At 38.4% G+C, this 62,598-nt stretch overlaps 1 long non-coding RNA gene across 1 annotated transcript; it reads left to right on the top strand.

The window, feature by feature from the left end:
- The first annotated feature begins 18,412 nt into the window (after positions 1-18,412).
- LOC108695282 lies at positions 18,413-24,337 on the top strand. The gene is made up of 3 exons (XR_001932118.2): positions 18,413-18,592; positions 22,162-22,273; positions 24,193-24,337. It is a non-coding gene; the product is annotated as an uncharacterized LOC108695282 (long non-coding RNA).
- Positions 24,338-62,598: the final 38,261 nt, after the last annotated feature.

Here is a 62,598-nt window from a genome sequence, read left to right as displayed (position 1 = left end):
AAACAAAATGACTGCAGAGCGCTGATTTAAGTGCATAGCTCAATGGAATTAACTTCCTTTCAAGCATTAAATTTGAGTTTTGGATTGATAATTTCACATTAGCCAGAAATAAATATAAATCATATTCAGTATTTCTGCAGACTTATTGAAATAACATATTAACTTTAAAAAGCGAAAGATGCATGGTTAATTTAGTCTGTCCTCCCATCGAATGGCAGTTTTCCAGAAGAAGAAAATTCATGTGGTTGTATACTGATCCATTTTTAATAATGTGATGGTCTTGTGTTTTGTATAATCTTCGATCAAGGTAAGTCATAGCTGTACTGTATATTCTATTGCAAAATTTAATATGTGTAGGTGCAATAATTCATGTGCCATTGCCAAATCCTTGGTTTAGTTGAGATCTTCAGGAATCATGGCAGAGCTTTATTTTAATGGAGAACAAATGCTTAAAAAATGAGGCTAGAAATGTGACTATGTATATTTGAGCCATTTACACCAGCTTAAGGCAGGCACAAGCCTTTAACCTTCGAACTGCCCCACTAGCTCCGCACTTTATCTTCTGCTGATTCACAGCACATGCTCTGGGTTACTGTAACTTACCTGAGCTGAGACCTATTGCATTCTACAGAATATATGCAAGATAAAATTAATAATACAAGTCTTATTATTGAAAAATTCACATTAACATTACATCACAGCATAGAAACCAGTGCCTAAACTTTAAGAATCTATGAATTATCATGCATCCAAAATAAAGACCCCAAGTCTAGAAATCAATAAAGGCTTACCGGTATAAATGTTGGGTTTGGGTGCCAAGCCCCAAACCTTCAGCTAGGGGAGCAGAATACTGTAAAAACAATGCTGGGCTTGCAACCTCAACAACTCCCAACATGCAGGCCAAGTATAATAGTATTATTCGTTTTCCAAAGGCGCCTGAAATTGCCTCACGAGGAAACTTTGGGCAACTTCGGAAAACAAATCGCTCCGAGTGCCATCCCACTGGCGATTTTCATTTTAGCCAGCAGGGGAGGCAGTTGGGGGAGATTAACCACCGAAGAAAGGGAGATTTGTCGCCGGGCAACTAAACTCCCTGAATCTGCCTGTGTGCCCTGACCCATCACTGTTTCTAGTGAGTCATAATTACAGCAACATTGCAGCTGGAACACAGAAGGAAGTCAAATTCTAATTGAATCTGGGAGTTAATAGGGTAAAGGCAATTCATTTTAATTTCATGTATATTATTATTGTTATGCATATATACTCAGTGATGTACATGAACACATTAAAATCATTGGTAGATAAAGTACATTCTGATTATCAGATGGTCCATTTACTGTAAAGGTGCACTTCTTTTGTATTTTTAATTTGTTTTACAAAGTCCAAGTCTGCTTACACTAGCATATAACAAACTGAAATTCCGGTTTAATCTCTACCTTGCAATACATCTGGGGCTTAAGGTTGAAAGCAACTTCAGCAGCCCAAGACGTGTATAATGCCTTAATAAGGGGAGATTGAAGTTACAACTGATTGAGTTACTCTTTATGTAATATGGCTGTGAAGTATAAAAAGCATCTCACAGCATCTTCCGTGACTGAGAACCAATTTAAATTAGGTACAGAACAACAGGCATTAAGTCCAGTAAGCAATCATTTCCACTTCACGGTGGACCTTTTGAATACTTTTTTTTTTTTTGTGATATACAAAACAGGTTTTTTCCCTCAAAATAAACAGCAGTACAAGCAATTTAATTTCCTTTTTAGATTTTAGAGTACTTTTTGTTTAACTGTGTATTGGAATAGAAAAAAATATGAGAGGAATAAACTAAAATAAAAAACAAGACTAGGTACAGATCTCTCTCTCTCTCTCTCTCTCTCTCTCTCTCTCTCTCTCTCTCTCTCTCTCTCTCTCTCTCTCTCTCTCTATCAAAAGATATTATCACAGAATACTTAAAAATTTGTTTGAAATTAACCATCCACTTGCAGGTGGCAGTGTGCTGTCCTGGTGGTATGGCACATGTATATATCTGCATCAGGTATCCCACATGTCATGAAGGCACAGTTAAAAAGGTCACAAAGAAAATTACCATTGGTGTATGCTACAAACCATCTCGTATAAAGGATGAGGCCCAGCTGTTATTACAAATGGAGGTGGCTTCACAACTAGGCCAAGTTATTATTATGGGTGACTTCAATTACCCAGACATTGACTGGGGTAAAGGGGTTGCCAAGTCAAAAAAAAGTGTAGCGGGTTTGTAAATATGCTACTTAACAGCTTTTTATTTCAGCTTGTTCAATAACCTACTAGGAATGACTCTTTTTTGGACCTGGTAGTCTCCTTTGATATTATATCGCAGAAACAACTATAAAAGTATACCTAAAACACTAAACTAAAATTTTCACCATGCAAACTTTGCCAGTATAAGGGCATCTTTGCAACATATTAACTGGCAAAGGCTTTTCACAGGGTTAAACACAGATGAAAAATGGTCTGTCTTTAAAATGCAGCTTAATAAATATACATGTCAGTATATTCCCCTTGTAAACAAGGAACTTTGTTGAAGAACAAAACCTTTGTTGTTTTAACAGAAATGGTGGTGTTGAGGTTGGTAAGAAAAGTTGTGCTTTTAAGTTAGCCAGTAAATCATACAAAAAACATATCAGACAAGCTAAATTCGAGATGGAACAGAGTATTGCAGAGTGGAGTAAAATTAATCCAAAATATTATTTAAATATGTAAATAGTAAAAAAATGAAGCATGATGGAGTTGGACCCTGGGAGGCACATTTATTAAAGGTCGAATTTCAAATTCATGTGAGTTTGTTAAATTCTAATATACTCAAAATTTTACTGGGGGCGTTATTTATAAAAAAAAATAAATAAATAATCGAATTTTACCGACTCAAAAATTCAAGTTCTCAGAAAAAAACCTTAAATGTCAGGAAGGCTACTAACATGTCTAAATTGGTCCCTGGACCTCTCCCATTGACTCATGTGATACATGTAGTCAGCAGGTTTTAGGTGGCGAATAGTCAAATTTGAGTATGATAAATCTCGAAATTCAAATTAAAACTCGATTCAAGTTTGGATAATTCACAATTCGAATTTGAGAGTTTTTCGATGAAAACAGAGACAAAGCAGAGATTCTAAGCTGTTATTTTTTGTATGTCTCCACAAATGACGAAACAACTAATGAAGGTTTCCTTCTGAATAGTCCCAATTTCAGTAATATAATGAATGCATGGTTCACGCAAGAGGAAATTCTAGAGACTCAAACTAGTAAAGATAAACAAAGGACCAGATGGTAAATATCCCAGGGTACTAAAGAAGTTTAGCTCTGGGATTGCAAAACCTCTTTACTTAATTTTTTAGGATTCATTGAGGACTGGCATGGTGCCAAGAGACTGGCATATTGCTAATGTGGTGCCTCTATTCAAAAAGGGATCCTTTTCTCAGCCTTCTCTCCATTGTCTCTGAGCCATGCAGCAATGCCGACCAAACTAGCAGATGCAGAAGTCTTGGCACACAAGGAAGAGACACAAGTCTGATAAGTAAAGTGGGTGCTAAAATGACATCCCCTGGTATGTCCGTAGCTTGGGCTTCATTTGTAAAAAGTAATTGAGGAGTGCCAGGGGACAGTGCAGCAGCATTAATAATAAGCATTGGGGCAGGTGGTAAGTCTATTGTTTATAACAAGTGCAAATTAGCATCACTTAGTGATGCAGTTTCTTCTCAAGTTCTATCTGACGTGCCTCTGTGCATTTACCCACCCCATATTGCGCGTGCCTTCGCGTGCACACTTGTGAGGGGCCGAAGTGTCCAGCAGGCTAGGCCCAGGCCTGTGTCCTACCCCTTGTTCAATATGAGTGTAGTGAGCAGGGCTTGGGCTGAATTTACGTTTTTTACAATTGCTTTAATCACAAATTAATCAAATCAATTGCCAGAAAGTAGCTCCGTGCTTGTATTTTGCCCTTGCCATGCAGATAATTAGATTACATGTTCACAGACAATCCCCCTACATCAGGGATCCCATGACCACATTCAAATATAAAAAAAAGTTGGAGAGCAACACAAAGATGCAAAAAGTCTGCAGGGGTTGCCAATTATAGGTTGTGATTGGCTATCGGTAACCTGTTTTACAGTACACCTAGTTTTTATACCTCCAAAGCTTGCCACCAAACCAGTAATTCAAAGATAAGCACCTGCTTTGAGACCACTGGGAGCAATATCCAAGGGGCTGGTGAGCAAACTGTTGTTCATGAGCCACTGGTGAGGGCCACTGCCCTACATAATGGACTTCTGCAAACAAAACAGTCATAACAAATGATGAATGGAGACAGGATGTATAGTGGTAATCTAATTTTGCAAAGACCAAAAATGGAGCAACCTTAGTGCCCCTTTTTGACCTGTTTAGCAGGCAAAAAGTATGTTCAGCCCTATTTATTGCAGTCATGTTGAATAACGTACTACTCCCTTAAAGGCAATTTCAAGCCAAAAAAAATATTTTGTCCAATAAAAGCAAATGTAATTCTAAGCACATGTTCAATGGTTTGTAAGTTATTTGTATACAGTCATATGAATAAGTTTTGGAACCCCTCTGAGCCTGCATAATAATTCACTCCACTTTCAACAAAAAAGATAACAGTGGTATGTCTTTCATTTCCCAGGAATTTCTGAGTACTGGGGTGTTTTCTGAACCAAAAATTTTAATTAAGCAGTATTCAGTTGTATGTTGACTCAAATGTGAAAAACTGGATGTGCGAAAATGTAGGTACCTTTGTATTTTTGCTCATTTGAATGCATGTGCATGCATGTAACTGCTCATTACTGATTACTGGCAACACCAAACACCTTTCTGCACTCACGCCACAAACAGAGATGCTTGTTGTATGCAAAAGCTCATTTAGACAAGCCACAGTCATGTGACTGATGAGACAACAATGTAGTTATTTGGTCATAACAAAAAGCAATTTGCATGGCGGAAGAAGAACACCGCATTCCAAGAAAAACACCTGCTACCTACTGTCAAATTTAGTGGAGGTTCCATCATGTTGTGGCGGTTTTGAGGGGGGCTTTGAGGTGAACTATTCCGGGTGCAGCATTTACTTGATACTGACACGTTCCTTTGATTTTTATAGGAACGTGTCAGTATCGATTGAACTACATTTCATTTCAGATGGAACTACATTTTGTATTCAGGAGCGTAACTACAAATGAAACAGACCTTGTGGTTGTAGGGGGGCCCAGGAGTGTAAGAGGCCCAGTAAAGCCTTAATTAATTAGCAATTCCTCTATATCTTGGTAGATTGTCAGTTTACTAATCTTTTGGGGCCGTAAACAGAATTTGCTATGGGGCCCAGTAACATCTAGTTATGTCACTGTATGCATCTGTCTTTAAATTGATGATGAATAGCCTGAACTGATAACCAGAACCTATAAATTATTTTTGTTTCTATCTCTGCAAGATCAGGCCCGGATTTGTGGAAAGGCCACCAAGGCCCAGGCCTAGGGTGGCAGGATTTTAGGGGGCGGCATGCTGCCCAACCACACCCAATTTGGTTCAGAAACACTGGGGAGGATGCGCAGGAGATGAAATTGTTTTTTAAATTTTCAGTGCTCCAATTACCATTGCTCCAGTCCCGATGATGAAAATTTGCTTGAATAAAAGGGAAGGGACGGGGCGACGAACATCAGCAGGCTTGGGGGTGCCCACTATGTAAATCCAGACCTGTGCAAGATATAATATGTGCTTAATTATATGTAAATAATATGGCACTGGTGTTCTGCCCCACATAATATGGTTACAACTCTATGCATCTAAAGTTAAAACCCCCAGTTAAAAACCTTCTTACCTTCCTTTGTTCATGCAGGACAGGCTTCTTATATAAGGTGAATATGCTGAACTTTTGCTCTGGTAACCAGGGTGTTTCGGGGGTCCTTGCCGCCTCCCCTCACACCCGCTGCATACAATTTTGAGATTGTTTTGACTATATTTCATATAAAAGTGCTCTGTCATGCCCAACTTCTTTTTGGGGGAAAAAACTTCACCCTTCTCATTTCTTCTACGTCCCTCCATGTCAGTACACATGGGGCATTGCCCCTCCCAGACCTGGAGGTAGGACCTATAACATAGCCAATCAAAATGAATCATGACCTATAAGACCACATGACTTCCTCCTCACCACAGTTATTTTTTGTCCTACTGGACAGGGAGGTAGGATCTCCCTCCTCACTTTTTATTTTTTGTTGAATTTTGAGAGAAATCAAACACAGTTTTTGTTTTTTGTTTTTCTTTTGTATTTTCTTTTTGTTTATTTATTTATTTATTTTTTACCTCTGTGTAGACACAGAGGGATGATTCCCAGGTAATGGAGAAGATTTTACCTGATGCCTCAAGACGCATAATCTGTAAATTATCGCTTGTTGGGAGGAAATGCAGGTGTGGGCATATCCATGGTCCTAGAACTGTGCTAAAATAGCCCCCCTGCTATATGCCCAGCGAGGCACAAGATTCAATCTAGTGCTTTTTGGGAAGAGACACAGTTGTGGGCTTCCCACATTGTTACCTGTGAGCCTTTTGTTTTTTCTTCTGTATTTTTATTTATTTATTTATGTATTTTTGCTTATTTTTTACCTCTGTGTGGACACAGAGGGATGATTCCCAGGTAATGGAGAAGAATTTACCTGATGCCTCAAGACGCATAATCTGTAAATTATCGCTTATTGGGAAGAAGTGCAGGTGTGGGCATACCCATGGTCCTAGCCCTGTGCTAAACAGCCCCCTGCTATATGCCCAGCGAGGCACAAGATTCAATCTAGTGCTTTTTTGGGAACAGACACAGGTGTGGGCTTCCCACATTGTTACCTGTAAGCTTTTTGGACTCCCCTTTTCTTTTGAGTTATGTGAGACTTTACAGAACTCTACAGAACTTCTGCAAGAGGGCCGTGGGTATGCATATGGGCTAGTTATAACTGCCTGAAGCTGGTGAGTATGATTCTTCATTATCTACTGTGTGTAGTGCACTGGGAAGTCTGCATGCTAATTGGCTAATTATGTCCCTCAGCTGAGAGCTATTGGGGCTTTGGCTGGAGTTTCCATCCAGCTAATTAGTCACTATCTGATAAGGTGCAGGTGTGCCTTCGCCCCGTTGCTATTGCTTTTATATTTTAAGCCTTGTATGAGTGAACCTGCATCCTCTATGCAGACACAGAAGTTATATTGGCTCATGTTACTAAGGCACCTCCAGGAAGGGCTAGAGGTTGCACTGGTCAAGCAATATGGCACCTCCTTCCTTCTTATGAGTCTCCTCTTAACAAGCAGTGTTCCACCTGGATATTCCTGCTGACAAGCCTGAGCTATCTGGTAAGGTGCCTGTGTTCCCCTGACTTCTTGTATTATCTGAAGTCTTATGTTGTGAGCTGGCGTCCTCTGTGCAAAATACAGTATTGGCTCTTGCTACACTTTAAGTACTGGCTGGTGAATCCCTCTGCCTAAGCAGCGAGGTACCTGAATCCAGAGATTTTGATTTCTCAGTTTCCATTGTGTATTTGAAACATTAATTTCACTGGGAAGTCTGCATGTTAATATGCTTAATATGTCCCTCAGCTGAAAGCTATCGGGGCTTTGGCTGGAGTTTCCATCAAGCTAACTAGTCACTATCTGGTAAGGTGCAGGTGTTCCTTTGGCCCCTTTGCTATTGCTGTTTAATATTTTAAGTTTTGTATGGGTGAACCTGCATCCTCTTGGCTGACACAGTGGTTATATTGGCTCATGTGCTCAAGCAGTATGGCACCTCCTTCCTTTCTTATGAGTCTGCTCTTAACAAGCAGTGTTCCACCTGGATATTCCTGCTGACAAGTCTGAGCTATCTGGTAAGCTGCCTGTGTTCCTTCTTATATTATATGAAGTTGTATGTTGTGAGCTGGAGTCCTCTGAGCAAAATGCAGTTACACAAGGTACTAAGACTGCATGTTAATAAGCTAATTATGTCCCTCAGCTGAAAGCTATCCGGGTTCTAGCTGAAGTTTCCAACCTGCAGACTTTTCATTGCTATCAGGTAATGTGCAGATACTCCTCAGTTTGCTACTGTTGTTTCTATTGTCCTCTGTGCAGACACAGAGGTTATATTTGCCTTTTATTACACTGGGTGCTTGCAGGGTTGGCTGGAGGCTTGCACTGCTGAAGCAGTATGGTAGCCCCTTCCTTACATTGAGTCTGCTCAGTGCTGTAACCTGATGTCATTGGGCCCCACAGCAAATTCATTTTAGGGCCCCTAACATATCCAGAGGTTGTGCTTTTTTACCAATACGTATTGAAATTGCTCTTTATTTGGGCCTCATGGGTCCCTATACCTTTTGGGCCCACCTGCAGCCGCAGGGTCTGCTTCCTCTTTAGTTACGCCCCTGAGTCTGCTCCTTAGAAGCAGTCTGCCACCAAGGATCTGTCTGGATTATTCCTACTGTCTAGCGCATATTATCTGGTTAGGTGCCTGTATTCCTCTGACTTCTTGTATAGTTGTCATCTGAGGTCTTAGGTTTGTGAGCCCGAGTTCTCTGCGCAGACACAGTAGGCAAGTGTGCTCTTATTACACCTGGTATTTCCAGGACCGGCTAGGGGTTTGTTCGGCTGTAGCAGCATTGTACCCCATTTTTTCCTATGATGTTTCCACACTTAACAGGCAGTGTTCCGAGTTATATGGTGTCTTTTTGTGTGATGTAGGCCTTCTCTTAGATATTCTATTCCCATCTGGTGGCTTTTGTTGGGAGCTCAGTTGTAGTTATACTACATCTACTGAGTTTTTGTGACTGTAGGTTTCCCTTCTTTAATTGTTGGTAGATTAAAGGGCACTTACTGTTATGTCTATTGGCACCTTAACATGCTTGAAGCCAACTTGTAGTCTATGGCCCTTTGTGTGGCCTCTGGCTTTCATTATGGCCCTTGGCTTGGGTTAGAGCCCTTGTTTTGGTCCATGGCTTTTTACCATGGTCCTCGGCTCCTGGGTCTGCTGGCCTTTTACAAGGGCCCTTGTTCTGCTGGCCTGTTGCATGAGCCTTTGGCTCATGTGGTCTTTTACCCTTGGCACATTTGTTTGCTTGTCCTTTTACCTGGGTTATTATGGCTGCGGGCCTGTTCTCATGGCCCTTAACTTAGGTGCTTGCTTGCCTTTTACCAGGGTTCTTGGGCTGTTGGCCTTTTCTGTGGCCCCTGGCTAAGGTGGCCGCTAGTTTTTATTATAGTCCTTGTGGGCTTGTGGCTGCCAGTCTTGGCTGTGACCTATGGTGCATAGGTCGCCAGGCTGTGGCGGCTGATAGGCATGGTTACTATTCTTGCTGTGGCCCTTGGTGGGCATGTCTGTTTGCCTTGCGGCAATCCTTGGCAGGACAACAGCCATTGGTTTTGTCTTGTCTGCAATCCTTGCAGGTATGGTTCTGGTTACACCAGCAGTAGGCATGATTGACTATTTGGTTGGATCTAGCATGGGTTGTACCATCAGCTGGTGTTTGCTCTGAGTTTCACAGCCCATAGCTAATTTTGTTGCTGATTGGTATTCAGCAGCTGATGTTGGTCATATGTTGGCTTACAGCTAACCTTTTCTTCTGCCTTACATGCATTGTTTTTGGTCTTGTATGCCACTGCTTATTATCAATAAGGCTGGCTTGTGGACCAGGGTTTTGCAAGTTCAACAACTGACGTGCTCCGTTGTTGCATGTATGGAAATTGACTTTTGTGTCAGGTGCCAGTGCAGTTGGTTACCTTGTCCCTAAGGGTGGCATTAACAATAGCTGGCTTATTTACTATTGCTTGTGTATTCGAATTCCAAGCTGGTTTTTTGCAAACACTTCAGCTGACGGGCATCTTGACCTGCTAGTGTGACAATGGCCTTGCACATCTATGTTGGAATACATAATAGCTGGCTGGTCCACCACTGGTTGCATGTATGGTGGCTGGCTCTCTGCCAGTGGATTGTGCATCATTGCTGGTTGGTACCAGTTTTTGTAGGCTATAAGCTCCTATTGCTGTTTGACCATATTTAAGTGGTATGTATAATTGATCTCTTGTGATATCTTTTGACATATTTTTTTGCCCTGTATTATGTATGTACATTCTTTTCTTTTTAAATATATCTAAATATGACTATTCAAATACCACCTGGTCTTGCTGTTTATTTGGTGTGCAGGCCCTTTTTGGTTAACATTGTTCTGTGTTTGGCCTTATATGGGGGCTTTGTAAGGGCTTTGTTTGCACCCATATGCTAACTATATTGTATATATCTTATACTAGAGTGCCCTCCATTTGAAAATATTTTCTATAAGCTTCTGGCATGCCTGATTTTGGATTGTGATCCCAGCTGTTGGCTGGTTCAGTAGCTTCTATGTATGGTCACAGGTTTGGTTCAGTTTTTGCATAAACTGTAGCATTGTGCAGCTTGAGCTGTAGTGGCCTCTGCTTTTGTGGGTGTTTTCTAGAACTGTAATTGGCTTGGGTCCCATTGCTTGCTTGTGTAGCAGTTGGCTGGGGCAACAGCATAGCTTACTGGTAGATGGCTTTAAGTCACATTGGTTGGTTCAGCAGCTTATCCTTGTGCTGTTGTATACCCAGTTTAGATTTGGTGGTTGGTGGAGCTACTGGGCTGTACCAGCATGGCTCTACAATGGTTACAATGATATGCTGATTTATGATAACCCAGAGTTGGTGTTCATTTAGTTAAGTCTTCATTAGGTGTTATTAGCCTGGAGTTAGTGGATCTTGGACTGATCTCTGGTGTAGAGGTGACTCCGGTCAGCACTGGTTTGAGCTGCTTCCATTAAGATGCAGGACCAGGCTAATGTGGGCCAAGACTTTTTAGGGCCACTTGCTATTGCTGAGGATCGTGTATTTCTCCAGCACTGGTGATAGATGCATTCAAGTTGTGTTTAGTTTCTGATCTAATTGATTTCCTGGTGGTTTCTAGGGTGTTTTAGTTCTGAGATGGCTATTGCCATCATTCTGGTTTTGTCCTAAGGCACCTTTTTGTTTTAACAGTTGCAGGATTTTTGTTCTTCCCCAGGTGGGGTTTTGTCAGATAACCATATTGCAGGTATCCCTCTAGTCACTGAGGGAACGTTTTTAAACAGAATATGTTTATTCTTAATCTGCAATGCTTGATCCTCAAGTACCGGTCTCTGTAATTTTGTGGTTGATTTTGTAGCTCTTGTTAATCGTTTACCATGTCCTAGGACATGTTCTTGTGCCTTTTATCTACCCTTTTCAGGAGATATACATTTTATCAGCTCCCCTGTTGGATGGATGTGATGCTGGCCTTTTCTCAGGGCCTCCTTAGCATCCGTTTGGTTTTTGCATTATGTTGGTTATTCCCACCCCTTGTTTTCGGTGCATGGCTTGGTAGATCCCATGTGTACTGACATGGAGGGACGTAGAAGAAATAGAGAATTTTACTTACCTACTTGACGTAAATTCCTTTTCTTCTAGTCCCGACATGTCAGTACAGGGTTTCCCATCCCAATTATTTATTTTGGTTACTGTACTGCTATGGCAAAAGTATAACTGTGGTGAGGAGGAAGTCATGTGGTCTTATAGGTCATGATTCATTTTGATTGGCTATGTTATAGGTCCTACCTCCAGGTCTGGGAGGGGCAATGCCCCATGTGTACTGACATGTCGGGACTAGAAGAAAAGGAATTTACGTCAAGTAGGTAAGTAAAATTCTCTATATTGTAGTCATAAAGTGAAAGTAAATGGTGTCTGTTTTGAGAAATTCTAAAAAAATTTATGAATTGCATTTAGTATCACCTTCAATTTAGCTTTTCACATTATCACTTACCATAAATAGCCATTAGGTGGCAGTGCTGCTTGAGCCCAATTAATTTCTCTCTTCTGTGTTGATCACACCAGCTCAATTTGAAATGTTAACTCAGATTAGATTTCGCCCTTACAATTTTGCCATTTCTTAATGGGAATATAGAAATGGAAAGCATTATCAATAAAATAAGGCATGAAAATATTCAGGTTAAAAATTTGAATCAAATTGATTACAGTGTGATTCAGTGTATGGGATCCGTTATTCGGAAACCCGTTATCCAGACAGCTCGGAATAACGGAAAGCCCGTCTCCCATAGGCTCCATTTTAGCCAAATAATCCAAATTTTTTAAAATGATTTCCTTTTTCTCTGTAATAATAAAACAGTACCTTGTATATTATCCAAACTAAGATAGCTTTAATCCTTATTGGAAGCAGAACCAGCCTATTGGGTCTATATACTGTTTACATTATTTTTTAGTAGTCTTAGGGTATGAAGATCCAAATTACAAAAAGATCCCTTATCCGAAAAGTCGTAGATCCCGAGAATTCTGGAAAACAGGTCCCATACCTGTACAACAATGTGTCATTAAACTCGCTGCTATTTGTGTCACCTAAAATTCACTTTTTAAGTGCATAGTAAAGGGATGCTTCAATGAAAAAAAATGTTAATGCTGTTATAAAGAGAGGTCATGCTATAGTTTGTGCTCTTGGTTTGCTACTGAGATATTGAGATATTTTCAGTGTCAGTTCTGTGAATATGAAGTACAGTGGGAGTTGTTTATTAAGGATATTAGGTACAGAGGGTCAAGGACATACGGCCACAAAATGAAGGGCCCAGTGACACTGCAGATGCAGGACTAACCCATAAAACGGGCAGGATATCATACCAGCCCAGCCAGCTCAACAAAGTAGTCAGAGAGATCAGCAGGAGACCAGGGGGCTAGGCTTAGGGAACTGTCAGAAACCATTAAAAATCATGAAACGTCTGCGTATTTTTTAAATTATGTATATTGCAAAGTTCCCCTTTAAACTCAACATGGATTTATGCTGGATTGGTTCCCATCAAAGCATTGGTATGTTATTGCAGACACACAGCAAGGTGGGCACAAGGAATGGCACATGACATTAACAGTTTTTAGAGATTTAAGGATAATGAGTTTATGGATAAAAGATTCCATACTTTTACAAAATTATTACAATGCTAGATACATTTGTCTGTTATAATTGTAAAATGTCTAGGATCCATTGACTCCTTAGAATTTGGAGGTCTTTCAAATAAAAATAATTTCAACATATTTTCATGTCCTTAAAGGGGATCTATCGCGAAAATCAAAATCTCCTAATGGATAGTTGAGGTGAAAATAATAATATCTTGAAATATATTTCTTTAGCAGAAATGCTTACTTTTTTTGTAAAATGACATTTTACTACATGCAATGAGGGTGCTTTCTCTGAGAGACAGTTCAAGCTACTGCTGAATGGGAGTGGCTTCTCACTAGCTATGATGTCACTTAGCAACTAGCAAAGTCCCACCCTCCTACATGCTGAATAGCATCCTCACACCAACTGTTACTCTGGAAGCTCAGTTTGAGGAAAGTAAGCCTGTCAAGGTATGCACATTCTCCCAGTCATGTACAGACAGAGTGACTGGTAAATATTCTACTGAGTCCCTGTCCCCTTGTTCCCCCCCCCCCCCCCCCGCTGGGTCTGCTTCCTCTATAGTTACGCCACTGACCACCTTTACTCTGACTAATAGTGTTGCTTGCTCCTTTGAAGACCCATACCCCAAGTGTGCATCTAGGTCTATGCAATAAAATTAGGAGTAGTATGTGTTACCTGAAGTTCTAGCACTACTTAACACTGACTTACCTGTGTGTAGTGGGTGTGTGTAACCTGCAGCCTTTCAATTGGGATTGCACTACAACTACTGGGCATATCTTGAAGTTGTATATCAACAACAGACATTTCTGAAAATCACCTAAAAATATTGCAATTGGCTGCATTTATTTTACCCAATTTCTTACATACAACTGGAAAACACCATAAATATTAACGACAAGAGTCTACCGAACAGTTTGTTGCCCAATATGCATATATATACTAAAGCAGCTGGCATGTACGGACCCCAAATAAAAATAGTGCATATGAATTTTCTCCGTTGCCGATTCGCATTCTATGAACAAAGATCAGAGACTATGCATTGAGTGCCACAAGACCCTCCTAACAGCACAAAGCCCCCCCCCCCAAAATCACATATTTTTGGAAAGTACACAAATCCAACAAAGACAAAGACGTCTTTCTACACCAAACTACCAAACTGCAAAGCTTTTCTAAACGTAGTGGGTTTTTCCAACATTTCAGAATATCTCCTAAAAATGTTGCAGTTTGCCGCATTTATCTCACACAATGTTTTACGAACAAAGAAAAATCACCCTAAATATGGACGTCTGAGGTCTACTGAATAGTTTGATGCCCAATATGCATAGTATGTGGTATGTACAGACCCCAAATTAAAAACGTGCATATGAATTTTCACGCTGACCAACTCAGCTGCTGAAAACAGAGCCCCGACTGTGTTATGTGCCATAGGACCCACCAACTGTAAAAATATCCCCAGAAAACCATATATTTTTGGAAAGTACATATTCTGACGGATCAAACAAGGTAAAATACATCAGTATACCAAAGCACCAAACAGCAAAACTATACTAAAGATACATAAGGAACAATAATAACAGCGTAATTAGTGGCCAAAATAGATTATCCAATAGTCATGCTGCCAAAATAAACAGTTTTTATGGGGGAAAAACACAAATTGGTAAAATGAAAAAGTTAAAAAAATAAAATGTGTATACATGTGTGTACACTTCCAAAAATTGTGTAACAGTGTGTAAGTGTGTTTATAAGTATAAAATAAAAAATGCAAAAAAAAAAATGTTTTTGCTAAAAAATGTGTGTAAGAGTGTATAAATGTATGTAAGTGTTTAAAATAAAGACCACTTACCGTTCCTGGGCGATCTGATGGCTGGAGGAGTCCTGAAGAAGCTGTCTGCAGAGATGGCAAGCAGGAAGTGCGTGGGCGTCGCAGGAGCATGAAGTAAGAGGAGGAAGCGGTGCAGCAAGACAAACGCAAGATCCGATGCGTCTGCCTCTTTTAGGTCGGGCCTGCGACAATCCTGTCGCAGGACCGACATGACAGCCCTCCAGCCTCGTTGCCCAGGGGGCTGTCAATGCTGCTAAAGTTCTGCAGAGGCAGCTAAATTCACAGATGCAGACTACAGCGCTTATAACTGCAATCACGTACGGGGTACGTGCTTGGCAGTTAAAGCCCTTGCCTGCCTATACGGCGTACGTTCTTGGCAGGCCAAGGGTTAAGGGAAGAGGCAGAAATAAAAATTAACTAATTTAAAAAATTTAATTTTGTGTCAAATTGCACAATGGACACAGACTACAGACTGATTCTCCAGGGAAAGTGTTTTCAGCAAGTGAATGGTTAATGATGGACAGAGATTAGGGGTTAATCAGGCAGTTTATGAGCTTTGCTATGGGGGGGAAACCTGATCTGGAGGCCAGAGGAGTACAGAATACACAGTACAACTAGTACACAGGTAGAACCATCAGTGTCACTGGCATATTGAAAATTAAAGGGAAACTAAACCATGGGAATCTGATATGGGTATAAATTGCTTGTTCAAATGTTCATTATGCTGTAGGTTATAAAGTGCCCAGTGTGTCATTTCCCCAGTTACACAGCACAATATGGGTGCAGCCAGGTTGATCTGTGGGTGACGGACGAGAGACCATTAAGCATCGGTAGCTCACTGGCTTCAAAGCTTCTTTAATGCTTTGCCTTATATTTATGAAGAAACTCCTTCTCTCCCCTGAGCCAGCACCCCCCCCTGCAGCCAGCACCCCCTGGAGCCAGCACCCCCCTCTGCAGCCAGCAAAAACCCCCCCGGAACCCTTCCCCCCCTCTGCAGCCAGCACCCCCCTAGAGCCAGCTTCCTCCTCCCTGGAGCCAGCACCCCCCCCCCTGAGCCAGCATCCCCCCTGGAGCTAGCACCCCCCCTCTGCAGCCAGCAAACCCCCCCCTGAGCCAGCATCCCCCCTGTAGCCAGCACCCCCCCTCTGCAGCCAGCAAACCCCCCCCCCCGAGCCAGCATCCCCCCTGGAGCCAGCACCCCCCCTCTGCAGCCATAAAAATAAAAAAATAAATAAAAAAGCCAGAAATAATGAATTTCTATTTTTAATTTACTCATTCCTGTCTATGCAATTCCAAAGTTTAAAGGAGAAGGAAAGGTTAAAACTAAGTAAGCCTTATCAGAAAGGTCCATCTAAATATACCAGTAAACCCCCCAAGTAATGTTGCTCTGAGTCCCCTGTCAAAAGAAATACTGCATTTCTTTCCTTCTATTGTCTACACGTGGGCTTCTGTATCCGACTTCCTGCCTTCAGCTTAAACCTCATTGCCCTGGGCAAGAGCATGCTCAGTTTGCTCCTCTCCCCCCCACCCCTCACTTCTCTACTGTAATCTGAGTCCAGAGCAGGGAGAGACTCAGGCAGGAAGTGATGTCACACCACATTAATACTGCAGCTCCTATTCTAAACAAACAGATCGTTTCTAGAGCTTTTTACTCAGGTATGGTAAAACATTCTACAGAATAAATATAGCATTCTAGCTTGCACTATTGCAGCTAATCTATTGGCAATAAGATGCCTCCGTAGCTTTCCTTCTCCTTTAAGCAGATATCAAGAATGTCATTCTGAAGACAAATTTTATTGTTTTTTAAATGTCCAGGTCCAGGTAAAAAATGGTTAATGCACAGTAATAAGAAACAATTGTGCATGGGATTCTTTCATTGCTATATGTATTTCTATTATTTATTCATTTTTAGCAGAAATATTAGGGGCAGATTTATCAAGGGTCGAATTTCGAAGTTAAATAATACTTTGAAATTCGACCATCGAATTGGAATACTTCGACCACGAATATCGAAGTCAAAGTTTTTTTCATCGAATTTGGGTATCCTGCGGTCGAAGTAAAATCGTTCGATCGAACGATTAAATCCTTCGAATCAAACGATTCGAAGGATTTCAGCAAACGATCGAATAATTTGACTTCCAAAAACTTAGGAAAATGCTCTAGAAGGTCTCCATAGGCTAACATAGCACTTCGTAGTATTGAAATCAAAGTTTTTTTTTAAAAGACAGTACTTCGATTATCGAATGGTCGAATTTTCGAACGATTTTACTTTGAATCGAAGTCGTAGTATCCGATTCCCAGTCACCCATTGATATCATCTCTACATGCAGACATATTATCGTTAGCCGACAGAAATCTTTTAACCTGTCCAATTGTCTAAATGACATAAAGATGATATAAAAAATGTCAAGACGATCCACACACAGTCTGAAAATCGTAGAAAATTAATTTTCATGCAACTTCATCTTTGAATCTATGGACAGCTTAACTCTGGTGGCTGACCTAAAATAGTTCCACAATAGGTAATTATTAGTGGTATAATTATAATAGGTAAAAACTTCAAAACTATCTATGCCCAGGGACCTCACCTACTTTTATTTCTACCTCAGCTTAACTGTGTGCCTGAAAAACTTGTGCCAGCCTATTCTATTAATTAAAACATATCCATGGGCTTTCTAACTTCCTGACACTTTGTTGTTTTGCTGAGCAGAGCAGTTGGTAAAACCAATTAACTCAGATAAGCCCTCTACAAAATGAGGTGCTCCTTATCTCATATCATAACAAAAGCTGCAGGTCAGGGTTTGTTTATATGGAGCTTATTATCACTCTTTGTTTATAGGGACAGAAGAATGAGTGAGCTCCATAAAAACCAAAACAATTTCCCTTTAGTGCTTTAAAATGGCCAAAAAAGAAAAAAACAAAAACAAATACATTTTTTTTGTGTTAATTTTTAGCAAAATGTATACAGGAAAATTTATACTGCCCCTTTGTTACAGATGGACATAAATAACTTTGCCACTTGTATTCCTTACTGGCTCTCTGGAACAAAAATCTCCAGTTGTAAATTCTCTATTATCTACAATGTACAAAAACAATAATTATGGTGACATTTCTCATTTAACACTGAAAGATAAATCAAATTATGTTTTTATTATTTATTAGTATGTTTAAAAAAAAAAGCTAAGTTTGTTTAATTATTTGTAACAGCTGCATGTATTCCATGATGGTTTTTTTTCAATATAAATATATAAAGAGTATACATGTCTAGAGAAACTTAGCAGACATGATTAGTGATGGGCGAATTTGCGCCGTTTCGCCGAAAAATTTGCAAATTTTGCGAAAAATTCGCGAAACGGCACCGGCGAATTTTTGCCGCAAATTTTCACGGGTGTTTCGCGAATTTATTCGCTGGCGGCGAATCGCGCAAATTCGCCGCGAATTCGCGCCTGGCGAATAAATTCGCCCATCACTAGACATGATAATGATAATCATATAACTGACCAGCCTCCATGGAATAGTGGGGGGAGAGGTGGGTGCCACCTCTGCAGCAGCCCTGCAACCCTTTATACAACAATTGATTTAAACAATGTTCATTTATTTTATTTCAATTGGTGCACACATTAACAATTTGAACTTTTTATAATCACGCACAGATCACAGCAATTATGGCAGAAATGAAACAAAGAAAAAAAGAAAGTGAGACTATTAGAAAAGAACTGGAAAAAACCGTTGAAGAGGTTGAAGAACTTACTACTGACTTGGAGTCCAAAATCCATAAATTAAGAAATCTTCACAATATAAAGTCTGAGGTGGTATTTGTTGTTTTTGCTTCAGTATAGTCATAAAGGGTAATCAGGTATTATTACATTATAAAACCTGATGTTTCCCCGATAAGGGGTCTTTCTGTACTTTGGATCACCATGCCTTAAAGAAGTATTTTTTAAGTATTTATTATTATTAAGTATTATTATTATTAATAACATGTTTTTATAGACATCACATGAATTACACACATAGAACATAGGGTGTTACATACACCACAACCAATACTGGTACAAAATGTGAGGAAGGCCCTGTGCAAAAGAGCTTGCAATCTAAAGGGAAGGGAATAAGACACAAGTTGTGGAAGTGGGCAAGATGAAAATTAAGTGGGTGAGAGATGTAGTACTGTATGGGGTAGGTTTAAGACCGGTGCCTAGGGCATCGGACCTAAATACAGTCCTGAACAGAAAGGTTGGGAGAAAGTCGGACAGAACCTGGGACAGAATTCCAGAGGAGGGGTGCAGCCCTTGCAAAGTCTTGAATGCTGGCATGTGAGGAGGTAATGCGAGAAGAGTTGAGTAGCAGGTCAGTAGAGGAGCGCAGTAAGCGGTTTGTTGAGTATATAGAGATGAGTTCGGAGATGAAGGGTGGGGCAGAGTTATGAAGTGCTTTGAATGTCAGGGTCATTAATTTGAATTTTATTCTGAAAGGTAGCGAAAGCCAGTGCAGGGATTGACTAGCATGGCAGAGGAGGAGCGGTTGCTGAGGTTTATGCCCCTCGCAGCAGTGTTCATTATAGACTGGACAGTCTCTGGAGGGGAAGGCCAATTACAATAGAGTTATAGTAGTAGAGACGTCATATGACGAGAAAGTGAAAAAGAATTTTAGCGGCATCTTGGGTGATAAATGATCGTATTTTGGATATGTTCCTTAGGTGGAAGTGACATGATTTAATAAGTGACTGGATATGAAGAGTGAAGGACAGGGTAACATCTAGAAATACCCCAAGGCACCGGGCCTGGCGAGATGGGGTGATTGTGGAATTGTTAGCTATGATAGATACTTCCGGGATGTTACTGGTGTTAGTTGGAGGAAAGGGAACCATTTAAAATATACTCAGCACTTTTAAACAGTAAAACATGAAGTATGTTATTCACTATGTAACAAACCCCAAACCCAACTATAAAAGTTAAATATATAACATTGGAGTTTATTTTTAGTGTAAGGTACTGCTAGCAGTGTCATTGAGTAATGCAGTGAACCCTTCCCTTAGTGAAATATAGAAGTAAAAAGTGACAAAGATCACATTATTAGTCTTGCAGAGCAAAGGGGTGGAGAATAAGGTATATGTCTTTGTCGTAAGCTGTGCAGTCTGTTTATTACTCTCATGTTTTAATGGTTATTCAGATGAGGATATTTTTTATTTTATTTTTTAAATCAGTAGCTTTGTTGATGGAGACCTGACTTACAATAATTAAATAAATAACCACTGTAATATTTTAGAATGTAGAATTTTTGTGTTATTAGGTAGCCACAGTGCTCTATTTGGGTAAATAAATGATTCACAGTTATTGGTGATATCCCAATGCCCTAGTGAGAGTGCTAATTAAAAACTGAAAATTCTCACTGTTACTGACAGACATACTGTAAATGAAAAAACTAAAAGTAGCTAATAGTATTTTTTTCTACAAACCCAAGTCACAGTAATCCCCCCCAACCTGTGGAAAAGATAATGTTGACCTGCAAACATTGAAGACAATGTTTTTTTAATCTTTTAAATAGATTGCATGCAAGTTTTATGTCCTGATAAAACAGTAGTCCGGAACTTTCTGCTGAAACCAATACATGAGCTTAAAGGGAATGTTAACCCAAACATATAAATATAAAAAATAAAAATATTAATAAACATAATTCTAAGCAACTTTGCAATATAGTTTTATTACAAATGTTCTATGTTTTTAAATTTGTATAAGTATTGCTATTGTATTAAGTTATTTGTATATGTAATGCAGTGTTTGTCCCTTTCTATTCTCTACCCTGATGGCTCAGACTGTGGAAACAATGTAAGACAAAGCAGACCTGTCTATGCTGGGGAATTAAGACATTTGCAAAATTGTTTAAAAAGTAACAACCAGGAGTTAAGCAAATGCTGTTTCAATTTCAGTTGTTTTTATAAATATCTTTAAAAGCACTGAAATATTAATTTATATATTTTGGAAAGTTGCTTAGAATTATGCTTTCTTTTATTAGGCACATTTTTTATTTGTTTGACTTGCCCTTTAATTCATTAAGGATTGCCAGAAACTGAGGTTATAGGCAAATATATAGGCAGAAGATATCAAAGACTTGACATGGTACCAGGATAAGTGTCATGTTAAGGGCAGGAGGAGAAACAGCAATGGCAAAACAAATTTGGACAGGGAAGGTAGTGTCTGTTACAATTCATGTCAGCTAGGAAAATAAATTATTCTAGAAATAAATTTACATAGGCTCACTGGCACCAAAGCACATCTCGCAGAGCAATTATTTATGAAGCCAGATTAGCCACACAAAGTATAGAACAATGTTTCCTTTCATCAGGTACCTGACGGAGGGAGGTGTGGACCCCCCGAAAAGTTGTTTTATACTTTGTGTGGCAAATCTGTCTTAATAAAAGAATCTTTGCACAGCAAGAAGTGGTGAAGTGCTATGACTTTTTTTTGAGTATTCTGCAATATGATGATGCGGACGTACATCTAGGAATAGCAACACAGTGTATATCAGCACCTGAGAAGTGTCAGTAGGGCTCCCTACATATCTGTGAACCAAAGCACAGCTCACCACCAGCATGTAATAATTGTGCAAGCAGGGCAATGCAGCTGTTCTCTAAAATCAAATACACACACATATATATATCTATCTATCTATAGATAGATCTATCTATCTATCTATCTATCTATCTATCTATCTATCTATCTATCTATCTATATATATATATATATATATATATATATATATATATATATATATATATATATATATATATATATATATATATATATATATATACACACACACAGTGTATATCCTGATGACGATCCCCCTGTGGATTGAAGCGCGTAGATGTGAACATGGAGGAATAACGTTTTAAGCAAGTTTTTGCATAACTCCACTTGCCATGAGTGCTTTCTGTTGTTGGGCTATAAATATAGAGATATATATATATATATATATATATATATATATATATATATATATATATATATATATATATATACATATGTATATATATTTATCTTAAAGTCCAAATGGCTAAAAGAAAGTCCAATAGGATCAGCACAGTTCCCATTAAGTTCTATAGGAACTCGACTGCTTATATATGCCGAGTTTTGTATTAGAGTTTTTCATCATTTGTACACTTTAAAAATCTTAAACTTTTAGAGTTTGAGGGAAATAAGAAAAACACACATTTTTAGAAGGCAATTTGATTGTTAGTAAATAGGCCCCTTAGTGTACTTAGCTTGTACTTAGATGTTACATGTACTTTATGCACTCATTTATACTGTATACTTTATGCTGATATTATCAGTATAATATTTGTAATTATTATTAAGTGCTTTTTCTCTTTCTTCTCCAGAAGTGGAAACATACTACAGAAAAAGCAGGATTCTGAATAGAAGTTCAATATAGCAAGTCAGCATCTAGGAACCAAAAGGGACACCTTGAAACAACAATCAAGTGATACACAGGTGAAAATTTTGACATGTATTAGTCAGCTGGGATAATATTACATTTCATTCTCACGGGAACAGTCCATTTCTACACAGCTGCCCTAGATTTATATTGTAGTTTTCATGTCTTTTGTTCAATCTAGATTTCAATTGACATTGGGGTCACTAGAGAGACAGATTTTCTGTTCACTTGCTAAACTAGAGCAGGTTGCTTGAGGGCTTTAGGAAATTATATAAAAATCAATAAAGAAAAGGTTTCACATATAATGGAAATTGCCTGCTTATTACACTTTTGCACAGCAGGTGGCGACTGTTTGTAAATGATGGTGACCACTTTGTTAGTCATCAGATTGTAACCGCTTCTAAACAGAAGCATTGTGAACAAACACACATGTATATAATCTATATTGTGCACTGAGTAATATGATCATGAGTTTTGCTTTGTGTTGACATACAAATAAATGCAAGACTAAATCCATTAATTACATATTTTACAATTAAAGATACTGTTGTGATGCTGCTTCATAAGGCCAGCAGTTGTATGTCACACAACAGAAAGATCCCAAGGTGCCAGTCCCATATTCAAATTAGGCCCTGGCATCTCAAGTACACAGAGGCCCAAACAGTCACCCAGTAGCCCACTAAATAGTGACTGTGACATCTTACAGCAGCCCTTCTGGTCTGGCATTTGCCAGAATCCACAGATTCCCAGTGTGGGCCTGCCAGGTGCTACATATACTCATCTTTCTGATTCCTCTTCCATGTTCAATTCAACATCACCCCATGTACCAATTCCTCACTCTCTGTTCACACTCAAAATCACCCCCCGTAGTGTGCCTTTTGATCATTTACCGTAAGTACAGATTGGATTTCACAACCATTATGTATTACTTATTGTTCCCTTTAAATGAAATGTAGACACTAAAGGGCAGATTTATTAAGGTTCGATTGATAAATTAGAATTTTCGATTTTTTTTTTATGTGTCGAACGCACAAATTTGAATTTAAAAGCACCAACTCAAATGTTAATTTGAAAGTGAAATGTATCACACCTTGACCATGGAATCAGTTCTAATTTGAATATTCGCCACCTAAAACCGAATTTATTTACAAGTCAATGGCAGAGGTCCGTGACCCATTTGAAGATGTCAACAGCCTGACATTCGAGTTATTTTCGTAGGAAAATTTTCGGGTTGTATTTTAGATTCTATAATTTTTTCATAAATAACCTCCCATTCAAGTTGTGAGTAAAATTCACATCAATTTGAAATTCGACCTTTGAAAAATCTGCTCCTTAGGGGCCTATTTACTAACATTGAAAACATTTTTCAAGGATCTCTTAAAATGTGTAGTTTTCCTATATTTCTTAAAAACTCGAGATTTAATAAGTGTAAAAACCACAAAAACGTCCAATACAAAAATTGACCACATTGAAGTTGTCATGGTCCTATAGATGTCAGCGGGAGTTGTGCTGGTCTTATTGGACTTTTTTTTAAATCAATTTGGGTTTGTAGAGATTTTCTCATTTTATTTTCACTAGAATTTGTCCAAAAAACTCAAATTTTTAGAGGTTTTAGAGGTATTCATAATTATTTTTTCCAGTTCATTAAGCGCTTTTCATTTGTGCTTTTTAAATTCGGATTTTGAATTCCAAAGCATTCGTAGTTTTAGAGAAAGTGAGTTTAGTTGTGATTTCAAGGACCTCTAAAACCACTAAAATGAGACTGTTGATAAATAGGCCTCCACTGGGTGGATTAACCTCTTATCTGCTCATTTGGCTGGATGTCAGAGCAGATTATTTTGTGATAGTGTCCATTTAAATATGATTAATCTGTTTATAGGACAATTTAAAAGCTCAAGGGAATAAATGAGAATAACCGATGAACAAAAATTGGAAAATTGGAATTGATTTTTTATTACCTATTCTTTTCTCCCAGGACCAGCTTTCCCGGGTTTTTGAGCAAATTAAAAATGCCATGGAAAACATAGATAAATTGCTTTCAGGAGCAGAAGATTTAATAAAGTATGGAATTGTAATTGAAAATGCAAAGAGATCAACTAGAGCATCAGTCACAAAGTTACAGTAAGAAATTTATCTAATTTCTATGTCCAGAGATTGCCCATCACATAAGCAGTGCTTTACTTCTTCTTGGTCTTGATTACATTTAAATGGCATGAGTTATGCTTGTTTTCAAAAATATTTTTGTTTTTGTATACCTGTTTCACATTTCAATACATGTTCATTAGTGAAAAATTACACGTGATTTGACACTTATAATGGCTAGCATTGCTGTGTCTTCTTAGGGAGGGGTTATAGGTTTTTTCGGCAGCAGTTAGGATCAGTTTGCTCATATGCAGTTCAACACCAGTCCATGACAAAACATGGAGCACACACACAGACACGCTGCTCCCACACTCCCACACACAGTTTTTAAAAGATTTGAAGAGCAAATCATTTTTGCACAGTTTACAACCAGAGACATCAATTTACCCATGTCACTAGGCTTATAATGATCCAATCCTGGATTTTCAAAACTGTAATTCCTCTTAACTCAATGGAGGTTATTTTCTAATGTCCGAAATTTCTCATTATTTTAGTAATACCAATTCGACCAAACCCCCATCCATATTTTTACCTGATTTATCAATGCATTAACTTGCAAAAAATCTGGTGCGTTATAAGACTCAATAAAATAGGTAAAAATTCTGGATCCTACAATTTTTTTCAAATTTGACTCCTGAAAACTCCAACTTTTTCAGATTATTGCCTGAAAACCACAAATTATTCAGATTATTATATGAAACTCAGCACAGATCATGATATTTTCCAATTGTAAAAGGAACATCTACCTTTGACTTCTACATGACCTCAGCAGATTTGAGATGGAGTACTTTTTTATTCAGACTTTTAGCAGCCTCTGGGTTTAATAAATCTTATAGGTTTTTTTTTCTACAACAAAAAGGTTGTTTTTTCCCCTTTAAAACTCTGACCAGAAATAAAATCGGATTTTAGTAAGTAACCTCCTAAATGATAACATGAAATAAGATTTAAAAATGCCTGAAGAGGCGAGTTGACTTCTGTGTACAGGAAATTTTTAAAGCATTGTAATATATAAATACCTGACATGTATTTATATACTGCAATTATACTGCAATTAAAGGCTTTGCATACCTATTTTCATGATCTTATGTAAACTTTTGCAACACAGGAAAGCTATGTAGGCATTTTATTGGCAATAGATTATCTGCAATAGTGAAAGCTAGAATGCTATATTTATTCTGTAGAATATTTTACCATAAAAAGCTCTAGAAGCTCTCTGATTGTTTAGGATAGCAGCTGCAGTATTTGCTTGGTGTGACCTCATTTCCTGCCTGAGTCTCTCCCTGCTCTGGGCTCAGATTACAGCAGAGAAGGGAGGAGAGCAAACTGAGCATGCTCACGCCCGGGGTAAGGAGGTTTAAGCTGACGGCTGGAAGTCTAATACAGAAGCCCATGTGTACACAATAGAAAGAAAGAAATGCAGTGTTTCTTTTGACAGAGGACTCAGAGCAGCACTACTTTGAGTGTTTACTGGTATATTTAGGTGGACCTTTCTGATAAGGCTTACTTACTTTTAACCTTTCCTTCTCCTTTAAGGGCTTTGTTCACTTTTTCCAGTTCAGTTTTCAGATCAGCAGAAATAAATAATTTTTTCCAGTTACTATCTAATTTCTTTTTGTGACTGTTTTTCTAATGTTGCAGTTAGTTTTTCAACGGGGGGGGGGGTCTCTGTAAACTGTTTTAAATGATACATTTGTTGATACATTCCTTATATCCCTGAGTATCATTAAAAGCAGGTGTTAGAATTGATACAATAGTTATAATTTAAAAAAAAAGTCAGAATTCAAAGAGGAAAAATGCAATCTTTGCAACTTTGCAGTTGAAATTTTTTTTTTGCGTTACTTATGTTTGTCTTTCTATTTTGCATAGTTCTGCATATCTCCCCACTGAAAAAAACATTTCTAGTTTATAGAGCCAGTAAAGTAATTAGAGTACATTGCTATAGGTCATCTCAGAGATACTAGCACAGGTATAGGACATGTTATCTGAAATGCTCGGGACCTAGGGTTTTCCTGATAAGGGGTCTTTCTGTAATTTTCTCCATACCCTAAGTCTACTGAAAAAAACTTTTTTTTAAAAGTTTTTTTTTTAGCATTTTAAATCAAACAATAGAATACAGAGGGGAATAGCCCCTTAATCAAGAGAGAAGAAATAAGGAAGCAAGAGAGAGAGGAGGAGATAAACAAGAAGGAAAAGGTGAGCTGGGGGAAGGTTACTAAGTTAAAAACATTACATATATGTTTTTACTGCTTCAGTTCTATGTTTCTATCTGATTTCTAAATCAACGAAGGGTCGGAAAGGGGCATACGAGCCGCAGTCGCAGCTGCAAATCTTTAATTTAACATGACATGTTTCGGACCGCATGGATCCTGTTTCAAGTGTCAGTTTCTGCTTGGATAAAGAGTCATTAATGAGTTTTTTCCAGAATTTTCAGTGTAGCAATATTGCCTTTTTGCATAGAAGAATAGCTGCAAATAGCACAACTTAGCGGTAGCATTTCCACAATACCCAGAAGACATAGGCTGGGTGAGAGTATATTAGGGAATACTAAGGCAGTTTCAGCATAATTATGTATCTTTCGCAAAATCTCTAAATAATTTGGCATTTTCAGAAGACATGGAGCAAAGTACCCACCACATTTAGACATTTAGGACAATGGTCCGAGATTCCAGGATAACTCCTAGCTAATCTTTGCAGGTGAGATAAACTCTTTTAAGGAATTTGATCTATATGTATCTGTCCGTACTAGAGATAGTGAGTTGAGGTACTAAAGCTATAGCATCTTTCCATGTCTCTTCCTCTAAATCTAGAATATCTTCACACCAGTGTTGTTTAGCTTTATTCAATTGGGTGGTGTTGGACTGCATCAGTATGATATACATATAGGTTAGCACTTTTGCCAAATTTGTCTGGCGGAGATATCGCTCCAAGGTAGTTTCAGTAACCACTAATGGTCTAAGGGGACATTGAGTCTGAAAGGCATGCTTCAGCTGCATGTCACTAAACAGCACATTCGCTGGGAGTTGAAATGCAATTTGAAGTGCATGGAATTGTTAACATTCCCTATCAACTATAATGCCCTCTAATGTTTTGACTCCTGAAGCCACCCATCTTGCAATATCGGGTACTGTTTTAAAGTCTGGGCGGTACTTATTGCCCCAAATGGGGTTCTGTTTTGACCAGCTCGGCTGCTTATTCTGGGCAATTTTTTTTTAACATATCTCTGTTTATTAGTTTTCATTCAAACGATACATGTATCAACATTGAATAAAGTAAGCAAAATATCAGTATAGTATTACAAACAATACGTTTTATCAGTTTACATCTCTGATCTATTGAGACAATGTTGATAATAAAATTTTGTATTCAACCACTAATCTAAAGAAAAATAAAAATAAAAAATAAATCATAGAAATAAAGTTTCATAACTTTTGTTAAACCGTGATCTCAAGTAATCGTGCTTTTATATATTGGTAGCAATTATCTGTGTTCCCAACCGTGTCACTTTGACAACAATTGTCTTATGGGTAGGAGGTGATGTTATCTAAGTTGTAATGGAAAAGCAGGGGACTTCTTAAAATCTTCCCAAGGTTGCCATATAGTGTTGTGGCTTTCTCTTTTGTTCTCAAGTATCGCTGTCAGATAATGCATTTCTTGGATGTAGTTGAGTCTAAATATAAACTGAGGCACAGAAAGAGCCGGAGAAATCCAATTAAGTGCAATAACCCAGCGTGCTGCTGACCATATTTGCAATAATAAATAGTTAGCTGATTTGTCAAAACCAGGGAATGGGTAGTTCAATAAACTATGCTCTGGGGCTCGTAATATTGGGTTGTTAAATACCTCTGACGCTAACTGTATTATGGCATTCCAATAGTTTTCTACAATCGGACAAGTCCACCAAGAGTGTTTATAATCGCCGAACTCTCCACAGCCTCTAAAGCATTGTGGGGTCGAGGTAGAACAATTGGCATGTTTACGTGTTGGTGTAAAATACCACCGTGAAAGGACTTTATACGCCATTTCACGTATTGCAATATTAGGTGATATTTTATGTGTTGAGTGCAATGCTTTAGACCAGTGTTCTGGAGTCCATGTTAAGGCTAAATCTTTCTTCCATGCTAAAGGTAGTGTAAGAGGGTGATGTAACCTCAATGAACATCAAATAGATTGTAGAAATATTTCCTTTAGTAACTATTGCATTTTTATAAAGGTGCTCAAACAGTGAGCCTGTGAGAGAGGGTTTTCGATGTAATTGGGAAAAATAGAAATGAGACAATTGGGAGTATCTCAAAAATTCTCTGGGATGAATTGCTAATGTTTCTTGCAGAGTTATCCAAGATTTGAAACCCGTAATTGACAACAAATTATAAAATTTAGTAACATTATGAGAAGTCCACCATTGAAAATCCTTATGATTTAATCCTGGAGGAAAATCAGGATTTCCTACCAATGTCTGCATATAACTGTTTACATTTTTTGGAATTAACTTATTTTTTAGTAACATCCAAAGTCGTATGAAAGTGATATGAAATTTAACAATAGGGTTTGTAATAGGGTATTTCCGAACATTATTCGTGGTTAACCACAATAGAGCAGATACTTGCAAAGGGTATATAGAGGTGTTCTCAAAGTCTACCCATCGAAGTATACCTGGCACATTGTGCCATTGAATTATCTGTGCAATTCTGGCAGACCAGTAATAGTTTTTCAAATTTGGAACTTTTAGACCGCCTTGTGACTGTGACCGATATAATATGTTTTTATTGAGTCTATGATATTTATTTTTCCATATAAAATGCCAAATATGTCTCTGTAATTGAGTCAAATCCCGAGTTTTTACTGCAATAGGTAAAGCCCTAAATAAATATAATATTTTTGGGAGAACTATCATTCGTATAGCAGCGATGCGTCCAAACCAGGAGATATGTAAGGTGTTCCAGTCTACCAAAAAACGTTGCAACTTATTATACATTGTAGGGAAATTAAATTTATAAAGAGTCTTTATAAAAGTTTTTGTAACTTTGATTCCTAAGTAATCTACTGTAGTAGTGCGCCAATGAAATGGGAAATTTAGCTCTAAGAGTTTTAATTGGGATTTAGAAATGTTAATCGTTAAAGCCTCAGTTTTAGAAATATTTACTTTTAGACCTGAAATTTTAGCAAATTTATCAAGGAGTGAGAAAAGATTAGGGAGGCTCGTCAGGGGTTTAGTGAGTGTAAGACAAATAACGTCGGCATAAAGATTAAGTTTATGAGTCTGATTATGTTGAGCATATCCTGATATGTCAATATTGTTCCGTATCAGATGAGCTAATGGTTCAATGGCTAAAGAAAACAATAGGGGAGATAAGGGGCAACTCTGACGAGTCCCCCTACGAATCGGAACCTGCAAGGTTTGGTGTCCAAAGAATTTGATATGTGCCAAAGGTTCTTGGTATAAAACTCTTAAAGCATCCAAAAAGGCTCCAGAAATGTTATACCGAGGGAGAATGTGAAATAAATAAGGCCAAGTAACACTGTCAAAGGCTTTATGTATATCTAACATTAATACTAATAGTTGTGTTTTTGAATTATTCGTGTCTGAAATTACATTAAGTAATTTACGAATGCTATCAGTTGTTTGTTGTCCAGGAATAAATCCTGTTTGATCCGGATGTATATCATGTAAAAGTAAGTTTAATTGATGCCTGGCTTCTAAAAGTTGCAGCAAAGAGGTGGAGGAGGAAGTCTGTCGATGCAAGTTTTCTAGTCGTTGGACTTTGGTTTCTAGTGTCGCCAATTGTGTCGTATAAGCCTTTTTGCGTTGGGTGGCTAACTTAATAATTTCCCCACGAATAGTACATTTGTGGGCCGCCCATAATGTACCCATTGACATTTCTTCATCAAGATTATCAACCCAGTAGTTCTCAATAGCGTTAGCAATGTGGTCATGTATATCTGGGTTAGATAATAAAGAATCATTAAGTCTCCAGGAAGGTCTACCAGGTAGGGCTGAGGGCAATCTAATCGAAATTTTCACTGAGGCATGATCTGACCACCTTATTGAATCAATTTCTGCAGTAGTTAAATAAGGCAAGGAAAATTGGGTCAAAAAAATATAATCAATCCGCGAATAAGAGTGGTGGACTGTATTCTGGGCAATTTTAAGCGCCACCTAAAACAATTTCACTACCATTCTAATGGGGGCTATAGTCCTATATACTGGGAAATACCTCTGTAGTGTAACTTAAGCAGGGCCTGTAAGGGAACCTGCAATAGTGGCTTCTAGTGCAAGCACTCGATTGTCTAGCTATAGAACTAGCCACCAATGCATGAAGACAAACTGGCTGGGCAAGGCAAAACCACCACCCATTAGCGGGGCTTGAAGCATCTAAAGGGCTAATCTGGGTTGTTCGCCAGACGATATGAAACCTCTTATAGTTGAGTCATTAAACATGAATTAAACCCAATAGGGTTGCTATACCTCCAATAAGAATTATAAAATTATATAATTCTGCCTCTAGTACCCCATATTAGTTTATTTCTATAGTAGGTAGACATCCACAGGCCAGCAGGAAAAGCTTCAAGAATTTAGATGGCTTAAGGATACTAACCTGTCTGCAAAAAGGTTATTTCTACAAAATATTCAGAAATAAGAACTAAAATTTGCATTTTGCAATAATATTCTTAATCAGTCATTACATTGCAATTCCCTAATTTACTTTGCAAATAGGACATTGATAGTGCCCTGCCATTATACAGTAAATGAACACTTATTGTATACCTGAGAGCCGAGGACAGATTATATGCTCATGCTACAGACACAACAGAAATGTTGAGAAATGGTCTGATACTACTGTTCTATTTGTTTGACCCAACTGGAAGTGAAGAGGAGCTGCAACTCTTTTTGCAACCTCATTTGCAGTAAGGTGCAAATTACATTTTCAGTTTGGACATGTCAAGGATGTTTTGTTGAAATCCCGAGTTCAGTAGCAGTTCAGTAGAGGAGCGTAGTGATCAGTTGGGTGAGTATATGGAGATGAGTTCAGAGATGGGATGTTATGGGTGTTCGTTGGAGGAAAGAGAACACTTCCGTTTTAGAGAGGTTTAATTTAAGGTAGCGTTTGGACATCCAAGTAGAGATAGCAGATAGGCAGGAGGAGACCCGAGTTAGGAGTTCTAGGTTGAGATCAGAAGAGGAGAGATAGATCTGGGTATTGGAAGCATAGAGATGGTATTGGAAGCCATACAAGTTGATTAGTTTGTCAAGGGATAATAATAAGGGGCCCAGGACTTGAGGAACCTCAACAGAAAGAGGTAGGGGAGAAGATGCTACTCCATTGTAGGAGACACTGAATTTGTGTTAAGCCTTGTTGACCACACAGTGCAAATTATTCTTTCAATGAGAAAGACTGTTCATTTTCCAGTACGAAACCTTGTTATCTTTAACATGTTACACTTGCCTGATAATTACTGTATGTCTTTTGTTTTTTTTATCTGCCCATGCATTTAAATGAGGTGGAACTGCTGTTTTCTTGCAATTATTTTTCCTCTTTAAAAACATGCTTTTGTTCTTCCTTCATGTTATATGAAATACAAATCAATGTATTAATTTGTTTTATAAGAAATACACCATCCTACTGTATAGCTTTCATTAGCATACACGTACCTATAATGGCAATTTAAACATTAGATTTTCCTAACAAATGATGTGCTTAGGAGAGGAAAAATGTATTGTGCTTAAAAAAGAGAAAATATAAGTACAGGTATGGGATTCATTACCTGGAAACTCGTTATCCGGAAAGTTCCAAATTATGGGCAGGCTCCATAGTCTCCCATAGATTCAATTTTATCCAAATAATTCACATTTTTAAAAATGATTTCCTTTTCCTCTGTAATAATAAAACAGTAGCCTGTGCTTGATCCAAACTGAGATATAATGAATCCTTATTGGAGACAAGAAGACCCTGTTGGGTTTATTTAATGTTTAAATTGTTTTCTAGTAGACTTAAGGAATAAAAATGGAAAACTGGAAACCCACAGTTCCCGAGCATTCTGGATAACAGGTCCTATACCTGTACTCAGGTACAATAGGGGGCAAGGTGCACAAAATATTTAGCAATTTTCACTAGTGGAATTTTGACCACTGTCTTGGATTCCAATTGCCTGGCAAAAAAAAATCCAATTGCCTGGCAAAACAGCATAATTGGGAGGCTCCACATCGGTAAGATATTGGTACCTATGAAATGTACCTTCATCATTCAGGACACACAAGGTGGGAGTACCAAGGGCTGTAAGGTGCAGGGGTGCCCTGAACAACATCTGCACCAGCACTTATCCTGATATGGGCATTTTTATCAGTGCTGCTTATGAGAATGTGGAAATGTGGAAAAGTAGGCCATGTACCTATGTGAATGATAAACAGTCACTGCGAACATGTTAGTGCTACATTAATATACATATTTATATTATATATATATATATATATATATATATATATATATATATATATATATATATATATATATATATATATATATATATATACACACACATATATATACATACATTGTACATAATATACATATATATACATACATTGTACATTATATATACAGTCATATGAAAAAGTTTGGGAACCCCTCTTAATTCTTTGGAGTTTTGTTTATTATTGGCTGAGCTTTCAAAGTAGCAACTTCCTTTTAATATACAAGATGTCTTATGGAAACAGTAGTATTTCAGCAGTGACATAAAGTTTATTAGATTAACAGAAAATATGCAATATGCATCATAACAAAATTAGACTGGTGCATAAATTTGGGCACCCCAACAGAGATATTACATCAATACTTAGTTGAGCCTCCTTTTGCAAATGTAACAGCCTCCTTTGATGAGTGTCTGGATTCTGGATGGTGGTATTTTTGACCATTCATCCATACAAAATCTCTCCAGTTCAGTTAAATTTGATGGCTGTCGAGCATGTACAGCCTGCTTCAAATCATCCCGTGGATTTTCGATGATATTCAAGTCGGGGGACTGTGACGGCCATTCCAGAATATTGTACTTTTCCCTCTGCATAAATGCCTTTGTAGATTTCGAAGTGTGTTTAGGGTCATTGTCTTGTTGGAATATCCAACCCCTGTGTAACTTCAACTTTGTGACTGATGCTTGAACATTATCCTGAAGAATTTGTTGATATTGGGTTGAATTCATCCGACCCTTGACTTTAACAAGGGCACACAGAGCCCTACAGCATGATGGAACGTCCACCAAATTTGACAATAGGTAAGATGTGTTTTTCTTGGAATGCAGTGTTCTTTTTCCACCATGCAAAGCGCTTTTTGTTATGACCAAATAACTAAATTTTTGTCTCATCAGTACAAAGCCTTTTTTCCAAAATGACTGTAGTGTGTCTAAATAGGATTTTGCACACAACAAGTGACTCTGTTTGTGTTTGCATGAGTGCAGAAAGGGCTTCTTTCTCATCACCCTTCCATACAGATGTTCTTTATGCAAATTACACTGAACTGTAGAACGATGTACAGATACACCATCTGCAGCTGTGACGAATAGTTACCCTGGTGGTCTAGTGGCTTACCCTTTGGCATGCGGGGGCGTCCGCTGTGCCTTCGGCAGGGACAACCGCCGAATGCATCCTGTTCCCTTCAGTACCGGTTCTCCTATGGCGTGTGCGGCGTGATGACGTCATGGCGCAATGGTGCGAAATTCAAACCATATATAAGGAGAATTCAGTGTTGTACAGATTGCACGTTGTTAGGTTCTATTTGCTAGTTCCTGGGAGCTATTTCTATGTGAATCCTGTTGATCTTCTGGTTATTGACCCTTGCCTTGCATGACTATTCTGAACTCTGTATCCTGACCCTTGCCTGGCTGATATTCTACGCTCTCCAATCCTGATCCTAGCCTGTCTGACCATTCCTAGAACTCTGCCTGCAACGACCCGGCCTGTCAGACTATGTGCTGGGCCTGCCTGTTCCACGCTGTGTGATCTGGCCTGTCTTCTGAATTTGTTGTCTTCCATTCTAATATCCTTGGTAAACGATCGTGCTCCCTTGCTCATCCAGAACCTTTGCTCCTCTCTTAATAAGATGGTGGCATCCAATTAGCTGAGGGCTCCTCCCAAGGTGAAAGGCGGCTTTTAAAGGCAGAAGCAAGAGACGAGACCGGGGAGCCTAGCACTGGTTCTAGATTTAGGGTGCCGTTCGTGACAGTAGCACAATGTTCTTGCAGGTCTTTGGAGGTGATCTTTGTCTGTAACATTTCTCATAATTCAAAGTTTCGATTTTTTTTGTGTTAAAACTCACAAATTCAAATTTGAATGTGAAATTTATCATGCCCCGACCATGGAAATAGTCCATAATATTTAATATTCGCCACCTAAAACCTTCCGAGTTCATTTACAAGTCAATGGCAGATGTCTGTTCGGATTAGGACTATTCAATTGAATATCGATTTGAATTTTTCATAAATAACCTTCCATTCAAGTTGTGAGTACATTCGAGTTTATTAGAGTAAAACAAAATTCACATAAATTCGAAATTCGACCTTTGATAAATAACCCCCTAATTTTGAAGCCCTCTCATATATTTGCCAATCAATGGCTGCTACAGTTTGCAATTATAGCTATATAGAGTTTGCCATATCCTTTTGGATAAGAATAGATACATTATTGGTACAGTATTGATACTGCATTTGCACATAAATATTATAAAGTATATTTCTCAGGCAGGTTATTTTTTCATGACTTCTGTGCTATTTAATTGATAAAGAACTACCTTTATTAAGCACTTGGTTCCCATATTTACCTGTCTAATACTCTACAATAGCAAAGTTATACACTGTACTTTGGCTGACGCTTGTTTCTGAGGGTACAAAAGCAATTGTACCCCTGACGGCTGTATGCTTTCATCCTATAGTTCACGTTAATTCCTGCAAAAGTGGATTTCAGAATGAGGTGGCCAATTTGTAATCATTAAAGTTCCATTATCACCCAGTGAGCACTTAGCTTTTATAGCACTTAATGTTGGCACATACACAATGGTGCCACATTAACTGGTTAAGAAAAAATATTGGAAATGAAATATAAATAGCAGCATGTGTGTTTCTGCATATTTCCTTTTTTTACCCACTCACACAAACTTATAGACACAAATGTATTTTACTCTATAGTATTTTAGAATTTAGGTTTTCATAGATATTAGGGCAGCCCTGTGGCGTGTCCATGTCCAATCATTTAATCATTCTGAAATATTTTTCTTAGCCTGTGGACTACTTTTTTTCAAATCATGCTTTCTGTCAATCAAGTAATTTGTTTTCTATAGTAATCCATAATGGCTCCACACACGTGCAGAAAACTGTTTAGGAAATGTATTTTGTGTAAGAAGTATTTCACTTCATTTCTGTGGACAATGAAGCTTTTCCTGGTATGCTTGAGAAAGAATAAAGACGAAGAAAGCAATTACTACCATTTTGGTTCATTGAGCCATCATGCTGTGCTCTGTCAGCACTGCCTAGGATTTCCTGTAGGCATGTTCGCTACGTTATGATAACCCCGTTGGAACCACTGGTGATTATTATTGGCATGGCTGTAAAGTGTACAGGGATCTAATAAAGTAAAACTTAGGCATGACCTAATTGGGTCAGGCTGTCTCCTGGACATAATAAAACACCCCTTTTCTTTCAGGGTTGCTTAGTATACTCATAACACGACAACAATAAGATTTCCTGTGAGTATTTCTATTACGTTGAGGCCGTACCATATGTCTCATACTAATAGTCAGTGTGTAGCTACACAAATGCTACATTTATTGTTTTTGGGCAATGTAAATTGCACCTGTGCTGTTGCCCAAGTAACATACAGTATATGAATGTCAGTGAGGAGCTGTAAAAAGTTGACGATTCAACATTATCATCAGCATTATCATTTATTTAGGTGTAAATTCATTTATATTAGTGAATTATTTTGTTTTCGCATAAATGTGGCACATAACATTTTATTGTATGCATATATTTACATATATTTTAATACATAATAGCTGAACCATGAAATTGACCCCGTTGGTGCAGTCTGATGTAGTAGATGGCAAGCTAGGCTTATGACAAGGGCATAAATCTTGCAATAGGGCAAGATTTAGGGCTGAAGATGTATATATTGTTTTTATATTTGTGTGTTAACTTAAGACACGAGGTATGGAAGACATTCTCTTGAACAGTTGAAGTTTATTGCTGTGACTCCTTCATAACAGGTAGACAGCGGCACAACCTTTTCTCCTCACCTCTCCCTAACAAAAAAAATACTGTCCCTTCCTCTAGAGTCCTGCAGCACTGGTTACCCACAAAAACCTGCGGTAGAAGTTCCGGGAGCGGGTATAGACGCGGGTCGAAGGTTCTTCCTGTTTGTGTGTCGCAGGTCGGGTCGCGGGTCTTCTCAATAGCGAGTTTTACTCCTTTTTCTCTAATCACGCCTAATTCTAATGATGTCAATTCCAGTTTACAATGACAGCACTTCCTGTTTTACTCCTTTTTTTCTGATCACGCCTACTTCTAATGATGTCACTTCGGGTTTACAATGACAGCACTTCCTGTTTCTTGATGGTCAGCAGGTCGCAGATCGGGTTGCGGATAAGGTACAGGTATAGGATCCCTTATCCGGAAACCCAATATCCAGAAAGCTCTGAATTACGGAATGGCTGTCTCCCATAGACTCCATTTTATCCAAATAATCCAAATTTTTATAAATGATTTCCTTTTTCTCTGTAATAATAAAACAGTAGCTTGTACTTGATTCCAACTAAGATAGAATTAATCCTTAATGGAAGCAAAACCAGCCTATTGGGTTTATTTAATATTTAAATGAATTTCTAGTAGACTTAAGGCATGAAGACCCAAATTACGGAAAGATCCGTTATCCGGAAAACCCCAGGTCCCGAGCATTCTGGATAACAGGTCCCATACCTGTACTTGTGAGTCGGGTAGCTGGTCCAAGCGGGTAAGTATGTGGGTTCGGGTGCGGGTCGGGTTCGAGATTAACAAATTGGTTCTGTGCAGGAATCTACCTTCCTCTATCATTGCCTCTATCATTGCCATCAACAACTTTCACAGTTCAATTTAAGAAGCACAACCTAGTGGCCAAACCAAATATACATCAACTATTTAACAATTCACATTTAGCCTCCTTACATGTGGAACTATAGAATTGTTTTACTTATAGCCATTTGTCTAACCATATTATGAAAGGAGTCTAGCCAATTGTTTTAAGCTATTTTAAGCTTTATGGAATCTTGAGCCTGAATGATTATGTACTATGCTGTGTATAACTATACATCTATATAAACATTATAACAAAATCCTTCCAAAGAACCCACCTACAGGGCACGGGCCATTCAGGAGAACTGTCAAAATCGTCTGCGCCTAGTCACCAGTTCTCCAAAGACAGATGCTGCTGCGCCGCATGTCATCCTTGGCCCAGACTTTTGTAGCTTTCCCACAAATCTGGGTCTGGATGTTTTAATGTGATTGTTTTTCTTATACAGTAACTCACTCAGTTCAACATCTTGCTAACATTGTACATTTTAATAGTTCATGTGAGTAGGTGAAGAATGTCAGCTGTACATTTTTAAGCAAGTGGAAGGTAAAGGGTTTAATTTATTAAAGGAGAATGAAAGCTACCAAAGCATTTTATTGCCAGTAGATAAGCCACAATAGTGTGATCTCTAACACTACATTTATTCTGCTCTAGAAGCTATTTCTGTTTGTTTAGGATAGCAGCTGTAGTATTAGCTTGGTGTAACATAATTTTCTGCCTGAGTCTCTCCCTGCTCCCTCATAGCTCTGGGCTCAGATTACAGTAGGGAGGGGAGAAGGGAGGGGGAGAGGAGCAAACTGAGCATGCTCAAGGCTGTGCCCTGGAGATCTATACTGAAAACAGGAAGTCTGATACAGAAGCCCATGTGTACACAATAGAAGGAAATGAATGCAGTGTTTCTCTTGACTCAGAGCAGCATTACTTTGAGGGTATACTGGTATATTTATATAGACATTTCTGATAAATCTTACTTAATTTTAGCCTTTCCTTCTCCTTTAAGCTTTCATTTCAAGACAAATAATTCTGCATGATATTGGGACTACAAAAAACCATACAGTGATTTTTTTCTGCTTGCTGCTGCCCAAGCTAGCCTTGATGCAAAGCTTGTAGTGTACAAAAAGACACCTGAATTTTGGTATAAAAAAGAATGCTTCTGGATTTAAAAAAAAATGGTGTGTGCATGTCTCCTTTGTTATTAAATGAAGGCCAATATCTTAGATATACAAGAAAATTAATGTTAGCTATATTTATTTTGTAGAAGCTATGAACAAAGGTTGACTGGGTTTTACACTTTTCTATATTAAACTGGCTATCAAATCACTCTAGTTTTTTAGCTCTTTATGTGATCATATTGCAATACACTTTAATAGTATTTTACACATGCTTGTTTCCAGCCCACTTTTTGTGACGAATACTTTAGCATGAATATCTTCTCACTGAATAGCCCATTCCATTTTTTGCTGACTGGATGTGTTTTACGAAATTCATATTCACTTATTATTATATGCATAATCATTTCATGCTGTATATAGGATTATGTGTGGAATTGTTTTTAGTACCTACAATTACACAAAAATTCTTGAAAGGAAATCACCCATTCCTCTCCATTTTATGTAGTACAAGAATTACCACACATTTGGTTCTTGCCCATAAAATTATCTTATTTTTGAACCAAATTATATTTTGTCTTAATTTGTAGTATTTTGTGTTGCCTAATTGGTATCTATCAGGATAAGTTTTCATATGGCTGTAATCGGATATGTGCAAGTATTACAAATTGCAATCGAGTTGCAAATTGAGTTCTGCATATAGTGGTAAAGTATTTGTTACTTAGGAATTTTATCTTTAAACTCTATGACAAGTTTGCAAATACTGTACATATGGCTGCAGATTTGTAGTTTAATTATGCAGTATAATAGACTAATAGCAGGGACCTCTTTACGCATAATGATTTATTATTCATTTATTTTAAATTACATTTTATAAGAGATAATACATCTTTAATCTCTTACCTGACATCAGCCTTTAAAACTACAGCAGGTTATACTTTTTGGGTTCTTCTTTAATCTCAGAGAGCACCAAGGTCAGTCAGTGTTGGTTAACTTGTTGTGCACAGTCTAGTCTATGTACCTGTGTGCAATAATTACTACAGGTATGGGACTTGTTATCCAGAATGCCCGGGACCTGGGGGTTGCCGGATAACAGATCTTTCCATAATTTGGATCTTCATACCTCAAGTTTACTAGAAAATCATGTAAACATTAAATAAATCCAATAGGCTGGTTTTGCCTCCAATAAGAATTAATTATATCTTAGTTGGGATTAAGTACAAGCTACTGTTTTAGAAAATCATTTTGAAAAATGTGAATTATTTGGAAAAAAACTATAGTCTACGGTGGACAGCTTTTCTGTAATTCTGAGCTTTCTGTTTAATGGGTTTCCGGATAACAGATCTCATACCTGTACTGTGTGGCGTGAATGGCAGGCACATTTAGCTGTGAGTCATAGAAACATGTTGCATACACAAAGGAAAGAAAGTGAGGCATCTGTGCTGGTATATCAGTATATATCAATGCATTGTCAACCACATCTGCAAAAAGTAGTCATTTGCATGATTCCCTCCCATAATTAGTTGAGTCCTCTCTTTTCTGGTTACGGAATGTGGTGTGAAGCATAACACATGTCAATACCTTCTGGTATAAAAATGTATTTCAAATTACTTGAGGCAAGGGTTACAAGGGCAACTTGATCCTATATATGCAAATGTACTACTTTAAACTATTAATGAAAACAAATTTATAGTATAAAGTATAAACAACCTTATCAGCAGTACAAGCATTGTTAGATGCTGCTTTATTTTGTTAGCATGTGCACCAGTAACAGGATATCCTGCTGGAAAATTCCAGTATCCAATGATTGGGGTGAATTACACTACAGGAGATTCATGAAAAAAGTTGATCCCTGAAAGTGAAGAAAATGGATGTCAGCATAATCTCCTTATATTGTTACACTATGTAATTATAATGTTAGAAGGTGCCACTAAAAGATCAGTACGTATTCTTCACTGATCAACAACACTTTGGGGACACTTGCATCAGACATCCCAACTGCTCTCCCCTAAGGCTCACATTTCATGAGTCACATCTTAAAGGAGAACAAAAGGCTAAAATTAAGTAAGCTCTATCAGAAAGGTCTATATACAGTAAATACAGCAGTAAACCCTCAAAGTAATGCTGCTCTTAGTCCTATGTCAAGAGAAACACATCGTTTCATTCCTTCTATTGTGTACACATGGGCTTCTCTATCAGATTTTCTGTTTTCAGCTTAAACTTCCAGGGCTAGGGCTTGAGCATGCTCAGTTTTCTTCTCTCTCCCCTCCCTTTCCCCCCTCCCTGCTGTAATCTGAGCCCAGAGCTATGAGGGAGCAGGGAGAGACTCAGGCAGGAAGTGATGTCACAGCAAGCTAATATAGCAGCTGCTGTCCTAAACAAACAGAAGGCTTCTAGAGCTGTTTACTCAGGTATGGTAAAGTATTCTGCAGAATAAATATAGTGTTATAGCTTGCACTATTGTGGCTAATCTATTAGCAATAAACTGCTTCTGTAGCTTTCTTTCTTCTTTAAGTACTTTAAACTGTTATATCTTTCTGCTCCTCGGCAAGGTGGAGGGATGAGCGGGATTTGGAAACAATGGGGTATATTTATCAAAGAGTGAAGTTAGAGGTGGCCACAATCTGCTAGAGTGAGATTCCGCCACTCTCCATTCATTTCTATGGAGTTTATAAAACAGTATTTAACAACGGGTGAAAGTGAAAATTGACCCTTTGATAAATATGCCTTTCAAGATGCCATATAAATGAATGGAGAGTGGCGGAATCTCACTCTAGCAGACTGTGGCGATCTCTAACTTCACTGTTTGATAAATATACTCCAGTGAATTTTGCCACATCCGTGCTGCTACAATTAGGCTGCTGCTGTCTAGCATGGACCTGGATATTGTGTAACTTTCTTCATGACCAGCATGACAGCTAAAGGCCGGGTCTAAAAGCATGACTGCTGTGCTAAATGAGTGACACTTAAGAGCATTGCTGTTCCATCTGTGACTTAGCTGATTTGTCACTGCGGATTTTAAATTTATAGATGTAGAGTAAATTACCATTTTTAGCATTCTTATGACTACTAGAATTATTGCTAAATACGTCTAAGCTTTTATAGGTACTAAAATTCCTGTAATAGAAGTTTTCAAAGGAATCATTTTGTAAACACTTTTTCATATAGAAAGGGACAGTTTTAGAACTATTAATTGCATTTTCTTGAACAGTTCATTTCTTTTTGTTGGTGTTTTTACCGGCCTGTGTGAAGGTTGTGCTTGAGCATTAATGATGAAAAACATAGAGCAGCGTGTAGCTTGGATATTAAACATTGATCTTTGTTAGAGAGTATTCTAAGATGTATTTCAACCACAAAAAGATAATAATTCACTAAGTGAACCCTTTGATAATCTCCTCCCATCCTCACTGGCCCATTCCTTCTGTCCCTGCCTTCGGGTTTCAATTGAAAACACTCCATTTCCAAGAAGCAGTTCAGTAGCCTGGAAAACACTAATGACTGCACCACCTTCTGACAAAAAGCACTTACACTCTCAGCTGTACTCTAATATTAATTCTGTCCTGCGGGTGAGACTGGTCTCCTCCCACTAAAAAGAGACATTTATCAAAAAGATTTGCTTTTTAAATACAGTGTTTGATTTATTTGGATTATATCTTGCTAGATCATAGTTGCAAAGTAATAAGTTCTTTATTTTAATTGTTTATTTAGGGGTGTTTGCAAACAGGAAACAAAGCTAAAAGGATTTCCATATACCTTTGGATAAATCTGGCCCATACTGTCATACCCTTATCACAGCATATTCTGCAGATCTGTAAAATAAAAATCTGCTTTAAGCCTTTTATTGTAATTCAGTGCATAGTAGATTACCAGATATTGTGAGATCAAATGCATTAGAAGGCAAAGCCAAGTTCTTATGCTGAAATAATACAGCGAACAGAGCCCACTGTTCACTATACCACAATACAGAATATATTTCCCCTATTACTTGAAACCAAACAGGTCAGATTTGAGCAGAAGTCCCACATTTATTCAAGAAAACCTGTGCCACTACAGTAAAAGATAGTCAGCCAGATAGTAAATAAATGTCATATCCTGTTAAACAAAGGTTTATGCATTAAATAACTTACAGTTAGTGATGCCTGAATTTCTCCCGTTTCTCTGAAAAATTTGTGAATTTTGATGCCGAATAGTGTTGATGCACAACGTTTTGGCGTGTGCGACTTTTCTGACGCACATCCAAATTTCTTTGCCGCTGGGGAAATTTCTCAGGAATTTTGCGAATTTATTCGCCGGTGGCAAAATGTGGAAATTCGGTCCAGGCGAATTTATTCGCGCATCACTACTTACAGTGCATTACTACCCACATGGTACCCTCTTTATAGATAGAAGATGTCGCATTGTTTTTTTTGTTAGCAGCATCAAAACAGGTGACTGGGCATTGGGGAATATACATGCCGGCAGGGCCTCCCATGTAGAAGCTGCAATATCCTGTGTAATGCATATATCTATGTGTGACCAATCTTCAAACCAAATGTGAGTGCAAACTTGTTTTTATGATTACTTTTTAATAAATGGTGTTGCACTATTTTGGATTTATATCTCTCTATGGGAACATGAGACGTTGACCGAAAGAGGAGGGAGAGATTTGCTAGACACTACGGGCAATATACCATACCTCCAGTTTGTAAGTAGGCAATTTGGCCAAACGGTGGTGGTAACGGATTGGACAAATAGTGCATGTCACCAATAGGACTGGAAATATTAAAGAGGAAACTGGACACTGGGGGGCAAATTTACTTAAGGTCGAATATCGAGGGTTAATGAACCCTCGATATCCGACTGTAGAAGTTAAATCCTTCAACATCGAAGACGTAGGATTTAGCGCTATTTGTTCGATCTGTCGAAAATCGTTCAATTGAACGATTAAATCCATCAAATCGTTCGATTTGAAGGATTTTAATCTATCGATCGAACGATTTTTGTTCGACCAAAAAAAGCTATCTCTTTAAGATTGTTTGCCACCTAAAAGCTTGACTTCGGTAGCTTTTAGGTGTTAAACTATCTTAAAGAGACAGTACTTCGACTATCGAATGGTCGAATAGTCGAACGATTTTTAGTTTGAATCGTTCGATTCGAAGTCGTAGTCGAAGGTCGAAGTAGCCCATTCGATGGTCGAAGTAGCCAAAAAAACCATTAGAAAAATCAAAGTTTTTTTCCTCTGTTCCTTCACTCGAGCTAAGTAAATGGGCCCCTGGGTGTGTGGTATAGTATTGAAACATATTGCTTTGTTTCTGTTTCTGTCCCTTTCTATGTGAAAAAGTGTGAACAAAATCATTCCTTTGAAAACTTCTATTACAGGAATTTTAGGACCTATAAAAGCTTAGGCGTATTTAGCAATAATTCTAGTAGTCATAAGAGATTTTTTTTATACAGCTGAGAGACTGTGGGAAGATCGACAAGAGAAAGTTATTTTAAGAGACGTTTTTTTGTCCTAAAAGTTTTAAGATTTTTTGGGCATTGGAATAATAGCCGAGCCAGTAAATACATATACCTCACCCATCTAAACAGTTGTTTGGATTTGTACAAATACAAAGAAGGAACAGATTAAAACATATATCAGTAAACACTGCTCACAAGTAATGATAATTAATGCTGGATTAATCTGACATTTTTATTTCCTTTCACTCTATTACTACACTCCACTTCTGGGCTAATAGTTGATACAAATGGTACATTAACCCCATTGGTCCAAAGAGAATGACGCTTTCTAACCTTGTGCCAAAAACACACCTATCACATTATGTAAAGCATCTAATACAGAGATACTCTGCAGCGAGCAATAATCTGAGAGTATGAAATTCCCAGTATAACTTCCATCTTGCTTCCATCACACTAACTGCAGGATGTAACTCATGCTGCAATTGATTTTTTCTGACATATGGGGGCACATTTACCTAGGGTCGAATATCGAGGGTTAATTAACCCTCGATATTCGACCGTCGAAGTAAAATCCTTTGACTTCGAATATCGAAGTCAAAGGATTTAGCGCTATTCCTACAAACGAACGATTCGAAGGATTTTAATCCATCGATCGAAGGATATTCCTTCGATCAGAAAATTGTTAGGAAGCCTATGGAGACCTTCCCCATAGTCAAACATTGGACTCGGTAGGTTTTAGGTGGCGAACTAGGGGGTCGAAGAATTTTTTAAAGAGACAGTACTTCGACTATCGAATAGTCGAATAGTCAAACTAATTAGTTAGAATCGTTCGATTCGAAGGTCGAAGTAGCCCATTCGATGGACGAAGTAGCCAAAAAAAACATTCGAAATTCGAACTATTTTTCCTCTATTCCTTCACTCGAACTAAGTAAATGGGCCCCATAAACTATCTGGAGCAAACAATGAGCACACTAAGCAGCATCAGACTAAAGTGACCTCTACTATTAATACATTTATTGACAGCATGCTGCTTTGCCTATACAAAAGTATATTGTTAATTCTAGAAACCAATCGTTATACAAAAGAAAATACTTTATTTAATATTCCCTTATTCAGAATAACGACACACCAGGAGAATGGAAAAGATCATGTTAAAGTGATTAATATTTAGTAAGATTGTAAAATCTCAACCTTTATTTTAGGAAAAAAGTCTGTAGAGTTACAGTATGTACAGAGAGTTGAATGTCCTACTGCAAACCCAATAATACCGGTGTCAGTGAGCCATGTGAGTTGTCTCTATGGGTTGTAAATTGGATCCCCTCAGTGACCAGATAATGTTCTCTGTATTTACGGTTTCTGTTTTCTACCGTCGTAAGGGCACTATAGCAACATAAAAATGTAAAAAGAATTTTTAGCAATCAAAGCATGCCAATTTTTTTTATAGTTAAAGGGGCTCATTTAAATTGGAAAACCTGCTAGTCTGAAATTCTCATCTGAAGGATTACCACCAGCCAGAGCTACTTGTCTGATGAGGGTTTCACATGGCTTATCTAATGTGAAATCTCCATGTGGTATATAGTTTCATTAAACGGTGATCAAGAATACATTAGTTCAAAACAAGAAAAGGCACTGGAGCTTAATCCGCCAGGCATCTTGGCGCAACAACTTTAAAAGAGTTATTGGAGTGAAACAATTTGAGAATTAAAAGTCTTCCACTTATACAAGACTCCTTTCAAAATCTTAAAAGTCAGAATTTCTGTTGATGGCAAAAAAATAGCTCTTCTTAGAAGCTACTGCAATTAATATTAGCAGTAAATTTAATTCAGAGATTTATTTAAATGTCTATATTTGGATTGCTAGTTTGCTAGTATAATAACAACCTTGGTTCTATTGGTTAAATAATGTATGTATCTATTGTTCATTTAGAATAAAAAATAGCATATATGCAAGGATATTATAGGCTGAATCCCTTATAGGTTCATGCAAGCACATAATACTTCTGTTGCTTAAAGGATGATTAGCACACTGCTGTTTGAATTGAACAGATATAGCAGCAACAAGCTGGGGAGTTCTATTAGGTTACAGGGATAATGGCAAACCAGTAAATCATTTAGTGGTCTGTTATAATTCAACCCCTCTCCGGTGGGACATCTGCATTGGGTTGTTTACAATCTATTACCTATTCATTTCATCCCCAGGGAAAGGGCTTGCAAGATCAGTGTCGGACTGGCTCGGCGGGTTCCCGGGAAAAAACCCGGTGGGCCCGACCCCTAATGGGCCCCCGCTGGGCCAGTCCCCCATCCCAATTGTACTTGAAAGAGAAAATTTTTTTTATATGTGCCGCACAGCACCATTTGCGCATGCGTACGGCACCTTTCACTGAGGAGCGGCGCCTACATGCAGGCGCGCCGAGCAGTGCCTTCGCGCATGTCCGACCCTGTGCAAGATACATAACTTTACTATGGGGAATTTTTGAGAGAATAGTTCAAATAGAAGGTCAGATAGTGATACCGCATTAAAGACAATGTCAATAAAATGCTTTTATTCTTTAATATCTATTATTATTTTTTATATGTTGCAAAGTAAATGGAGGTTTTCCCAAGTGCTGAAAGCCCAGGTGGCATTCATTGCTCCAATTTAGGGACAAAGCAAATTCATGTTATGCAAAGACCTATAGCAGTTATTCATGTGTTTACTTTCATTAATCTAACTGGATTTCACTGGAAAAACCTAATTGAAGACTGATTGCTTTGGACTGCCAAGCTAGAAGAACTTTTGCCAATGTTACATAGACCCAAGGGCTTTGGTTCTTGTTACAGCACAAGCTTTCTTCTGTTTTGCCCCATATCCAGGGCACTGTCAAGATTTAATCACCCTCCTAGATGTAACAATAGGACATGTTTATGGGATAATTAGGCTTCAGAACATTTATTAATCAATTGCACACATGATAAACTTGATATATATCAATTTGTACCAAACCTTTTACAATTAAATAATAAAAATATTGTAACTGAACCACAAAGTGATAGCATATCCATGTAAACAGCTTGTATAACAAACAAACAACCAGGCCTGCTGGGTCCCACCTCTGAATTATTTACTAATCAGCCTTATATTGTGACATTTATAAAGATATATATTCAGTATATTGTGCTCAAAAAGTGACACAGAGCACAGCACAGAGCATGTGCAGTGAATCAGCAAAAAAAGAAGATGGGGAGCTACTGGGGTGTCTTTAGAGTCACAGATCTTTACTGCTAACTGCCCCTGTTTACCTTGTGCAAAACATAATGTACAAAATTTCTGCCCTACTTCCTTCGTTGAGATTTAGTTCTCCTGTATGCGGTGGAGGCAGATACACCGAGTGGGCTGCTTAAAATGTCCCTATGAAATCTCCTGTCAGCCAGTCCTTGGCAAGTCAATCCCCTGCCAATCACTCAGGAAAAATGTCAAATGAGGAGGGTTACCTGCCTCTTCACTCCATCATTCACTGCTTCCCTATGCAGGCTTCAGATCATGGAGTTTCAGGAGTTTTAGGAATCTATCCAGTACATGAATTGCCCTGGCCATATTAGTGGGTTGCCTAGATTAACAAGTTTTACAGTACAACACCCTGTATGTCATATGAACCAAAAATTGCATAGGATTTACAAGCATAACAAAAGTAATTTATTTGGGGATTGTGCAAGTTGACATGTAGCAGCTTTCTATTTTTATAAGTGATGCTTAAAAGCATTCATTTTAAACTCATCATTGTGCATGATGACTATTATACAGTGTATTGTTTTCATTTATTGGAAAAGAACAAAAGTTCACCTACTTATATTGGTCAATGGCATACAAAAGGAAATGGAAGATAGGACCCTTCTGAGAATGTGAGACACTCATGCTGCCTCTACAGAAGAGCATTACATGCTCCCTAACCCTCTGCATCTGAACTTCACCCTCAGGCATCTAAAAGCTATTAAGTGCTCAGGAGGATGCTCCTTTCCAGTATAAAATAATGCACATCAAATCTCAGGCAAACAAGTCTTACAATCGTAGTGAATGAGAAATGACCCTGTTTAATTTACATTAGGAGGAAAACAAGCAAAGTGAAAAACGAGTGGACACATACATGTCTTACACTAAGCACATTTGTACTAGGCCTTTTGAATTTCAGATTTTTAATATTTTTAAGGCTGGACCTGGAGTACAAGCATCAGTCACCACCATCCCTACTCCCCCACCTACCCCCAATTAGTGCTCTGGAACCTGACTTTGTAATCAATTAGTAAGTGCCATCTGATCAGTAAGTAAGATTGAATCTTAGTAAGCCAATACAAGTTCTCCAGCAGGCAAGCTAGTGTATTTTTTATTGGTAAAAAGTAAATGTTTTCAGCAAAAACAAGGATACAGCACAGACATTATACATTACAAATTATTTAACGGTGTGCAGTACATGACACTCTTTTGCATATAGGGAACATGAAAAGATTTGTTGGTTATAGCAGCAAAAATGATGCCCAGAGGCAGTCTAGATATCTCCCTTACAGAGGACACATTCAAGTTGTTGGGAGGTATGATTAGTTTTTCTTCTATGCTAATTCACTAGGAGCCTTGTCTGTTTCATTAAAGCATTAAGGGCTTTGTCAGATCTCAGTATGGCTGACAGGACATCCATAGTGATGAGTCTGTGCTTGTCCACCAGCCCACTGCTTTCTTCCTCCTTCTCCTGAACATGGCAGAAAAGAGGACAATTTTAACATTCAGTGACAATTGTGCAATAACTTTTCGGCAACTAAAATCACCCACTAAACTATTAGTCCCAAAATAATTTCTCTCCTGTCCCTCTTATTATTTCTTTAACGCCACAGAGATTAAAGCAGTAATTATTGTAATACAAATATATCTTTGCATTTTTTAAGCTAAGAAGAACTACTAGTTTCCAAGTGCTTGATGGTAATCACCCTACCTCTGCAATTTAGCTTCCTAGTGCCTTTAGATTTACACAGTGTAAGGACCTGCTTGGATTTGAACCAGGGGGCAGGAATGCAGCAAGAAAGTTACTGGTGATTTTGATTGTTTTACCTGCCTTCCCTATTGTATCTGCTGCATCCGTCCCAGCCACCTTACTGTATTAGGGCCAGCCTATCACAGCTGAAGTTCGCTATTTGAACCCTTTTCCAACAATACTTCCTCGCCAGAGCATTGTTGAGCACTGATGCTTGCTCCTAGGTCTGACTCCTTCAGACTCTCACTTTGCCCTGCCTTGTCTTGCTTTGTCCTGCTTTTTCACATGCTACAATGCATTCCAGTCTGTATTTTCTCTTTGCTTGCTCCATCCATCTTCAATCAGTCCTGCCTTTCTATCCTACTTTAGTCTGTCTTGCCTCCCCCTGCACCATTCCACTCTAGTCTGTATTGTCATTCCACAATTTCCCTTTTTGGAACTACTGTAAATAAACCACTGTTTGTTTGAGCATGCTCCTGTAAGTGCGTTACTTTTTTGTTTTTATATATTTCTTTACCTGCATCCTAGACAGTTGGCCAAGGAATCTGGCTTCTTTCCAAACTCCAAAATGTAAGGACAAGTAAACTGGCTCTGGTTATATTTAACAACAGTTTATGAATTTAATGTGGACATTAGATTGTAAGCTCCTCTGGGACAGGAAGTGATGTGCATGATGAATAGTGTCATTAAAGCACTGTGTAACATGTCAGTGCTATATAGTGAATAATGTACCCCCTATTGCAGTGATCCCCAACCAGTAGCTCGTGAGCAACATGTTGCTCTCCAACCCCTTGGATGTTGCTCTCAGTGGCCTCAAAGTAGGTGCTTATTTTTGAATTCCACACTTTGAAGTGAGTTTTAATTGCATAAAAACAAGATGTACTGCAAGGTAGAGCCTCTTGTAGGCTGCCAGTCCACATAGGGGCTACCGATAGCCAATCACAGCCCTTATTTGGCACTCCAAGGGACTTTTTCATGCTTGCGTTGCTCCCCAACTCTTTTTACATTTGAATGTAGCTCACGGGTAAAAAAGGTTGGGGACCCCTGCCCTATTGTAAAATTTAAGGATATTATAAGTCAGTGAGGAGTTATATTACCTTATAAAAGTACAAAACCACATGGAACTCCACATGGAAGGTGACATCTAATATCCATTAGTCATATTTTACAACAGGGGAATATTATTTATTATGATACACAAGTTCCAGTGAGACATGTGACACAAATTACATCACTAAGCACCAATTATAACTGATGACATCACTAAGCACCATTTATGAGGATTTAATTACAGGATATTCATGACTCTGGATGTAATGCTGACTTATCCTTGCAAAGTCACTCAGCGAAGTTCATGAATGCGATCTTACATATCTTTGCATGTCTTCGCTAAGGAACCTGCAACACTGATCTTTTACATGCGTGCGCAGTTAGAGCCAATCTGTTCACTTTTTGCCTGAAATAAAGTTTGCAGTTCATTTGCTTTGGCTGTCTGTGTAAGCGCCTGCAGTTATGTAAGTGCCATGGTCTGATACCTTCGCCTTGATGTAGGCACCCACATGTGCACCCAAACCCCACATGTGAACTGGTGAGAGTTTCTACTTGCATGGCTATGAACCAGGAACTTGATATTCCAATAATACAGGTATACAAACAAGATAACTTAGATACAAAGGCTTCTGCCTGGCAACTGTGGAACAGCTCTGAAATAGCAGTTGTAGGGCATTTCCATCAATAGGGCTGTTAATGATTTGGGTCCATATACAGGCTTTGATAGAATTAAAACACTACATTAGGATTACATTTGGTTATAAGTAAGGCTTGGGCCTGTCATACGAAAAGTACAGAAATCAGAAACTAAACAACATCATACATTTGCAGGATTCATTCTAGGGATGCACTGAATCCACTATTTTGGATTCGGCTGAACCCTCGAATCCTTCATGAAAGATTTGGCCGAATACCGAACCGAATCCTAATTTGCATATGCAAATTAGCGGTGGGAAGGGGAAAACATTTTTTACTTCCTTGTTTTGTGACAAAAAGTCACACGATTTCCCTCCCTACTTTGCATATGCAAATTAGGATTCCGATTCGGTATGGCCAGGCAGAAGGATTCGGCTGAAACCGAATCCTGCTGAAAAAGGCCGAATCCCAAACCGAATCCTGGATTCGGTGCATCCCTAATTCATTTAAAAAGTGAAAGACATTGGTGTTTAGTCATAATTTGTCATGAGTTTTGAATTCTCTGTTTTGTACAGTATGGTTAGGAAATCAAATACTGGTCTGAGAGAGGGAGATCAATGAGAAGTGAGTTGGCTCAATACTGCAGCTTGAGGTATATTGTTAAATAAGCTACGGAAATAACTGGAACAGTTAGAAACACTTTTTATTTTTTTTAGTAAAATTGAAAAACCAAAACACGAGGCATTTGCTTCTTAAATCTTCCATTACAAAGGGATAGTCTTTTGGAACTGCTTTTTACTGCCAGGTTGTATAAATCCTTAGCATCTTATGCACATTTCTACTAAAGGTGGCATTTAGAAATTAAGCATAATACTGAAAATATCACTCCAAAAAGTAAAATGGCCCCACTTTGATTTATTATTCCCTATTGGACAACATAGCAGTTCTGTGCTTATCTTCATGTTTACCTCAATAAGCTTGGAATTTAATCAGCTCTGCACTTGTTGGACAGCTATAAACATAGTCATCCCAGGTGACATTCTGGTTAGGCTGTTTGTAGTTGGCTGCACCCAAATATTGGAGTGCCAGCCGTGACACTTGCTCATTCAGACCTCAGAACTGGCCAATAATGTAGACTGGAATATATTTCCATATCTGCATAACCAGCTTTCAGTAGGAAATGTGCCCTGTGACACTGCATTATGTGGCTGCAAGCTGGGGGCAGCAGGGCATTTTCTGCAACTTAATTTGCAAAACAAATGTGGATAACCGATTTTGATCACTACTAGTTTACATGGTCTCCAAATCCTTAGAGGACTACGTATAGACAACAGGCTTTACAGTTGCACAACCCTTCTCTAAAGGATTGTTAATTTTTCTAGGGAGTTTTTTTAATTATTATCCTGTTACTATGGGGCAAATTCACTAAGATACGTAGTTGCGCCAGCTTCGCCACACGTTTTTTCGCCAGCGCTACGCAAATTCACTAAAATCCGAAGTTGCGCTCAGGGGAAGCGTAAGGTTGCGAAGTTGCACTAGCGTTAATTCGCCAAGCAAATCGACGTTACGCTAGCGATGCTTAATTTGCATATGGCGCCAAATTGAAGTTACAATGGAGGTATATGTAGCATCACTACACAAGCCTGGAAAACCTTCAAAACAACAAATAAAATTGTTATTTTGCCCTACACATGTGCCCACTGTATAGTTAAGGTGCCATGAGTTAGAAAATGAAGGGGGAAAGGAGGGGAGCCCCAAAATTTTTTTCGATCTTTTTCAGCCTATCACCCATAAAAAAGAAAAAACGCCAGCGTTTTTTGGGACTTAGAACATTTTATTAACTTATTTGAAGCAATCCCTATCTACTCTATTGCACTTCGCCTGGTCTGAAGTGGCGAAGGAAGTCTAGCATAAAAGGTTTGGTTCAGAAAAATTTGCACGTAAGTGATTTTGCGTAGTTATGTTCGTTGCGCAAATTCGCCAGGCGTAAGGGTGCGAAGTAACACTAGCGAATTCACGCCAGCATCCGTTAGTGAATCGGCGAATTAACGAAAATGCGCTACGCTAGCGAATTAACGCTAGCGTTAGGCGCTTCGTCCTTTAGTGAATTTGCCCCACTGTATGTTCAGTTCCATCCACACTGTATAATAGAATACTGTGAATTAAATTAATCACAGCTCATACACAGTAATGTAATAATGAGAAAGATCACAATCACATAAATATTGTGTACAGCTTTCACCAAATAAAGTAAGCTGCAGATTAATACACCATTAGACCAGAATTTGTATTGTGGTTAATTGTTTGAGATTGAAAAATATAATACATTATAATACTGTTCAATACCGTACTGGTTCATGTGATTGTGCAGGTGATTGCATGGCGTCTGTGGTCCAGGTGCACAAGCCACTGTTTAAAACATGAGTGGGATCTGTTTTTAGTTTGTTAAAAAGAAGGCAAAGAATACTACGCAAGCCAAAGAGTTCTGTAAATTTTGAAAAGGAACTCAAGCACGTCTATAATACTCCTTGGTGACTTGTAACAGCCTTGCCATCTACAGTAGGGGATACATCATGCCACAGATTACTCTAATAACTAGTATACATGGATATTAAGTCTTTCTGTGCATGTTTCTATTCTGGATATAGACTTTGCATATATATGTAGGAGCCCCTACGGGTTAATCTGCCCTGCAGCTTTAAGGCCCCCACCTTTTTCTTAGAGTGATCTACCAGGAGAGGTGTGACAGCTTCCTGCTACACTGCACTATAGTGTGTGTAAGGAGTGGCCTCTTCCTCTTACGCCTCTGGTTGTTGATCCAGCTGGGTGTGCGTGGAGGGGCGGGGTACAGCTAGGCCCAGAAGAAGTCATGTGTCCAAGTCGGGGACCAGGAAACCCCGTGAATGAGGAACAGATATACTAGGGCAGACTTGTCATAGTCTCTCTAGGAGAGAAAGGCAGATACGATAGAGAGAAAGAGCAGCTGAAGCTCCAACAAGGATTTGCAGTAAGGGAGTAGCTTCCCAGAGGCTTTGTGTGTTGCCTCCAGTCAGGGACCTCAGTGAAGAGGGACTGTAGGGTAGAAGCTGCTTTCCTGACAACTTCCAGGAGGGAATGTGTGTAAATTCTGCAAATGCCTAGGGAGGTTTTTCCTCATGAAATGCCTGTGTCTGCTCTAGGTGAGCCTGCCTGCAGATCTGTGTGACCTCTCTATATGCTGTTGTATAAACTCCAGCGTCAGTAGAAACCTGATGCCTTTTTGCATAGTAATAAACCTTTTCCTGTTGCTCCTGGGAGTTGTAGTAACACTACACCACACCTTTAATCTTCCATATAGCAAAGGCCCTAGCCTGAAGTGTTAGTCACGTGTAACCTATACTCTTTAGTGCACTAGCTGGTGAATTAACCCCGTATGGCCCAAATAGGTGTTACACGCATATATATATATATATATATATATATATATATATATATATATATATATAAGTATATATAAGTTGCAAATTTTTCGGCAAAGCAAAATGGGATAGGTTCGCTCATCACTATGTGCCACCTTTGAATATAGTAATCAATATTTCCCTTCTATGTGCAACATTTTTGGTAGGGATGCACCAAATCCAGGATTCGGCCTTTTTCAGCTGGATTCGGCCGAATCCTTCTGCCGTCTGAACCGAATCCAAATCCTAATTTGCATATGGAAATTAGGGGTGGGGAGGGAAATCACGTGACTTTTCGTCATAAAACAAAGAAGTAAAATTTTTTTCCCCTTCCCACTCCTAATTTGCATATGTAAATTAGGGTTCGGGTTCTGTTTGGGATTTGGCCGAATCTTTCACAAAGTATTCGGGGGTTCGGCCGAATCCAAAATAGTGGATTCGGTGCATCCCTAGTAGATACAGTAGTAGTTGGGTTCAAAATGTTTAGTACTTTTATTTAGAACATTTTAAATACCCACTTTATAGTATTGTAATAGCAAAATATTCAGAAGCCATTATTGACAAACTGAATTAAAAGACAATTATTGTACTGTATCATGGAGCCTACTTTGTTTCATTAAATTAAAAATCATATTACCTTGAGTTTTAATAGTAAGGCTGTGAGATCTGTTCATGAGTGAATCCCTAAAGCATAATTTGTGACAAAAATCACAATAATGCCAGTATTAGTTTGTCCAAGGAGCAGAAATAATAGTAACATATTGGTTGCTATGGGCTACTGCCCAGGAGAAAATTTGCCCACTGTTTATAAATGAGCCACAGTAAGTTAGGTTGAAAAATGACACATGTCCTTCAAGTTCAACCTTTTAACTCTATTTTAGCCTGCCTAACTGCTAGTTGATCCAGAGGAAGGCAAAAAAAACATTTGAAGCATCTCCAATTTGCCTCAGACTACATGGCAATCGGACTAGTCCCTGGATCAACTTGTACTATGAGCTATCTTCCATAACCCTGTATTCCCTCATTTGCTTTTTTTTTTTTGCCTTCCTCTGGATCAACTAGCAGTTAGGCAGGTTAAAATAGTTAAAAGGTTGAACTTGATGGACATGTGTCTTATTTCAACCTAACTACTATGTTACAGCTACAAGTATTACTGCCTCGATTGGCACTAAGGGTGTTCTCTAGCTCTTTCTCTCCTGGTCTTCGTAAATGAACCCTACAGTGAGTTAATGATTTTGGCTATTTACCTAATGGTAATTGCCAAAGACTTGACATTCTTAGTAACAATTAAACAGGATTGAATTTGTTATCAAGCATTATACATCAACAATGAAATATCATTGGCTCTGGCTGTATAGAGTTATGAAAAGATGTTTGTAAGGACTGATTTATGTATGCTTGCTTGGAAACATGTTCTTTAATACAGTGGAACTCCGCTTTTATAGCCCTGGAAATAGTTTTTCTGGATATGACATTGGTTCTTTGTATTTGTTGCAGGTAAGCAGCGTTAATTTCTTTCTTTATGGTTGCCAGAATTTTACACCTTTTTTAAGTCCCCAGGTAAGCATAAAAATGTTCAACTGTATTTGCAACTGTTAGGAATCCAGGGTATTGTAGATTGGCAGAAGCAAAAACTTTAGTGATCTATGAATTTCCTTATAAATGTTATCCTCTGTATTATTGCATAGCATACAAGTGATGTCATCATTCTAAAATTTTTTCCAGTTTTTGAATTGTGCCATCACAATCTTACAGGGCAATATAAATATATTCATTTGCATCATGTATTTTAATTCACTAGCTAAGCCTTTGTTTTGATAAATGAAATAGAGAAGCACTACCAATAAATATGTATCATTACTGAAAGCAATTGTAGCTTGTCTGATTGTAAAATTTAAAACATGACTTCATTTTGTTACATTTACAAAGTCTTTTACATGTCTGACCTCAAATTCATTTTCAAGCAGCACCATCTGCAGCTATTATTGTGCAGAAGTTATTTGCATTTTACATTTTGTTGTTTTATTAGCTTTAATACATGTTCACGTGTTTACTGAATATAAGTATAGCACGGAAAACATAGGCAAATCTTAAATTCAATCAGAGTTTAGATAAAACAGAGAACAAAGAGAAATGGACCGCTACTGCTCACCGCGTTTTCCCAACCAGGTGCTCCGTCAAGCAGTGTCCCCACTGCCACCTTCCAACAGAATCAAAACCAGCAGACGGCACTTCTGGAAAGGGTTTATTGGGGTTGCTGCTGCAAAACCTAACGCATTTCGGGAGTAAATCCCTTACCTTATGACTAAGGGATTTACTCCCGAAACGCGTTAGGTTTTGCAGCAGCAACCCCAATAAACCCTTTCCAGAAGTGTCGTCTGCTGGTTTTGATTCTGTTTAGATAAAACAGACTATATTAATGTATGGGAGCGGTTATAAACTCTATTAATATAGTTGAAAGCCGTCAAGCACCAGCAGCTACCAGAAACACAAAAAAGTTTGTATTAAAAATCACTAAACAGCACAAAAATGCGAACAATACACATAAATTAAATTCTACACCCAACTTTGCAACCACCTTTTTTTGTAAAGGATGGCCTTTGCTGTACGTATAATATAATCTATAAGATTTAAGATTTTAAACAGTGATTTCAAATTTATCGTTTTTTCTGTTAAATGCACACAAGTACAGAAATTAGCACACATTGTAATGAAAAATGTTTTTCACATTTTTATCTTTGACAATACTTAAAAACTTACTGTATGTTAAAAAAAACAGTGCAATAGGGCAGTATTTACTGCTGTCTGCATTGAATGGTTCACAGCTGAACACTTCTCTTGTGTATTCAGTGACAAATGGCAATCACTTTTTCATTTATCTTATGACAAATAGGAGATGCAGCCACAAACTGCTGGCCGCAGCAAACTTACAGGATGAAGTTCTTTATTGTTTATGATTTGTAGATTGATGTATTCATGCCTTGTTTATTTGTGAAATGAACAAAAGCAGCCATGAAAAGAAATCTGGTCATGCACTCGCTTGTATTTTGCCCTGTCCAATTTTTCAAGGACATTCATTAGGATGTTGTTTTCTGTGTGTTGGTACACTATATTACTAGAAGTATTCAGACACCTGTTTATTCATCTTATTCCAAAGTCAAGGGTATTAATAGGAATTTTGTCCACCATTTTCTGCTTAAAATACTTCTACAGCCACAAGAGCATTAGAGAGATTGGGCAATGATGTTGTGGCTTGGCTTGCAGTTGGCATTCAAGTTAATCTCACAGGGGCTCAGCTGGGTTGAGGCAAGGGCTCTGTGCAGGCCAATTAAGTTCATACCCTTGCTTCTCTGCGAACCCATTATCTATGGACCTCTCTTGTGCGTTAAAGGACCAATAACATCAAATTTTTTTAAAAAAAAAATTCGTTAGTGTAGAACAAAATAAAAACACCAAGACAAATTAAACTTTAAAATAGCAAAGCAGTTATTAAGAAATAACTTACAGAAACTCTGCTTCCTGTCCTCTACAGAAAAGGCGAAAGGGCGACGACGATCCATTGTGCGGTGCTCGATTTCTTCTCCCATATTCTACTGACAGCGTGAGTGTTCATGGAAGGCAATGTCAGCGGGCTCCTTGTTATCTTCCAGGTTTCCAACAGTGGCATCGCAGGAGGAAGTAGTGCACCGGTTCGGCCTCAAGTCCCCAGCGCAGTGTGGAACTGTATCAATGTTGCTCTCTCTTTTCTTGCTGTCACAGTAAAGCAGCACACTGGGATCGGTCCTTGAACCGAGAGAAGATCTCTTACTGCTGCCCCTGTGCACCGGCACCTCCTGGTCCAGTCTCCCCTCTTGCTGCCCCTGGAACTGCTGCTGTCTGATGCAGAGCTCCCTCGGGGTCCCCGGCTGCCCCCTGTGCTGCTACCACCTATGCCCCCATAAACACCAGTCTCTCCACTGCGCGCAGATTGGCTTCCATCTGCTGTCACAGGTAGTCGGGTCCCTGGGTGAGCAGTCTGAGAGGCATGGTGGGGATGGGGTGCTGCTCACGAGTGCCATCTTCAGCGCTTCGGTCTTCTTTGGAAAGTGAGCGAAGTATTGGCGCATGCACAATTGGAGAAGGTGCCGGTTCGTGGCAACCTTGCATGCGTCAAAAGTGATGCTAAAGGAAAGGAAGAAGACCCGAAGAATACTGAAGCACTGGAAGATGGCACCCATGAGCTCCGATGCGATGACTCAGATATTTAAAGGATTAGGGGCATTTACAGGTGTTATCACCTGTGCAGGGGGGGGGGAGCAAGGAGAGGGGACTATGTAGGGTAGGGGGTAGGCGTTTTAAATAATGGGGGGGTTTGAATTTTCTTTTAAGCCTTTTTTAAACTGTTGCAAGGAATCATCCAAATTTAAGGTCTAAAACAACACATAATACTTTAATTAAATTTAAAAAAAAACATTTCCCAAACAATTTCCACACCTGAAAATTGGAAAGTACATAAAGAAACAATTTTCCTTCCTCGTCTGCCTCTTTCCAGTTTTCTAATGGGGGTCACTGAACTTGGCAGGGAAAATACTATTGCTCTGGGAGGCTACAGTTTTATTGTTATGTTACTCTTTATTACTTATCTTTCTATTCAGGCCTCTCCTGTTCATCTCCCAGTCTATTGCTTGCCAAATGCCTGATTCCTAAGTTAAATAGGACCCTATCAACCAAATAGCTGCTAAAATTTCAAACTGGAGAGCTGCTAAATCATTTTTTAAAAGAAAACAAAAGATCAGAATATAACTCTAAGGGGTTATTTATTAAGCTCCGAATTTTTCTGGTTGGAAAATACATTTTTTTCTGAGAAAAAAAAAACCTCACATTTTTAAGGATTTATTAAAGTCAGATGGAAAAAAGTACTCCAACTCAGACCTGCTGAGAACAAGTCAATGGCAGATATCCTGTTAACAATTGGAAGATTTGAGTTGCGCTAGGTTTCCAAAAGAATCATAGATTTCGGGCGATTTTTTGGGCACATGGGAAAAAATGTAGAATTCGAATCCCCAAACATCTCTACAGCTTTACAATACTATCTTTTGAAATGTCAAAATCGCTCATGCATTTAAGTTTCTAGCAGTTTTCCAACCAAGAAATAGGGGCCGATTCACTAAATTCAAGTGAAGGATTTGAAGTAAAAAAACTTCGAATTTCGAAGTATTTTTTGGGCTACTTCGACCTTCGACTACGACTTCGAATCGAAGGATTCGAACTAAAAATCATTCGACTATTCGACCATTCGATAGTCGAAGTACTGTCTCTATAAAAAAAACTTCGACCCCCTAGTTCGGCAGCTTAAAGCTACCAAAGTCAATGTTAGCCTATGGGGACCTTCCCCATAGGCTTTCCTAAGTTTTTTTTGATCAAAGGATATTCCTTCGATCGTTGGATTAAAATCCTTCGAATCGTTCGATTCGAAGGATTTTATCGTTCAATCGAAGGAATAATCCTTCGATCGTACGATCGCAGAATTTGCGCTAAATCCTTCGACTTCGATATTCGGAGTCGAAGGATTTCAATTCCTAGTCGAATATCGAGGGTTAATTAACCCTCGATATTCGACCCTTAATGAATCAGCCCCTAAATGTGTTATTAACCATTTTAGTTCTTTGCCTTCGCCTTTTTAAACACATTTTTAAAATCACTCTTCAGAGCTCGACACAGTGTGACTTTAATGAATATTTGTACCCAGCCCTCCTCCTTTTGTTTCCCTCATCTATATCAACATTTGGTGCAAGTTTTATCCTCTGCAGATCCTGCCATTTGGAACAGTCTTCCTGTATCTCTCTGCCTCATTGAGTCTTCAACTCTTTTCACATCTCATCCTAAAACATATCTTTTCTTGCTTGCCTATGGTTCTTAATTTCTCTTTCCCTCTGTTATTGCCCCCTTGACTGATTGCATGCTTTAATTTCTTTGACTCACGCAGCACTCTTTTCAATAATTATTATCATAAACTGGCTGCTGACATATTTAATGTTTTCATTGCATAAAGCATTTTGAAATTAAGTTAAAATTAGTCACTAAAATAATTTTTTGTGACTAAATTATTATCCATCCCCCCTTCCAATTTAATGCTGCTTTATTATGCAGAGTGTGCTTTAGTAATGGACACACATGCGTTTACCTCTAGAAAAGAACCAATTGCCCTTTTCCAAAACCTTTGAGGAATGATATATCATTGGGTGTAGATATTGCATGTTAGGTCAAAAGTGTGATTGATCAGTTCTGATTATATATATAAGGGATTTCTTAACAGAACTAAAATAAAATTGTGTTATTTTCTTTTGTTAAAGATGGAGCAGTGACTTAGTAAAAGTTATGTCCATTTCCATGCATACTGTCAAAATTTTCTTGTAAGTTCACTGAATTCTATTATATAGTATTGCCAAAGAGCAAGTGATCATAATTTTTTCTTGAGATGCATTTTGCCACCATTCAGGGGCGATCCTGGCCCCTCTGCCGCCTGAGGCAGCAGCAGTTGCTGCCACCCTCCCTCCCCCGTGCGCTTACCTTTTTGCGCCTGAGGGGGTCCAGGGTGGTCCACGAGGGTGCATTCTCTGCGCTAGAAGAGCCGAATTTCTGGTTTGAAAACTGGAAATTCAGCTCTTAAAGTACCAGGAGCGGCATTTTTGCCGCCCCTGGTACCTAGTGGGGCGCTGCCACCTGAGGCGACAGCCTCAAGTCGCCTCATTGGCGAAGCGCCCCTGCCACCATGTAAACACTAGCAGTAACCACAATGCTCAAATTTATACTAAAGTCTTAGGAGGAAATGTTATAAAATTTGCAAAGAGCAAAGCTTTGCGAAAAGATTTTACCTGTTGCAATGTAATATTCTTCATTAGGCTTTTATTGCATTGCAAATCTTAATTGCGCATTGTGAACCTTTAACACCTGCTCTGGAGTTTTGTTAAATATTTTGAGGCAAAAAATGGTTTTCCATTGCAAAATGGTATTACATACACCGCGAACGTTCACAAAAGCAATTTGTTTGTAAAAGCAATTTGTTTGCAAACTTTGCGAGGAAGTCATTGAGGTCTTTGATCAGTCAAAAATGGCACACACATGGTCGCTAACGAAACATTTTACATCCCCACATTAGAATTTTTTAATGTAAATATTACTTGAATTAAAGGACTTGGATTACCTACTCTAATACAGCTAGCAGCTAGTGATGGGCGAATTTATTCGCCAGGCGCGAATTTGCGCGATTTGCCGCCAGAGAAATTCGCGAAACTAATTTTAGGTAGCTGTAGACTTAGAGGCAGATTTATTAAAGGAATAGTTCAGTGTGAAAATAAAAACTGTGTAAATAGATAGGCTGTGTAAAATAAAAAATGTTTCTAATATAGTTAGATAGCCAAAAATTTAATATATAAAGGCTGGAGTGAACAGATGTCTAATAAAACAGCCAGAATCCAATTTCCTGCTTTTCAGCTCTATAACTCTGAGTTAGTCAGCGACTTGAAGGGGGGCCACATGGTACATTTCTGTTCAGTGAGTTTGTAATTGACCCTCAGCATTCAGCTCAGATTCAAAAGCAACAGATATGACCCATGTGGCCCCCCCTCAAGTCTCTGATTGGTTACTGCCTGGTAGCCAGGGTAACCAGTCAGTGTAAACCAAGAGAGCTGAAAAGCAGGAAGTAGTTTCTGACTGACTTGTTATACATAAAATCACTCCAGCCTTTATACATTACATTTTTGGCTAACTAACTATATTAGAAACATTTTTTATTGTGCACAGCCTATCTATTTACCCAGTTTTTATTTTTACACTGAACAATTCCTTTAAAGTGGCGAAGTCAACGTTTTTTGAAGAGACAGTACTTTGATTTTCGAATGGTCGAATATTCGAAGTATTTTCTATTCGAATCGAAGTCGAATTTGGCCTATTCGATCGTCAAAGTACCCAAAAAATACTTCGAAATTCTACGGTTTTTAATTCGAAAATTCACTTCGACCCTTAGTAAATGTGTCCCCTAGTATGATGAAGAGGGTTGGTTTTCATTATTTATTATTTGTGTGTTGAGTTATTTATCTTTTTATTCAGCAGCTCTCCGTAATTTTCTCCAGATTTTCTCTAGGCTCCAGATTACTTTAGCAACCATACATTGATTTAAATAAGAGACCAGAATATAAATAGGTGAGGCCTGGACAGAAAGATGAGTAATAAAAAGTAGCAATAACGATACATATGTAGCCTTACAAAGCATATGTTTTTTAGATGGGGGTCAGTGACCCCCGTTTGAAATCTGGAAATAGAAGAAGGTAAATAATTCAAAAACTATAAAAAAAAATAAAAATAATGAAGACCAAATGAAAAGTTACTCAAAATTGGCCATTTTATATCATACTAAAAATTAACTGAAAGGTGAACCGCCTTTTCACCTTTGAATTAACTTTTATTATGATATAGGGAGTGATATTCTGAGACAATTTGCAGTTTTTTT

Source organism: Xenopus laevis, chromosome 6S (genome assembly GCF_017654675.1).
Source record: "Xenopus laevis strain J_2021 chromosome 6S, Xenopus_laevis_v10.1, whole genome shotgun sequence".
Lineage (NCBI taxonomy): Eukaryota > Metazoa > Chordata > Amphibia > Anura > Pipidae > Xenopus > Xenopus laevis.
This window is presented reverse-complemented; position numbering and strand designations above follow the sequence as displayed.